At 34.3% G+C, this 65,861-nt stretch overlaps 5 protein-coding genes across 5 annotated transcripts in view; 3 read left to right on the top strand and 2 right to left on the bottom strand.

The window, feature by feature from the left end:
- Positions 1-3,574, bottom strand: part of elgi (E3 ubiquitin-protein ligase NRDP1 elgi) — an 11,424-nt gene extending 7,850 nt beyond the window's left edge. The window contains exons 1-3 of the mRNA XM_077445807.1: positions 3,392-3,574; positions 2,044-2,186; positions 239-527 (exon numbers count right to left, since the gene is read on the bottom strand). Of these exons, the coding sequence (XP_077301933.1) occupies positions 239-527; positions 2,044-2,186; positions 3,392-3,481 (522 nt within the window). The 5' untranslated portion in view covers positions 3,482-3,574. The remainder of the gene's footprint in view (positions 1-238; positions 528-2,043; positions 2,187-3,391) is intronic.
- A 1,583-nt stretch (positions 3,575-5,157) lies between these two features.
- On the top strand, positions 5,158-10,229 carry Su(P) (prostaglandin E synthase Su(P)). Its single transcript, XM_077446088.1, has 5 exons — positions 5,158-5,515; positions 5,743-5,949; positions 6,023-6,222; positions 9,175-9,387; positions 9,497-10,229. The coding sequence occupies exons 1-5, from the start codon at positions 5,243-5,245 to the stop codon at positions 9,750-9,752; spliced, it is 1,149 nt and encodes a 382-aa protein (XP_077302214.1). The 5' UTR covers positions 5,158-5,242; the 3' UTR covers positions 9,753-10,229.
- Positions 10,230-11,625: 1,396 nt separating this feature from the next.
- LOC143922745 (putative ATP-dependent RNA helicase TDRD12) lies at positions 11,626-34,812 on the top strand. Its single transcript, XM_077446085.1, has 4 exons — positions 11,626-11,808; positions 28,529-28,791; positions 28,858-29,339; positions 29,424-34,812. The coding sequence occupies exons 1-4, from the start codon at positions 11,794-11,796 to the stop codon at positions 32,033-32,035; spliced, it is 3,372 nt and encodes a 1,123-aa protein (XP_077302211.1). The 5' UTR covers positions 11,626-11,793; the 3' UTR covers positions 32,036-34,812.
- A 3,590-nt stretch (positions 34,813-38,402) lies between these two features.
- Positions 38,403-52,629, top strand: Galk (N-acetylgalactosamine kinase). Its single transcript, XM_077446087.1, has 8 exons — positions 38,403-38,580; positions 44,000-44,167; positions 44,281-44,479; positions 45,756-45,864; positions 46,211-46,368; positions 48,568-48,742; positions 48,823-49,021; positions 50,301-52,629. Exons 1-8 carry the CDS (start codon positions 38,450-38,452, stop codon positions 50,470-50,472), a joined length of 1,311 nt encoding a protein of 436 aa, XP_077302213.1. The 5' UTR covers positions 38,403-38,449; the 3' UTR covers positions 50,473-52,629.
- A 7,266-nt stretch (positions 52,630-59,895) lies between these two features.
- Positions 59,896-65,861, bottom strand: part of LOC143922341 (LIM/homeobox protein Lhx9-like) — an 11,131-nt gene continuing 5,165 nt past the window's right edge. The window contains exons 4-5 of the mRNA XM_077445565.1: positions 60,186-60,424; positions 59,896-60,072 (exon numbers count right to left, since the gene is read on the bottom strand). Of these exons, the coding sequence (XP_077301691.1) occupies positions 59,896-60,072; positions 60,186-60,424 (416 nt within the window). The remainder of the gene's footprint in view (positions 60,073-60,185; positions 60,425-65,861) is intronic.

Below are 65,861 nucleotides of genomic sequence, written 5' to 3'. Positions count from 1 at the left end.
TGTACGACGGGGGGAGAGAAAGAATTTTACCGCACGCCACTGGTATATATATATACTAACCGTTTTTCATATGTATGCATGGAAAACGAACATTTTCGACTTTTTCACGGTCACCCATTTGAAACAAATAAAAGCATTCAACAAAATACGGCAATAATATAAGAAAATTGGTCGCCAAGATACATATATGTATTATATAGAATGGTGAAACAATGAATTGCTCACGTTTAAAATTTACCTTTAAAAGTGTGAGCTCTCGTTTATATTCGTTCATGATAAATTTCAACTCGCTTATTTGCTGCTGGTACGCATTAAAATTAGTCTGCTGAGATTGTATGATCGAGCGGAGCTCTCGTATGCAGTTGTGCTCTTTCAACTCATCCTTGGGAATGATCATGCCGCAGCCCTGCTCACAGGGTATCGGTCTTTTTGGATTGTATTCGCAATCTTTCAAGTGCGTACTTAATGAATCTAAATTGACTACTAGTGGACATCCAAACAATGCATTATCACAGCTGATGGTTAATCTGAAAACATTTCAACACAATTTAAACAATGGCCAACAGTATATATACAGTATGGGGAAGAGACAATTGGATGGTTAACTCATTACAGGCCGTAAACACATTCAAATGCTGTGTTTTTTTAATAAAATTACATTCAAAGGCCGCCAACACAGCGTGTGTTTTTATATCCTTCAAAATTCATACAAAAAATAAATCGTTTAAAAGATTTAGTTACAAACTTCTATTCGTAGATATCATACCAGTATATCTTTATCAAAAAATCGATAAATAAATTAAAAAATATATATATTTCTACGGTTCAAAGTTTGACTTTATTTTCCCTATGAATTTATTGATTATATTATAAAATAATAATATCAGATATCCAAATTGGCTGATTTTTTCTCGCGTACTATATATTTTACTCAAATTGAATCATTCATTCAAATGATCTATAAGATGGATATCGTTTATTACGAGAAAATATATTGAAACCTATATTTATTTATTTGTACAGGTAAGAATCTATTTCAGTAAGTCATATAATATAAAAAATAAGAATAAAAGAAAACGGTATCAATAGAAAAAGTAATGGAAACAATAATATGCGGTTTATCACATGACATACTTATTTATATAACAAAAAAAATTAGTGAAATCATAATAATAAAGAAAAATAATATTTTTAATGCATCTAACAAACTGAACAAAAGTAACACTAAATATTTCGATGTCCGTCTGATCAGCTATATATAAATTTGATACAAAATTTAATACAGCAATCACCGCAATTTGAGAAATACTGATCTGATAAATCATACAGTTGAAGACAACTGTAAAGTAGCTGTATTCAAATTTTTAATTTAATTGATGGAACGGTTTAAGAGTTATGTTTAATTTACAAAAACTATAATTTTTACCGTTACTTTGCGGAAAATACGCAGACTCTCATAGAGTTTTCGGAAGATTCCGACGATATATAATGAGTTAATACCTTGAAAGTGAACACTTTTCTTCATAAGTTAACATTAAACAGCTAAACGAAACTATACTACATGGCGAAACATTTCTTCAGTCTTCTGAATTTTTTTAAAAAGAAAATTCAGCACATTGTCGAACATTATCCGTCATTTACTCAAGATATTTTCAAAATTCGTTGAATTATCCTTCAATTCTGTCAATGAGAATACAATTTCTCTTTAAAATAGCTTCGCAGATAAATCAGACGATCATTGAAGCCAGATAACATCTCCGAAACAAGACGTGACGTCTTGCAAGAGCATTTTTTCGACTGTTCGCACGCAATTTTATTTCGTAAACTCGTATGCATCCATCAAATTGTGCCTCGTTCTGTTTGAACCAAAGCAATGTTATAAAAATGCTGACTGAGATCTCGTACGAGTGATATGATACTTAAAATCAGTCTGCAGTATGATACTATAGCACAGAGGATTGCTTTCATTCAGTGAATATTTACATTTCATTTCAAAATACAATTGTTTCCGTCCCATCTTGTACACTAAATAGTCAATCGAACCTTGCTAATAAATTTCTTAATATCCTCGGAACAGGATGGAGTTGTCCGGAGGTTACGGCTTGCCGGTCCACCGGACACGTCGGTTGAGTGCTGATCCATTCCGTGATGCAGCATCTACAGAAAGCATGCTCACAAACAGGTGCCTGCAAAATAGCGTAATGTACATTTTATTAAATATACCGATTGTAAAACCTCAATTCTTCGTAATTTGTGGTTTGACCTTTGAACCGTTTGAATAATGAACACCGTGACTAATTCGTTTACGCATATTCACGTATCAAAATAGCATATATGGTTTCCGTAGTTTATCATCGCTATATCGAATGTGTAAGAACATGCAATTATTATTGCATATTTAAAAAAAAATGAGCCGTTAGTTAAATTTTTGAAAATATGTAGGTCTATCAAGGCTGGCAAAGCTGGAATTGTCTGTTGTTTGAATTTGCAGGTTTAATCTAATGATTTTTGAGACGGTTCCATACAAAATTGGCATCAAAAATAATCTAACTTACCCACCAAAATTATAATACAATTTCAATGTCTATATTTTCAGCTCTAGAAAGCTAATGAGAACCATTGGAAATGGTAAATCTTATTCGAGACAACTTCATTATATAGCAATTAGTACAAATGTTGAACATGGTGAAATCTGCTAGGCTCGGAATTGAGTACGGAGTATGAACTGGTGGCAATTATATGACCACTTGCTTGACTACGCTCTCGTTATTGATTTTGTTTATACTCTTTTCAAGTGTTTGTAGATTTTAAGCAGTCAAAAGTTAATGCCTCTTATACAAAGCGGTGTCTACTTTAATTGAAACTGTTTGACTTCTGACTAATTATTTCGTGTATATAGTTTATTCCTATGAAATCTACATATACTGGTTCCGTTGAATGGTGTAGCTGAATTCCTTTCTTAAAAGAGTGATTCAATAAAATTAATGTAACTACTCAATGATTAGTGGTTTTTATGCGAAAATTTTATCATGTATGCTTAATTGGCATGAACGGTCCCACATTCATAACAAATTACGATGAACAAGAGCACTGCCGAAAGCACAAAAGGCATTCAGTAATGTTTAAAACGGTGCATTTCTATTAATAATAGTAAAAGTATTTTTGTTGATATTATTATTAAAATTTTCTGATATTGTTTTCGTTTGAAAGGTTAAAAAATTTTTGAAAGTTTTTAAAATAATTTAATATGTTAACGAGGGGTGGCGAAAATTTTGCGCGGGGTGGTGTTTTAAAAATATTTGTTGAGTTTTCATGGTGCCCCCCCTGTGTGTCCTGATCAGAAACTAGAAAGCTGCAGGTGACTGCGGAAGGAGGTGGGGTGTATGCGTACCTGGACGGGTTCCTCGAGCACACATGAACAAATGGGGCAGATGAGCTCGTCGTCGACTTCGCTCTTGAACCGGTTCACCTCGAAGCCCATGATGCAAGAGCGGCATTGACAGCAGTGAAGCCGAGCAATCGCCAAATGGAACCGAAGCCGTCGAAACGACTCGGCCAACTCGCCTAACCGTGTTAATACAGCGGCTACTTATTCACGACCCACCGTACCAACCCGATCTCTTCGGAATGACCGCTGTAATAAAAATAAAATTATGCAGTTTACATCAAGATGGAATGATATTTCGAATGGAATGAATATATTTTGATCACTATTTATTTAACTAAGCGATCAGTATTTTTATACCAAAATGATCAGTAATTATATATAAAATCTGGTTAATAAAACATACTAAAATGTCATTAGAAAATTTAACACTTGTAAACAGGGCCGCCGAGAGAAATCCCGGGCCCTGGGAAAAATAATTCCGGCTTCTATGACGAACTAAAAAAAGATTTTTTAGATTTATTTTTAATATGCGAAAAATCTATCAGAACTATTAGAAAAATCATCATATACATATAATATCGCAATTCTATATGTCTGTGTAAAATAAGGCACGCCGTAGTATAATATTCTTTTTGATTCGACATATGTACGTCACAGTTAAATCACTGCCATCAAAACATATGAATACAATACGAACATAATAACAGATCAACAAAAATCTTCTATATACATATATATACTATTTGCTACCAATGTTTCCTCTAGGCAAATTAGTCTCTAAACATTTAGCGCCATCTATTGAAAATTTATTTAATTAATTAATTAATTTTTCTATTGGTGTTTTATATTTTTTATATGTAGGTAGGTAGGTAGTTTTTATCATTTTTTTTCATACTAAAATATTAAATATAAATATATTTCAAAGGTATTTGAAATAAATTGCGACGGCGTGCGGATCAAATACAGCACCAACAAATTTATTTTATTTAATAACTTCATATTTGAATGGATCCCATTCTTTGAAGTAATGCATAGAAGTTCCAGAGAATAGAGATCAGGGGTGGAGTTTATCTGGTAAAAATTCAACATTACCCTACAGTGTAGACTGAAGGGAAAACTGGTCACACCCTAATACTGGTAACGAGAAAACTAGTCACACCCTAAAATCAGTCACGAGAAAATTGGTTGACCGATTTTAGGGTGTGACCAGTTTTCTCGTGACTAATTTTAGGGTGTGACCAGTTTTAGTGTGACGGGTGATCACGTGTGACCAGTTTTAGTGTGACGGGTGATCACGTGTGACCGATCTAGAGCGACCGGTTGTCCTGTGACTGGTTCACATATGACTAGTAGTCCGTTTACCCATTTTTCTATATTCTAATAGTGAAAGAATTCAGAATTAAGAAGTTTGAAGAATAAATGAGAAATTTTTTCGTCTGCATTCAAAAATATTTTTGTAAATTAGAGTTTTTACTAAAAATAGCTAGAATTTATTTTTAGTACAATTGTTTTCTTTTAACTGAGTCAAATTATATGGTTTGTTGATAAGTGATCTCGCACACGTTACTAAAATCGCGATCATGGAACAACTGACACCCGAAAATTCCAAAATTCCATCCACGCGAACTAATGAAGACTCAAGTGGTAGATTTTCCGTATTAATGATTTTCGTGGCAGCGATTATCTTGTGCACGATCACAATGTGCGAAATACATAATCCGTTTACCAAATTATATTTATTTAAAAATATTATCTAAAGTGGCAGCCCCGAACGAAGCATGCTGGCAACACTGTATATATTATATATATCCTGGCTGCGTTGCTATCTGTCACTCGTATAAGACCAAAGTCCTGATGGTGGGCTTTCGCCGGTTGGTCAGCATCGCCGGCCGCTGGGGGGGCGCAGTTCGATGGCATGTAACTGGAACCGCGGGCGCTGCGCCCCCCAAGAGGGCTCTCATGCGGCTCACCTTGCTGAGCGCCAGTGGAGGTGCTCTCCTCGGCCTTGGCTATTCGGCCTACACCCACTACGACATTAACAACACTCAATTAGCATTGAGAACCGCTCGAGGAGCCCCACCAAGCCAACCTGACTACGACAAGCTGAACATTGTTCCGACCAAGACGGTATGCGTAGTATTTCTGCAAGCTATATCTTCTAAATATTTTAGCAGTACATTTGTAAAGTATAGGCATGTACACTTTAAACCTCGAACCGGTCGAAAAGAAATCGCTCTCCAAACCACGTGGAGTTAACCCTACCCCCCAAGTTTTAACCGTGTATACTATGTCATTTGAACAAAAATGTTATTATTGTTAATCACACTTTACATGAAAATAATTCACTTTTTCAGATTGTTGGCTCGTTAAATGTCCCAATGGAGTTGGTGTTGTTTCAATACCAAACTTGCCCGTTCTGTTGCAAAGTTCGCGCATTCCTGGACTACAACGGCTTCTCGTACAAGGTCGTAGAGGTGGACGCCGTCCTGCGGCAATCCATCAAATGGTCCAAATACAAAAAGGTCCCTATTCTGTTGGTGAAAACTGAAAAGGGCTACAAGGTGAATGGAAATTGTGAAACGTTTAACGAATTTACTAGCATTTTTGTAACACGCAATTTTTTCATTATTACAGCAATTGAACGACAGCACTGTGATTATTTCAATTCTGTCGACGTATTTATTAGGTAAAAATCAAGATCTCGGCGAAGTTATCGATTGCTACCCGAGCGTATCTTATGTCGACGATGATGGAAAAAATAAAGACGAGATCCTCAACAAGTATTTCTTAATGTATCAAAATTTGCCTGCAGACAGAGTCCTGGCAAAACTGAGGTAAGGATGAAACACCTCTTGGTTTTTTAATATGTTAATTAATTCGAAATGCTTTTTATATATTAGGTATTCCAGGAATTAATGTCGTATTTGTAATATGCAATTTTGACTCTGTCTCTTTCGTTTCGTTGGCAACTGAAGACGTATCTTGTGTTTTTTTTCTTCTGGATTCGTTGCGTTCCTTTTGAACAAAAAAAAAATCTTTTGTACCCCATCCACAAAAAATGATAGAGACATGTCGATCAGAAGCTCATTTAAGGAGCAGTATGTTATTGTTGTTTCACGCGAAAAAAAGTGCCGTAGAGGCTTCAAAATTCATTTGCGACATATACTGGATGTAAGGAAGTGCCAACGTTGGTTTAAAAAATTTCATTCGGGCAATCTCAGCTTGGATGACGAGCCTCGAAGTGGACGGTGGTGCATTCAAGAGGATTATTGCTGTCGGTTCCCTCATCACTGAGGATCGTGACTATGATGTCTGGTCAACCAGCTTCCTCCATTCAGTTCTAAATTCGGCCAGGCGAAGACTTGCTACCGTGGAAGCGCCCGTCGCTGCAGATACTTGGTCAGTCCAGCGTGCGGGGGATCTGCCTCTGGCTCTTCTGCCTTCGACGCTACCAACCACAACCAACCGCTCCAGGCTCTCCTCACCTCTTCGTGCAATGTGGCCGAAGAACTGCAATATACGTTTCAGGCATATTGTTAACAGTCTATCTTTGATTTTTAATTCTTCAAGAATAGACACATTTGTGCGTTTGTCGGTCCAAAGCACGCGCAGTAGCCGTCTCCAGGACCACATCTCGAAGGCATCGATTCTCTTATATGTTTTGATGTTATGTATCGATGATTTCCATCTAGAATTTATAATTACATGATCGATTTGACGATCCCCATAAGATATCGCAAGTGTATAATCGCCTAGGATGATGTTGAAACCAAGTATTTTATTTTCAATACAGTAACTTATAAGTTTCTCTCCTCTCTCATTTTGAATACCCAATCCATATTTACCCACTATGTTATCAATGTTGCTATTATTACCGACTTTGGCATTAAAATCACCAAGAATGATGGTCATTTCTTTGTTTGATATCTTGTATCAATGTATCGAGTAGTGAAGCATATAACGCATTTATTTTACTGTCTTCGGCATCTGCAGTAGGAGCATATATTTGAAGTATGTTGGGTTTATATGGATGCGTGTTGAGTTTTAAGTGTATAAATCTGTCGCTTATGGGGTTGTAGCCGATTAGTGCACTGGTTAATTTAGATGCTAAGATCACCGCGACACCGCTATGTGACGAATCTTGGTTACCAGAAAAATATATCGTATTTCCATTTGAAGTTTTATAATGGCCGTTGTTCTTCCAGTGCGTTTCCGAGATTTTGAGTATATCTAGCCCATGACTGTACATCTCTTTCTCAACAACTAGTGTTTTCCCAGGATTCAGTAGTCCTCTAACGTTCCAAGTACATATTTTGGATTTGTTCCGTAAAGTTTCTACAGTCGCATATTTTCCACATGATGCCTGGTGAGTCACATGCATGTGGCCAGTAGCCAATTTCGCACCGTGAGACCTGGAACCTCGAAGGCGCCGGGTGTCAGACTTCTTCACACTTTTATTTTTGTACATCATAGTTATCTTGGGAGAATACTGCAGTGGATTCCCAATTCCTTCTACAGCGCAGTAAATGTTTTGACATCTTATACTGGCAGAGCTGCTGCCCACTACCAGGGATTTATTATAGAGTTTCCTTCTCTGTCAAAGGTGATACGGTACCTTTGAAAACCGGGTTGTGCTTTTGGTAAGCGGCGGCACTTACTCGCCGCTGACCTGAGACCGTCATAGTGTTGTGTGACATTTTATAGAGTGAAACTTACCACGGATTCACTCATCACCACTCTTATCTCAGCGCTCCTTGTCCAGGACCACCATGTCGCCATGGCAGTTGACTACAAGAGTCGTTCCCCTATCTGCAACTTGGGAACTCAGAGCTCTGCTCTGAGCTTAGTAATTACTCCGTGTGGATGGACGTGTGTTTCCATTTATGATATATTTACATATGTGTATTGACAGTTTATTCACAATCATAATATTTATGAAATTAGTACCAAACATTAACGTTAACGTTGAGTACAAGTATCCAATATCAAATATTAAATATTAAATAATTCAACACTCAATGTTAAAAAATCAATTATGAAATAATTCAAGATTAAATTTTAAACCATTCAACACTCAATATTAAATATGAAATAATTCAAGATTAAATTTTAAACCATTCAACACTCAATATTAAATATGAAATACATAATTGAACGTTAAATATTATCAATACTATCATTAATAAATCAATCGACGTTAATAGTAAATTATTATCAAACGAAATGTGATCGAAATTATGTAAATATGAAAATATTATAAATTAAAATTCCATTTAAAAATTTATGAAATCAAGCATAGGTAATGATTCTGAATATGTACTAACTTGCGAGGTGCCAGAAGAGGTAAATACTCATCCCAGCACCTCCTCTTTAGCTCCAATTTGACACTAAATTCTACATACTTATCGGGAACAACACACAAACACACGTCCGCACCGAGCTCGCTCAACCCGCGATTTTTTCAAGAGGATTAACCATGTAAGCATGAATGAAGAATCCAAATCTTCGTATGATGACATATTCATATCACAATCTCTTGTGAACGCCTCCAACTTTTTTGTTTTGTTTTACTATTCAATTCCATATTCTTCGTCAAACTTTAATGTGGATTCCCCGTTTTCGAATCTCTCGACTTTTTTGTTTTATAGCGAGTATTTGTTACGTGTATACATTCTGCATTTTCGTAGGGTATTCCTTCGGTGGATCTCACTTGCTATTATATGTCGCAACAGATGCGTATTCTCAAACTAATAAACATGTAATAAATTTAAACGTTTGTTTTTCAGCGATGAACGCAGGTGGAGAAAGTGGACCGACGACACATTCGTGCATATGCTGTCTCCAAACGTGTACCGCACAGTGGACGAAGCATTGCAAGCATTCAATTGGTTTGCCAACGTCGGTGAATGGCGGCAACATTTCCCCGCATGGGAAGTCTCTTTAATGGTCAACGTGGGCGCCTACGCAATGTGGCTTATAGGAAATAGGTTGAAAAAAAAGTAAGTTCTGGGTTTTATACTGAATTATTACTAAAAAAACAGGTTTTATCGGATGTTATTGTTAGCATACTCTTGAGTGTTATATACATTAATAACCGTTTATTTTCAGACACAATCTCAAGGATGATGTGCGTCTTTCGCTGTATGACGAATGCAACCAGTGGACAAGAGAGTTGAAACGCAACGGCTCGCCGTACATGGGCGGAGAGTCTCCGGATTTGTCCGACCTGGCCGTCTACGGCGTCCTGAGCAGCATCGAAGGGTGCGACGCGTTCAAGGACACGATGGACCACACCAAGATCGGCATCTGGTACTATCGGATGAAGAATCATGTCGACTCGCGCAAGGGCACGGTCGCCGCTTAAATTTGTGATAATTGTCAATGTAAGATTACTAGTGATCATAAAGATGTTGCCTGCGTTTAGTCAGTTTGCTTGCGCGACGATTTCTCTATTATACAATAAAAATAGCGCTTGTACAATTCTATATGCGTCGAAATCACTACTAATATCGTTTATTTTGTTTATACAATGTATGTATTGATTAGTTGTAGTGGAAATTGTTGTAAAATGTTACCAATTTGCTGTTTTGAGGCGGCCTCCGATACATTGACTATCTTTGCCCGATATTGTAATTTTATTGATTGTCAAGTTTTTGCATTCTTTTAAGCATTTCTATGTACAGATATTTGTTTACAATTTAGAGAATATCTGTGTATATATAATATATTATTAAATAACCTTTTGTTATTGAAGTTGTCTTTTTTTTGACCTTTGGGTCCATCGGCTATGCCGCCTTTCCCAAGAATTCTTAAATAAATAAATTATTGTTCAGATAATCCTTTGCGTTGTGTATTCTTTATCTTATTGAAATTATTCAGATTGATTCTATTTTTTACAGGGCTGTGGAGTCATGAAAAAAAATGTCAAATTTTCAGGTACATAGATACAGTCGTGATTTCACCAATCGATGCGACGGATGGGCCAATTTTTGAACATCCACGACTGTGGCTCCATAGCTCTGGTTTTTTTATGGAAAAAAAACATATTGTAAGGTGATTGATGTTCATACACAATGGCAGCATGTTTTGGAAACGGTTACACATCCAATGGGATTCGGGATATCTGGTCATTGCGATATGATGCAAATGTTTTTTTGAAGATAGGTCAAACTATTATCCTTTCTCTCAATTAAAAATGTTCTCATTTTCTTTATTCAACCACCTCACTTCATCGTGACTCTCCAGAGCGCTTTACATCTAATAGAATTTTTTTTTTATATTTTATTTTAAAATAATGACGTCACAATCGTAATTATTGAAATCGACCAAATGTTGATTCGGAATCGACTGGTCGGGGGTCGATCACGTTTTTGTATTTTTATTTATTTTAATTAGGTTCTTGTGATGAAAAATCTCTTATATACATATGTAAGAACAACGGTTCGGTGATTACTGGTCACAAATTACTCGTCACAAAGTCACTAAAATCTCTATAACGGAACATCTGGCAGCCGAAAAGTCCATCGTACTAACGATAACTATCATAGTAACGAGAACTTGAGTGCCAAATATTGTGTATTCGCGATTTTCATGGCAAAAATTGTCTTTGTGACCACCCCAATGTGACGAATAGTCCAATTACCAGAACAACGGGCTGACAAGTTTTTTGATAAAAGGGCATGGCAAAGCGTCAGCATATTTCATGCTGACGCTGTGGTATTTTAATACTGACTGTTTATATTTTATGCCAATGTTTTAGTTATTATACTGATTATTTATATTTTATACTGTAATACGACGTCCTCCTCATCGCCCCTTCAGTTGGCAACATTGCCAATTTTCTCCCCCCCCCCCGCTCGTACAGCTGGCTACGCTTCGACGACGAGATTATAGAAACAGGAGAACTCCTACGACACGTCCAGGTCAGTCCACGGTTTACCTTTAGTACGTGTTCCTGGAAGGACACCTGTTCCAACGTGGAAGCTATTTTCGGCGCAAAAATGACTACAACTACGTCACGGCGGCATCTTGATTGAGAACGCCTGGCGTAGGAACACTAGGGTTTTTATGCCTGCTATCTATTGGACTTCCAAATAATTCTAATTGGAAATGAGGGTGAAATTTTCAGCATGGTGGACTTTCAACAGAAAAGACGTCAGCAATTAAAGGGTTCAATACAAGCCATTGTAAATTGTTTCCCCTACCTACTCTCGGAATCGTTAGTGAACTTTTTCAATATGGTACTGGCCGACAAACGGACTGTCAAGACCGCCGGAGAGTGTGGGTCGATACACGCTTAACTAAATGGCAACTGCGCATGTGCAAGTGGATAAGCTTGGAGAGCTCGTGAGAGATTGGCGGACAGAGGTCGTGGCAAATTACTCCTCCATCAGATCGCAGCCAAAATGTCAATAATGGATGTGAGTACACACTTCAGCTAATTCAAACAAATCCTAGATCTCTACCCTAGATAACTGGTTCGGTGATTACTCTATATTATATTATCATATTTAAACTTCACGTGAATTTTTACTCAATCATTTATCACTAAAGAGCGGACCCAGAGCGCGCTGTTCATTGTTCACATGTAAATGCATTGTTAAAGGTTTGCCGAACCTTTTTTACAAAGCATTTACAATAATGGAACAATATACGGCGCGCTTCCGGTCCTACCTCTATTTATCACCCCCCCAGCCTTCACACCTCTCTTGCCAACATGCACTCTAGTCATTTCTACATATACAGTTTATACCAGGGCTGTGGACAGTCTAATTTTAGCAATGCTCAATCGATTTTTCCGCCATTTTGTTCCCATATGCGTAGGACCATTTCCAGGTATATACATACACAAATACAGTCGTAATTTCATCAACCAATGCAAAGAATGGGCTAATTTTTTTTAATATTCTAGCCTAATACAGGGTGAACTGATTTTTTCATTCAATATGTTGTATTCTTTTTTTTTTTATAAATAGATTTTATTATTATACATATTTGATTTTTGCTTTATCTATGTATGTACGTAGTAACAATAGATGGCGTTGTGTGACCATGCTAAAATTCGAACTTGAGATTTTGACTGATTCGAACTCAGAATCGATCAATGGCGCCGTCCACACACACGATGTCTACTACCGATATTTCCATATCCAGTTGCCATATTGCAACCTGCGGTTGCTATTTGGGAACTGGATATGGAAATATCGGTTACACGACAATTGGTGCAAGTCCAAAATGTTCAAATGCTTTCTGAGCGTGTGAACTGCAGATTACATTGCATTAGTTTATATGGCAGGGCTTCTCAACCGTCTCCAAAATGTTCTTTATTTCAAATGAATAATTTACTTTTTATCGTACACATCGCGGGCGTTATTAAATTAGTATAAATGACAGGGGTTCTCAACCGTATCCAATATTTACGTATTTAAATTGAAAAAAAAAACTTTCTGAGCGTATGAACTGCAGATTACATTGCATTAGTTTATATGGCAGGGCTTCTCAATCGTCTCCAAAATTTTCTTTATTTCAAATGAATAATTTACTTTTTATCGTACACATCGCGGGCGTTATTAAATTAGTATAAATGACAGGGGTTCTCAACCGTATCCAATATTTACGTATTTAAATTGAAAAAAAAAACTTTCCGAGCGTATGAACTCCAAATTACATTGCATTAGTTTATATGGCAGGGCTTCTCAACCGTCTCCAAAATGTTCTTTATTTCAAATGAATAATTTACTTTTTATCGTACACATCGCGGGCGTTATTAAATTAGTATAAATGACAGGGGTTCTCAACCGTATCCAATATTTACGTATTTAAATTGAAAAAAAAAACTTTCTGAGCGTATGAACTGCAGATTACATTGCATTAGTTTATATGGCAGGGCTTCTCAACCGTCTCCAAAATTTTCTTTATTTCAAATGAATAATTTACTTTTTATCGTACACATCGCGGGCGTTATTAAATTAGTATAAATGACAGGGGTTCTCAACCGTATCCAATATTTACGTATTTAAATTGAAAAAAAAAACTTTCTGAGCGTATGAACTGCAGATTACATTGCATTAGTTTATATGGCAGGGCTTCTCAATCGTCTCCAAAATTTTCTTTATTTCAAATGAATAATTTACTTTTTATCGTACACATCGCGGGCGTTATTAAATTAGTATAAATGACAGGGGTTCTCAACCGTATCCAATATTTACGTATTTAAATTGAAAAAAAAAACTTTCCGAGCGTATGAACTCCAAATTACATTGCATTAGTTTATATGGCAGGGCTTCTCAACCGTCTCCAAAATGTTCTTTATTTCAAATGAATAATTTACTTTTTATCGTACACATCGCGGGCGTTATTAAATTAGTATAAATGACAGGGGTTCTCAACCGTATCCAATATTTACGTATTTAAATTGAAAAAAAAAACTTTCTGAGCGTATGAACTGCAGATTACATTGCATTAGTTTATATGGCAGGGCTTCTCAACCGTCTCCAAAATTTTCTTTATTTCAAATGAATAATTTACTTTTTATCGTACACATCGCGGGCGTTATTAAATTAGTATAAATGACAGGGGTTCTCAACCGTATCCAATATTTACGTATTTAAATTGAAAAAAAAAACTTTCCGAGCGTATGAACTCCAAATTACATTGCATTAGTTTATATGGCAGGGCTTCTCAACCGTCTCCAAAATGTTCTTTATTTCAAATGAATAATTTACTTTTTATCGTACACATCGCGGGCGTTATTAAATTAGTATAAATGACAGGGGTTCTCAACCGTATCCAATATTTACGTATTTAAATTGAAAAAAAAAACTTTCTGAGCGTATGAACTGCAGATTACATTGCATTAGTTTATATGGCAGGGCTTCTCAACCGTCTCCAAAATTTTCTTTATTTCAAATGAATAATTTACTTTTTATCGTACACATCGCGGGCGTTATTAAATTAGTATAAATGACAGGGGTTCTCAACCGTATCCAATATTTACGTATTTAAATTGAAAAAAAAAACTTTCCGAGCGTATGAACTCCAAATTACATTGCATTAGTTTATATGGCAGGGCTTCTCAACCGTCTCCAAAATGTTCTTTATTTCAAATGAATAATTTACTTTTTATCGTACACATCGCGGGCGTTATTAAATTAGTATAAATGACAGGGGTTCTCAACCGTATCCAATATTTACGTATTTAAATTGAAAAAAAAAACTTTCTGAGCGTATGAACTGCAGATTACATTGCATTAGTTTATATGGCAGGGCTTCTCAACCGTCTCCAAAATTTTCTTTATTTCAAATGAATAATTTACTTTTTATCGTACACATCGCGGGCGTTATTAAATTAGTATAAATGACAGGGGTTCTCAACCGTATCCAATATTTACGTATTTAAATTGAAAAAAAAAACTTTCCGAGCGTATGAACTCCAGATTACATTGCATTAGTTTATATGGCAGGGCTTCTCAACCGTCTCCAAAATTTACTTTATTTCAAATGAATAATTTACTTTTTATCGTACACATCGCGGGCGTTATTAAATTAGTATAAATGACAGGGGCTCTCAACCGTATCCAATATTTACGTATTTAAATTGAAAAAAAAAACTTTCCGAGCGTATGAACTCCAGATTACATTGCATTAGTTTATATGGCAGGGCTTCTCAACCGTCTCCAAAATTTACTTTATTTCAAATGAATAATTTACTTTTTATCGTACACATCGCGGGCGTTATTAAATTAGTATAAATGTCAGGGGTTCTCAACCGTATCCAATATTTTCTTATTTAAATTGAAAAAAAAAACTTTCTGAGCGTATGAACTGCGGATTACATTGCATTAGTTTATATGGCAGGGCTTCTCAACCGTAATATAAAATCTTATAATGAAAATAAATAAATAAAAGCCATAATTACAAATCTTTTCTTCATATGAAATAAGTTGTATTCAGTTGAAAACAAAACAAAAATCATTTAAACATAATATGAGCATACAAAATAGATAAAGAAAAAAGATCATTATTTGACATGTATTTTTAAAATCATTTTTAAATTTATTACTTAATTTTGTAATAATATTTATTTTAATAAATAAACAATATTCAATTAAAATAATACATCATTAATTGTAAGATTAAAAGTGATCTGCTCTCAAATAATGGAATCATCATAGTTCGAACTGTTGAAATGCACATGTCATTAAATTTAAAACATTAAAACACAAAATTTATCAATTTTCAGATTAAAACAATAATTGTTAAATTAAAAATTTAAAATACCTAACATCAGTGACATATTTAGTTATAATATAATTGCTTATCAACAGCTACCGCTGCATAAAAAATATTGATGTCATTTAAAAAATTTGAGTATATTATGACTTAATTTATACATTCTTAAATAATAAGAAATAAATAAGCAAAACGTTGTGCATTTGATGGAATATCGATAATAAGAGGAAGCTTTTATAAAAAAAAGATACAAAAATGTACTAAAAGGAAATAAAAATATTGTATATAATATTAAAAAATCCATAATTAGTAAGATTAAAAAATGGTATGACAGTATTTAAATAATGTAGATATATACATACATATGTACATTAAAAGGAATTTAATATTTTTCATATTAAATAAGTTTAGTTTAGTTTTAAAATACAAGGATTTAAAATTAATAACTAAATATAATATACGTAAGTATGTGACTAGATATATAAACTAGAACCCTATTCGCCCTTGACTTGACTGCTGCGAGAAAAATATCCTGTGTACGCACCTGAAAATGAATGTTATATATTATTTTATATACAAAATTTTAACGAAATAATATTTTAGAATAAAAACTAACGTGTTTAAAAATTATACGATATTCCTCTTAGGTATGTCTCCAAACTTTGTCGATTAGCCCAATTGGCTGTGACGTTTTTTATCCTCTGCCAATTGTACGTATTTCGGCCGCTGTTGTATTCCCATAACTCCGGAGTTTAGTTCTTCTACTAACTTCTCGGTCTCGGCTTGGAGACCTTGAAGGGCTTTCAAAAATTTCCAGAGGTTTGGAAATTGGGCTCCAATTGTATAGCCAACTTTCATATGGCAGCCTTCCACTTCGTTATCTGTTTTTCCATAATTATGTATTATTCGGTCTCGAACATTCCATATGTCAGTATTGTTAACTTGATAACCTTATTAGAACTTTATAATACCAGAGAAATTATAAATTTATTACATAGATATATGTATATTTTTCTATAATAAATGTGATCGAGCTTATCAACTGTGAATAGCTAAAAATTATTATTCTAATGCTACAAACCGAAGTTGAAGAGGACATTGAAGAGATTTTGAACCCACCATTTGCCTATTGTCCTAGGGTTTTACGCAAAGAAAAAAATGCATTCAATAGCCTCTAACATGAGGGTAGTAAAATTTTATAACCCATTTGTCTTTTTACATATTTTCGTCCATTTGTGTAGACAATTCATCTGTCAATCATAGAACTAATTTCAAAATATATTATTGTTTTGCCATCTCTATTCAACGCGCGTGATTTTTTTTACATTTACATTTTAATTGCATTTTACATCAATCGTGTGTCTTTTACATGTCAAAATGAAATTTTGTATGCAATAATAATAGTTAGTTGTAAATGATGCAATATTAATGTGAAACATAAAGGAGGTATGTAAAAATAATTTTAGCTGGGGATTAAGGAACCCGTTGCCCAAAAAAAAAAGGTTGACTATTGTAAATTTCTAATGTCTGCCTTTTTTACATACCTCCTTTTTTCTCCAATACAATGTCCGATTCATACATTTGTTTTTTGTTAAACACTAAGTAAAATCTCTCCATCATAAATCCTAATAGTCGTAATTCGAGACTTGATTGTAAAATAATACATTAAATTTATCTTAATTAATATTTGATATTCTTGCCATATAATTGTATAATGAAATATTAAGTTTAAAAAAAACTTTCATTTTACATATAGCTTGCGAATGTACACTAGAAGACTTATTTGCAGAAGAAATAAAATAATTGCATTTTTAAACAAAATTTTGGAAAAAAATTATGTGAATTTGATTTAGAGACGCCGTAAAGGTCACATTCAATGTTAAAACTCGAAGTACACGTGACCGCTGGCTGGGAACTGTTTTATCAAAATAAAACGTGGCGATCAACGTTTATTTATTTATATATTATCTTAGCTATCAAGCTAATTTTAAAATTACTTAACTCTAAAATTTATAATTATCTTATATGTACTGTCCCTCACAGAGGTCTTCGGTGTTAAACTAATTCAATGACATACGCTTAAAAACTAAATTATTCATTTGAAATAAAGAAAATTTTGGAGACGGTTGAGAACCCCTGTCATTTATACTAATTTAATAACGCCCGCGATGTGTACGATAAAAAGTAAATTATTCATTTGAAATAAAGAAAATTTTGGAGACGGTTGAGAAGCCCTGCCATATAAACTAATGCAATGTAATCTGCGGTTCATACGCTCGGAAAGTTTTTTTTTTCAATTTAAATACGTAAATATTGGATACGGTTGAGAACCCCTGTCATTTATACTAATTTAATAACGCCCGCGATGTGTACGATAAAAAGTAAATTATTCATTTGAAATAAAGAAAATTTTGGAGACGGTTGAGAAGCCCTGCCATATAAACTAATGCAATGTAATCTGCAGTTCATACGCTCGGAAAGTTTTTTTTTTCAATTTAAATACGTAAATATTGGATACGGTTGAGAACCCCTGTCATTTATACTAATTTAATAACGCCCGCGATGTGTACGATAAAAAGTAAATTATTCATTTGAAATAAAGTAAATTTTGGAGACGGTTGAGAAGCCCTGCCATATAAACTAATGCAATGTAATCTGCAGTTCATACGCTCGGAAAGTTTTTTTTTTTCAATTTAAATACGTAAATATTGGATACGGTTGAGAACCCCTGTCATTTATACTAATTTAATAACGCCCGCGATGTGTACGATAAAAAGTAAATTATTCATTTGAAATAAAGTAAATTTTGAGAACGGTTGAGAAGCCCTGCCATATAAACTAATGCAATGTAATCTGCAGTTCATACGCTCGGAAAGTTTTTTTTTTCAATTTAAATACGTAAATATTGGATACGGTTGAGAACCCCTGTCATTTATACTAATTTAATAACGCCCGCGATGTGTACGATAAAAAGTAAATTATTCATTTGAAATAAAGTAAATTTTGGAGACGGTTGAGAAGCCCTGCCATATAAACTAATGCAATGTAATCTGCGGTTCATACGCTCGGAAAGTTTTTTTTTTCAATTTAAATACGTAAATATTGGATACGGTTGAGAACCCCTGTCATTTATACTAATTTAATAACGCCCGCGATGTGTACGATAAAAAGTAAATTATTCATTTGAAATAAAGTAAATTTTGGAGACGGTTGAGAAGCCCTGCCATATAAACTAATGCAATGTAATCTGCGGTTCATACGCTCGGAAAGTTTTTTTTTTCAATTTAAATACGTAAATATTGGATACGGTTGAGAACCCCTGTCATTTATACTAATTTAATAACGCCCGCGATGTGTACGATAAAAAGTAAATTATTCATTTGAAATAAAGTAAATTTTGGAGACGGTTGAGAAGCCCTGCCATATAAACTAATGCAATGTAATCTGCAGTTCATACGCTCGGAAAGTTTTTTTTTTTCAATTTAAATACGTAAATATTGGATACGGTTGAGAACCCCTGTCATTTATACTAATTTAATAACGCCCGCGATGTGTACGATAAAAAGTAAATTATTCATTTGAAATAAAGTAAATTTTGAGAACGGTTGAGAAGCCCTGCCATATAAACTAATGCAATGTAATCTGCAGTTCATACGCTCGGAAAGTTTTTTTTTTCAATTTAAATACGTAAATATTGGATACGGTTGAGAACCCCTGTCATTTATACTAATTTAATAACGCCCGCGATGTGTACGATAAAAAGTAAATTATTCATTTGAAATAAAGTAAATTTTGAGAACGGTTGAGAAGCCCTGCCATATAAACTAATGCAATGTAATCTGCAGTTCATACGCTCGGAAAGTTTTTTTTTTCAATTTAAATACGTAAATATTGGATACGGTTGAGAACCCCTGTCATTTATACTAATTTAATAACGCCCGCGATGTGTACGATAAAAAGTAAATTATTCATTTGAAATAAAGTAAATTTTGGAGACGGTTGAGAAGCCCTGCCATATAAACTAATGCAATGTAATCTGCAGTTCATACGCTCGGAAAGTTTTTTTTTTCAATTTAAATACGTAAATATTGGATACGGTTGAGAACCCCTGTCATTTATACTAATTTAATAACGCCCGCGATGTGTACGATAAAAAGTAAATTATTCATTTGAAATAAAGTAAATTTTGGAGACGGTTGAGAAGCCCTGCCATATAAACTAATGCAATGTAATCTGCGGTTCATACGCTCGGAAAGTTTTTTTTTTCAATTTAAATACGTAAATATTGGATACGGTTGAGAACCCCTGTCATTTATACTAATTTAATAACGCCCGCGATGTGTACGATAAAAAGTAAATTATTCATTTGAAATAAAGTAAATTTTGGAGACGGTTGAGAAGCCCTGCCATATAAACTAATGCAATGTAATCTGCAGTTCATACGCTCGGAAAGTTTTTTTTTTCAATTTAAATACGTAAATATTGGATACGGTTGAGAACCCCTGTCATTTATACTAATTTAATAACGCCCGCGATGTGTACGATAAAAAGTAAATTATTCATTTGAAATAAAGTAAATTTTGAGAACGGTTGAGAAGCCTTGCCATATAAACTAATGCAATGTAATCTGCAGTTCATACGCTCGGAAAGTTTTTTTTTTCAATTTAAATACGTAAATATTGGATACGGTTGAGAACCCCTGTCATTTATACTAATTTAATAACGCCCGCGATGTGTACGATAAAAAGTAAATTATTCATTTGAAATAAAGTAAATTTTGAGAACGGTTGAGAAGCCCTGCCATATAAACTAATGCAATGTAATCTGCAGTTCATACGCTCGGAAAGTTTTTTTTTTCAATTTAAATACGTAAATATTGGATACGGTTGAGAACCCCTGTCATTTATACTAATTTAATAACGCCCGCGATGTGTACGATAAAAAGTAAATTATTCATTTGAAATAAAGTAAATTTTGGAGACGGTTGAGAAGCCCTGCCATATAAACTAATGCAATGTAATCTGCAGTTCATACGCTCGGAAAGTTTTTTTTTTCAATTTAAATACGTAAATATTGGATACGGTTGAGAACCCCTGTCATTTATACTAATTTAATAACGCCCGCGATGTGTACGATAAAAAGTAAATTATTCATTTGAAATAAAGTAAATTTTGGAGACGGTTGAGAAGCCCTGCCATATAAACTAATGCAATGTAATCTGCAGTTCATACGCTCGGAAAGTTTTTTTTTTTCAATTTAAATACGTAAATATTGGATACGGTTGAGAACCCCTGTCATTTATACTAATTTAATAACGCCCGCGATGTGTACGATAAAAAGTAAATTATTCATTTGAAATAAAGTAAATTTTGAGAACGGTTGAGAAGCCCTGCCATATAAACTAATGCAATGTAATCTGCAGTTCATACGCTCGGAAAGTTTTTTTTTTCAATTTAAATACGTAAATATTGGATACGGTTGAGAACCCCTGTCATTTATACTAATTTAATAACGCCCGCGATGTGTACGATAAAAAGTAAATTATTCATTTGAAATAAAGTAAATTTTGAGAACGGTTGAGAAGCCCTGCCATATAAACTAATGCAATGTAATCTGCAGTTCATACGCTCGGAAAGTTTTTTTTTTCAATTTAAATACGTAAATATTGGATACGGTTGAGAACCCCTGTCATTTATACTAATTTAATAACGCCCGCGATGTGTACGATAAAAAGTAAATTATTCATTTGAAATAAAGTAAATTTTGGAGACGGTTGAGAAGCCCTGCCATATAAACTAATGCAATGTAATCTGCGGTTCATACGCTCGGAAAGTTTTTTTTTTTCAATTTAAATACGTAAATATTGGATACGGTTGAGAACCCCTGTCATTTATACTAATTTAATAACGCCCGCGATGTGTACGATAAAAAGTAAATTATTCATTTGAAATAAAGAAAATTTTGGAGACGGTTGAGAAGCCCTGCCATATAAACTAATGCAATGTAATCTGCGGTTCATACGCTCGGAAAGTTTTTTTTTTCAATTTAAATACGTAAATATTGGATACGGTTGAGAACCCCTGTCATTTATACTAATTCAATGACATCTTAAAATGATATTCAATGAGTCACAATGACATTAGCTTAAAATGTAATTGTTCAATTTAAATATGTTGGTACGGTTGAGAACACCTTTAATTTATAATAATTTAATAACATCCGCGATCTATACGATAAAAAGTACCATATACATCGATAAATATAATACAATAAAAAGTTACTTTTGCCATTAAAATAGGATAATTTAGGATTTTTGAACATTTTGAACATTTTTGAACATTTTGTCGCGGGTACATTTTGTCGCGGGTACATTTTGTCGCGGGTACATTTTGTCAGTGCACTAATTTTCGGGTACATTTTGTCGTTGAACATTTTGGCCTTGCACCAATTGTCGCGTCCCCGGAAATATCGGTAGTAGATATCGTGTGTGTGGACGGCGCCAATGATCACGTTTTCGGTAAACGGACTACTAGTCATATGTGAACCAGTCACAGGACAACCGGTCGCTCTAGATCGGTCACACGTGATCACTGGTCGCGAGAAAACTGGTCACACCCTAAAATCGGTTAACCAGTTTTCTCGTGACCGATTTTAGGGTGTGACCAGTTTTAGTGTGACGGGTGATCACGCGTGACCGATCTAGAGCGACCGGTTGTCCTGTGACTGGTTCGCATATGACTAGTAGTCCGCTTACCAGATAACTACCGCCGAGGATTTCGAGTTTTGTAAAGGTATGTTCAGACCAGAGAAATTTAATAATAATAGAAGGGCCCTTACGAATAAATAATTGCTGTCAATATTACGCGGTACGTCTCTATAAATACGCTACAACGAAAAATTCTTTTCAATCGAGGTCAGCCCAAGGGATCGAACTCGGCGCCTCTCATCATATATATATAAAGACGGTAATCTGTGTGTGTGTCCTAACTCTCGCCGAACATAATGAACGAATCGATAAATTCATTTTTCGACGAGACGACTTTGTCGCGATTCGAACCGATCACCCCTCACTCAAATACCCTCTTATAGGTGTATTCAAGGTTGGGAGTTAACCAATTACACCACGGTCCAGTTTGGAACTCTCCTTTTTTTTAAAACATTAATTGAAAATTTTCGCTATCGCCATATAAAAATACGTAATAAAATTATTTCATTTAGCGAGGTTTTGAACCATTTTTTTTATATATTTATTTTTAATTAAATTGAAATTGAAATTATTTATATTTTGACGATATTCGAGAAAAAAATTGATTTCCGATTCCAAACGCGATGTGCTCACGAGCCCGCGCTGCACGCCATATCCTCGCCCAGGATACGTGTTGTAAATACACATCATATGAATATGCACTTAATTTGTTATGTGTAATAATAATATTCAACGTTACGAGGTCAATGACCGTATGTGTATAATCGGAAAATATTACATTTTGTTAACGTTAACTTTATGAATTTAAAATTATTACAAATAAAGAATTGAAAACTATCTATGAGAGTCTACGAAAATAACGGTTCCGGTTCCGGATTTTTTTTAGGTTTATACGAGTATATAATAATTTTATACCCATGCGATGATGTTTCATCGGGCTATTCACTAGTATAGTATATTCGGGAGGTCGATAATATTTTTCATTTTTAAAAATAGAACGATTTCTTATTTTGTATCCCATACTCTATAAAGCAGCGGTTTCCAAACTGGGAGGCGCAGATATTATTTATCATAATCGTATTCGATGGCTTAGCCGAGGAAAAATACTTTATGATACTTTATAGTATAAAGTATCATTAAGTATTTTTCCTAGGCTAAACCATCGAATATGATTATGATAAATAATATCTGTGAACTCAGATTCAATATCTTGAAGAAAAGCCACTCGATCGTATTAAATTTACAAGTTTAATAATATAAGATGTTTAAGCAATTAACATTTTTTTCAAAAATATCAGCTCCTGTTGTTTGATCTTTAAGTGATTCCAATGACAAAAGCTCTTCAATAATTTCAAATTTAGAGTTACATCCGCGTATGAAAATTATACTGTGCGGTATTTTTTCGATCATTACTTTCGTCGAGAGCTAATGGCTACGTCCACACTACCGATATCTACACCCGATATTTACGAATTTTTCCATAACCAGTTCCTAAATAGCAACCACAGGTTGCAATATGGGAACTGGATATGGAAAATTCGAAAATATCGGGTGTAGATATCGGTAGTGTGGACGTAGCCAACGAGTACCATGTGATCGATTCTAATATTGATGATAATCGTTCATTAAAGTTCTAGTTTGGCCCAAATTCGAATCGTATTTTATGTCATTTTTTAGATCAGAAAAAAGTAAATTTACACATTTTTACAAAAAGACATTTTAACAAAAAAACAAAATGTTAAAAATATAAATATAAAAAGTTAAAAGTTTTATAAATATTAAAAATTCCATTATTAAATTATTATTTCGATTTTTTTTAATTACATGAAGCTATACACGAGTTTTTTTGGTTTTATTATTTGAGTTCAACTATTTAACAAGTTTTACGATTAAAAAAGATTATTTATATTTTTAAATTAAGGCGAGATACGAATTTAAAAAAAAACATGTATAATAGGGCATTTTTCTGATATGTATTTTAAATGTCTCTAGCTAAAATAATATTACAGTATATATTTTTCTATGAATTGAAATGCATAGGCAATGGACATATGACAACAATAAATAGTAATATAATAATTACTAGACAATCGTCTTGCGTCTATGATGGGATGGTACCTGCCGGTAGGGACAATACGACTTTTTTTAGTATGTCCTCCGAAATTTCTTCAAACCATACATTTTCAACAGTTTTTTAACTCATAATTTGTCCCAGGGTGTTGTTTTTATTCCCTTTGCTTTATAATAGCCCATAAATATTCGATAGTTTGTAAGTCGGGACTATTGTCTGGTCATTTTAGTGATGAATATCTACTTTCTCTTTGTATTTTTTTATTTGTAAAAAAAATAGCCGTCCAAACTTAATAAAATGCTATTAAATTTGTTTGATGATATCAATCACTTATTTTAAATACAATAAATGTCATTTTTGCCCGATGATAAAATTTGTAAAATCGGCCTGAAATTTGAAGTCGGTTGACTCTGAAAGATTTTGCTCAATAGAAGGCGGCGAAAATTTCCAAAATTTTTTCATTGTCTAGTTTTCACTGTGCTATTGAAAAAACGTAGCATCCCCATGCCGTAATACGAAAATCATCCCCAAATCATTTGGCTTTCTCCTCATCCAATTTATTCTATCAGAGTCGCCAATATTAAACTTGCTTTTGTCAGTGAAGATTACATTCTCCCAATCATCTTCAGTCCAAATTTTGTGGAATTTTTCGCAATAAAACCATTTTTTTCCATAAAACTGCCGTTAAAAAGGGTTTTTTTGCTATTCGTCGTGCGTAAAGTCCTGCTTGTCGAAGTCGTGTCCTTATAATTTCGGCGATGATGTCTTTTCCAGTCTGAATTCTCCTCTAATATCCTGGGCAGTTTTTAAACGATCCCTTCAACACGAACGTTTTATCATCCCATCTTCTTGAGGGGTTGTATTTTTTGCGGTACGACTATCTGGCTTGCAAATACCGGGTTCCGTTTCTAGATTATTTTTGAGGAAATGTGCTAAACTTATCCGTTGACTTCTCAACTGCAACGTAATTTTTCGATAATCCTTTTGAAGATAGCGAAATTATTTGCCAACTTTTGGTCACGTCAATTTTCGCACAATTCGCCATGTTTCGCACAAATCGCAGTTACTTACTCGAAATTAGAGGTTGTGATCGAGAAATCTCGTCTCGAGATTTCTCGAGAAATTTTGATTCTCGTTTCTCGAGAATATTTTATTGTAAAATTTCGAGATTCTCCTTTCTCGAGAATATTTTATTATGAAAATTCGAGATTCTCGTATCTCGAGAAATCGTTTATTAGAATCTCGAAAATATCGAGAATATTCTTAATTTATCTCTACATGTTTTTGCTCAATAAACTGACTGATTTGTATACTTGTTAACTCGTAAATAATTTTGTGAAGTATTGTAATATGTATAGATGGTCAGTATTTTTATTATTTGTCCGGTAAGTTATTATTCGGTCATCATATAAGTACATATACACATGTTACAACGAAATCGCACCATTTTTAAGTTACATATGTATACATATGTAGGTACTAGTCACTAGTGCGAAAGTATTCGGTTATGATATCACTAAAACGCTAGTGAAAATATATTTTCACTGACAATATAACCCCACTTAACACACATAAAACAAAGATTTTTGATTTATTATTTATTCATTCGAGTATTTGTTTCTTCGATATTAATCAATTTATAGTCAGTATTTTAATATGCATAGATGGTCAGTATTTTTATTATTTGTCCGGTCACAAAAACACGGGCAAAGTCGGGTAGCAACACTGGGAATTTTATAAAATTATTTTTTACATATTGTTATTTTTACTATTTTAAATTACTTTTGTATATTTTTATTTTCTTTTCATGCCTTCTTTTATAATTTTTTTTTTGTATAATTTTACTTTTTTTTCTTTTCAATGTTCTATTATATCTCTCTATATCTTTCTTTCGTCATGTCTTTAATAAAGTTGTAAACCCCTGATATAATATACATATGTATGTAGTGTTTGTGTCCTTTTAGTTTTTGTATGTTTTCAAGTTTATATGCTAAAAAAATCAATTCACTATATTAAAAAAAAAATTATACTTTCTCGAGAATTCTCGAGAATCTCGAGAAACAAAAAAAGAAAATCTCGATTTCTCGAGATTCAAATATTTCGAGAAAATAAGATTCTCAAATCTCGAGATTCAAATATTCCGAGAAAAGGAGATTCTCGAATCTCGAGAATCAAAAAAAGTCGAGAAATCACAACCTCTACTCGAAATCCGCACAAGAACTTAATAGAATACCTCAAAATGTTCGAAATACTACCCTTTTGAATAAAAAAAGAGTATTTTAGAAATTAGGGGACCTTTTAACGAGAAATTCCAAGAATTCAAAGTATTTACAGGTGATGCGATTTCTCTGCACGGCACTGTATATATTGGGTAAATGCGACAGTTGCGCTTCGACCAGGAAATACGTATTTTAAATTGACAAAATCGAGGTTTCCTATTCTCCAATTTTCTCCGAAACTGGACCAATTTTTAAAAATCATCATCGGTATGAGAAATATATTTTCTATGCAACCGTGCGCGTATTTTTTTTTAAATCGACCGTTAAATAAGCACGCTGGACTCTTTTCGTGGGTGTAAAAAAGAGGCGATTTTATAGATGTTTGGCGGCTCCTAGCTCCTACAAAAATAACTTATCAAAAACATAAAAGCACAGATGCATGCCAATGGTGGATATCCATAGCATATTAAAAAGGTTGTGGCTACTTGCAGGTACTATATCTGCGACAGGCGTAAAGCCTTCTGCGCATGCGCGTGAACTTATAATCCGATTATAATTTCTTACATTTTATGTATGCTAGACTTGTTTAATCAATCGTTCATTATACATGAGGCAAATAAATTTCGCACGTTATTATAATAGATTTATATCATTTAGCTAGTTCGCGGCTTGTACTAGTATGTAGGTATTATACGTTGTATATGATAATAATTTTCTAAAAATTAATAATATTAACTAATTTGGATTATATTTTGTACTCTACTTCACTTTACGAGTTCGAACTAAATTTTTAGAGGTTTAAAATAAAATTTTAACAGTAAACACGCCGACAGTGACAGTTTAGGCGCATGCGCAGAAGGCTTTGCGCCTGTCGCAGATATAGTACCTGAAAATAGCCACAACCTATAAAAAAATAATTTCTCTAGTGCCATAATTGAGGAAGGGAGAAGTGTAATACGTTCGTATGGACAAGGCGCTGGTGTCCAGCCCTCTTAATGCTCTTATAAAATTCTACACGGAATTGGCTAAAATTATTCTTATCGATTAGCAAACATTTTAAAGTTTCAACATTCAATATTGCGTTTTATCACTGAACCACATATTGTTCATCGAAGAAAAAAGTACTTTGGCAGATGCTTCTGGCAAACAAAGACAATTTTTGACTAATTTGCCAATATTTTTTTTTATGAGACATAATTTTCGCTGAAGGCTTTGTATATTTCAATTCATCTATTAGATCTCACGACTCACCAGGACAGATACACAAAAAACTAGTACTGTACTGGTAAAAACAGTACGTATGGTCACCTTAACATACATACATTATACATATACATATATTATACAAATTATTTTATATTACCTACATTAAAGTGACCATTCGTACTGGTTTTACCAGTACAATACTGGTTTTTTGAGTAGCTGTTTTGGCAGAATGGGTTGGGCCAGTTTATAAATATTAAAATTGATTTTTTTATTTTCATAAATATGCATCAATGATTTTCTAACGTCCATTTACGTTTTTAATAATTCAAATATTTAGAAACATTATTTTGAAAAAATGTCCTGGTTTTGACACATTACACACACTTAAAAATATGTAAAATGGTCACCTTAACCTACATACATACATATGTACAATTTCTTCATAATTCATTATTTTGCTAAAAAAAATTCTATATATTTGTTATCAAATTATTTTCCAATTACGAGTATATTATAGTTACCAATAATCTCAGTACTCGTATAAGAAGAATTAAAATTCTCAGCGCTCAAGTAATAATGCATATGTAATAATGCAATGCAATATATGCATGTATGTGTATTAGTATATTATTATTCGTATGATTAAATATAATTAGCGATTAAGCTATATCTTACATAAATAAATAAATTTGTTTGTAATGTTTAAGATATCCGGAAACATGGCTCTTGTGTTCGACTCGAATGTTTGGAGACACATCGTAAATAACATCAAAAGATTGAGTCAAAATGTTACAAGCATAGGCATACCAGATTATTTGATTGAATTCAGTCAGGGAAGTGTATATGCGCCGCCATCCTATTCTAAAACCTTCCAAAGGATGGCTAAAGCTCCGGAAATCATCGAAGTTCCAGAAAAAACCATACGAGAGGCCAAAGAACTATCTCATATTCCTAACCTCGAAGGCGATGTGTAAGTTCATTTTGCTTTAAAAATCTTTTTTTGTTTTTGTTTTTATGCTGATTATTGCCTTTGCAGATACAGACTTTACGATAACGTCTTTTTCACGTTCGGCAAATTATACCTTCGACGGGCCGACAAAAGCTTTGAACTATTCGGTGAAAAAATCTCTAAATATATGATAAATATCTATTTCTCCTTCGAAATGTCCAAACATATCCAATTGACAAAGAATTTAGTTTTGAGTCTGGACGAAACCACCATTTCTATAATAAAACGTGATCTCAAAGAGTACATTGAAAAACAAAAAATGATAAACGATGAATTTCCAAGGTTAAATAATCATTGTAACAGTGAAGAAGAGGTGAAGAAAATGTGTGATGAAATTTTGGAAGCTAAAGACTCCTCTTTATCAGATTTCCTCCTTAAAATTGGCCAAAAATCTATGTTCAATGGCATTCCAATCGACGAGCGACTAATGGAATATAAAAAACAGCATTGCAACATAGAAAAAAAATACTTTGAAAGGATGCAACGTCTTAAACATCCTCCACAATATAGTATATTTTAAATAATCATCATATGTATATGTATTATTATATTTAAAAAAAGCCATGTTTAATTAAATTTCTTTCACATTTCAGATGTTTCACAGAAATTTGACCCTATCGAAATTTCATTTTCCGAATATTCTAGAGATATCCTATATCCAAATATATATCCTATAACCGAACATGGGTATATTTTACCACAATCAATGAGGCGGAGAATACAATCAGGCTTGGAACAACCACCGAATATTTCAAAACCGATCGAAAATAATCTTTCCGATATAAGGCGAGTAAGTTGCCTTGCACGAAATAGACGTAGCAATGATGACAGATCGAATGAATCCATACATCGACATCTCGCTGAAGACAAAACGGCTGCATTACCCATATCATCCTCGGAAGAATGTAGTTCATTATCAACTTCAAAATCCCTCGATACTTTCGAAAAAAAAAAGATTGATGTCATCGAATCCCAGAGACAAAACTCTGCAACAGGCGGAACATCCAAAAGTACTCGAGTCATGTCAAACCCCGCCTCGTTAAGGTCAGGATCCAAATATGACGACATTTTTGAACAGTATTCCACGCCTACGTTGATGCTGCATTCAAAGGAAAAACTACCGAGTCGTTGGCTCAATTTGAACGACGCCACTTTCACTCAGGTGCTGCATGAAAACTTGACGCTGTTGAATATAAAATATCCAAAATCTTCGCAAACGGCGACCTGGCCGATAATCACGCGAGGCCATGACACGCTAATAATCGGACCAAAAGACAGCGGCAAAACTATGGGCGTTCTTGTGCCGCTGTGCAACATGATCTCTAATATAAAAATTTTGGGGAGTTTGCCAAAGCGACAAGGACCTCTTGCGTGGATTGTATGTTCCAATTTCAGAACTGCAGTGGTAATTGAAAAAAAGTGTAATAGATTGCTCGAAGATGTTGTCATTGACAATGAAAACATCTCAGTGCTGAGGATAGACACTTCTTTAGACGATTGCACCAACGCTTCTAAATTGTTGAATGGTTGTTCTATTTTGATATCTACGCCGTATGTTGTGAAGCTGGCCGATTTGGAGAGTTCGTCCTTGGATTTAAAACGTCTGTTGTATCTCGTGTTCGACGGTGTCGATACACTAAAGGGAAATTATTACGCTGATGTGCTTAAAATCCATAAGATGTGTACCGAAGAGGCCGAGAGTCGCTCCGGTGAGGGGTCAAATATCCAGGTGATGGCCACGTCTTGCACTTGGAACAATTTAACAGACCAACTGTCCAAACTGCTTCGCAATCCTGTCATCTGCATCGATGCTTTTAATGAGTGCATGCAGTATGCCAATGTGGAAATTGCAACAGCGTTTACCAAGTGCATTAATAGACCCACAGAATTAGTCAAGTATCTAAACAACCTTGAAGAGAAGTTTAGAAGGATCATAATCATTTGCAATAGCGATAACGAAGTTGATAAAATTTATATCCGCTTGCGAAAATGTCGATTTAGGGCCATCAAATTTTTGAGTAATATGGGTTTAGGGTATATTAACAACATTAAGTATCGGTGGGCGAATCATTTGAAATACTCCAGCAAGTTAGCGTTAGTATGTTGTGAAACAAATTTGAAATACTTGAATGTGACCAATGCTAATTGTCTGATTCATTTCTCATTGCCACTGTCTTACTCTGTGTTTGAGAATAGATTTTCAACGTTCATTGATAATCTTCCTCCGTTTTGGGATAAAAACGACGATGTCGTTTGCAAAGTCCTCTTATTCATCGATGAACAGGATCGATTTAAGCTACCTGAAATAGTCAACTTCTTAAAACGATATGTTGTCGACAAAAACGATGCCGTGTATAAAAAGGCTGAAGCAATGTTGATTTCAAGTGAAATGGATAAAGCAATGGTAGCTATGCCACTATGCAACGGTTTGATGAAATCTGGCAAGTGTCACCACGATTTTGACTGCACAAAACGTCATATGTTCATACCAGAGTTCGACAAATCCACAAATTATCTTCCACAATCCGGTTACATTAACTTCAAAATCAATCACACACACAGTGCTTGCTCATATTCAGCTCAAATCTTATCCTACCAGAACGCTAACGGTGAAGAAGTCCACGTCGAGCAGAACTATCCAAAATTGGCTCTAGATATTTCCACACACTATTCCAAAGAAGAGAACCGGATTCTACAAACCGATTTGAAACCGGGCAACGTTTGCATCGTCCAGTTGAAAACTGATCAATTCTTCCGTTGCAAGATTCTGAAGATTGTGTTTGTAAAGAATACAAAATATCAGGTACTTATTGATTTGATCGATCGGGGTATTCACGAGTTGTGCGATAGTAGCAACCTGCTTGAAATCACTGAAGATTTTAAGAATATTGACGGTATGGCGTTTGAGATTTGCGTTGCTGGAGTGATGCCTAAAGACAGAGATTTATATTGGAGTGCGTCTTCTAAGGAGACATTTGATGGTTTCCTATCGAGTCGTTCCGATGATACGTTCTTCAGTGGACAAATCATATTGAATATCGGAAACACGCTTTGGCTTGATGGTGTTCTATGTTGTCTACCACTTTCTTCGCGCAACAAAAAGCATTTCCTAATCAACGTTAAAGCGTTTATTTTAGACTGCGGTATCGGTACAGACAATCCACAACACATACCATCGCTTTATGAACTGTGTAAAAAGGCATAGTGGTACATCCCCAACTATGACATGCCCATCTAAGTCAAGACAAACGAAGAAGAGAAGTTATCAGATGACATTGATGCTTCTACTCTTGAAGGACTCATGAAAAAAAGTGAATGAAATGAGCTGTTCTTATTATGCCGTTAAATAGAATTGTTAAGACGATAAGTCCTTTTTTTGGAATTTCATTAAGGATTTTGTGGTTTATTAGATCGTCTTTATCTTATGTGGTTTATTTTATCGTCTGGAGTCTTTTTTGGTTGAAGTGCTTTTATTTTCATTTTTATTTCGCTTAGAGCTTTATTTATTTTATTGGAAGACACATTTGGAAATCTCCATTGAGCATTTTATCTATCTCCTGTTTGGTAATATTGTCTATGGAGACGTGAGGTTGAAATGCATTTACAAGAAATTCTGCAAATATTTCAGCTTTCTCGCTGCGTGTCCAGGTTCCGTCAATATGTTTTACAGGTGGTTCATATTACTGAAGTCTCTTGAAAGATTTTGTGGCTTTCCATAACGAGTAGTCCTCATTTTTGGAAGCCGATAATGATTCTAAGTGCTGTCGAAAGGTTTCATTTTTAGAGAACGATATCATGGTTTTCAGTTCCCTAGCAGATTTATTGCAGGCAGTTTTGTCTGCTCGTGAACCATATCCAGCGAAGTCTACGCTTTTCGGAAATTTTATTTCTGATTTCTAGTGGATAGTTTATTCCGTCTGGTCTAGAAGCGGAGCTCAGTGTGCATTTCCAAGCAGCCAATTGGTTAGTGATATTTTTGGTTGCTTCTTCGATGTCATATCTAGTTTTCAGTGAAATTTTTAAATTTATTTTGGATTCTAAGTAGTCCTTGAAAGAGTTCCAGTCAGTTTTGCTATTGTATAGAGTTTCTTGTTTCTGTTTGTGGATTAGGAATGGTCCGATGAGCTATTCAGGTTGGCTTCTATGTCAGTAAATACGTTCGATATACCCTTAGTGATGAAAAAGTCTAGCAGGTCAGGCTTTTTGTTGGGGTCTGTAGGACATCAGGTGGGTTGGCCAGTAGACAATGTATTTCTTCAATTCTCTTCCTCTTACTACAGTGAGTCTGGATGCCCAGTATGTATGTGTTTTTATCATTCCAATCACTTCCAGATATGAATCGTTTACCTAATCGTATTAAAAAAGTAAAAAGAAAATTTTTCGTCATCAATTTGTGTTTTGGAGGACATGATTTAGCGCGATGATTTATTGTAATTGTTTGTAAGTATTCATATACTGAATATGTGTATGTATCTTAGCTTTTGTGCATTGCAAATATGCGAACTATTTATCATTTTATATTTATTAAATGTATTATAACTTTGTGCCGCGCAAATATGCGAAATGTTATTCATTTTATGTTTATTATTGTGTTAGTTTATTGTGTTAAGAGGAACTGTGGTAAAACGATACGTTTCAAATGTACCAAATTGCTATTTTAAGGATGCCTCCTACATGTTGATTTTATTGGTTCACAAGTTTGTATACACAAACGATTATATTTTATTGGTATTTTAGTACTCTACCATGTACTGCTAATTTATATTCCTGATAGATTTTAAGCATTTATATGTAATCATATGGATATTGCGTATTTATAATAAAGAATATCTGCGTAATTATAATATTTGCGTTTCATTTGTTTATCGATTATTCTTTTAGGAAACATCTAAAGTTGCCAAATTTGTGCTTTAAACCTGCGTCTCTTATGACAATTTTTGTTCCTTCAGTATTATTGTTTAATAAGTTTTTAAGGAACAGATGCCTATATTTTACATTTGTGTATCGAATACTTGAGGGAAACTGATGTAAAATTACACCATTCAAAGTTGCAAAACTGCGTCTCAAGGACCAATTTTTGTTCCTTTAACCTTTCCCATATGGTGCTAAATATTATCCGTGCACCGGTGGTGTCGACTCTGTCGACATTTAGAAATTTGTGATTTTAAAGCCGGATAAATATGAATGTTTAACCATTTTTCCTTCAATTTATGACTACAGTAATAGTAATAAAAATGGCTGGAAAAATTGCTGTCACTAGTTCACAATTCATTCAAACTTGATTTTCTTGTTCTATTTCTGCCAGACGTGAGCATTATTCCAATGAATGCAAATATTTCTTCTGCCAATATCGGCTCGATCATATTCGTGGATGTACAATCTAACTGACGATAAGTTTGTTCATATATTTATTTCACCAAATTTGAATTTATAAACAAAGAGAATATTTCTCTAATAGTATTTGCAGTAGTGCTACCATTTATAAGTCCTGAATTTTCGGTGACAGTATTACACTCTCTACGTCTTGAGGATGATGGTGGTAATGAATTCCATTGAAATCCATGATTCGATGTATACACTTCTTTGTCTTCATTTTCACTGGCATCTAATTCCGAATCTGTATCTTCCAAATCTTAAATAAAATCTCGCATATCAGTTAAATTATCATTTATTTCAAAATCGAGATCGCTATCATATTCCTCTTTGTTCATCAAATTTCTTTCAGCCATTTTTTTTATAAAATTAGAACAGTCTTTGAAAATATAAATATAATATACAATATAGCATAGCAACATGAAAAAAATTTCATGATTGGCGAATTTCTACCGTTCGAAATATTTTCAGATAAAAACTGAGATCTGGATTCCTTTTTCATTTCTGGATCTGTAATCCTGTTTCAGTTCCGGTTCTTTGATTCCTGCTTCAGTTCTGGAGCCGGAACTGAAACAGGAACAAATATATTGTATTGAAACAAATAAATTTAATAAAATAACAAATTTTATTTTATTTTAATATTCATATCTATACCACATTGTCTTTACAGGTTACCCCAATATGACACTGGCCATAAAATACATAAATAACCTTTAAACATACATACAAGAAAAAAAAACATTGAACTAATAAAAATTGTAAATTAAAAATATAAATTCAAAATTTAAATATATAAAAAATAGTTCTTTAAATTAAAACTAAAAGTAAAAAATAATAAAAAAGCGGTTATATTATTTGGTGAAATATTGAAAATATCAACGTGATTGCTGACCAAAATCAAGCAGCGTAAGACTCCAGCAATTGGTGAAAAAGTAAGAACATTAGTCCTAGCTTTTATTGTATGGAACAATGGGTGCAACCGATAATCAATGAGGCGAGATGGAACCCATAACTTCATTTCTTCCAATATATGTAGTTGGGTTGTAAATATCGCCTCTTAACAATTTAAAGAAATGACACCCAAGAAGCATATCCCTCCGACAATGACAAATGAAAGTTTGATATTAGATTAGCCATGTTTAAGCGGTTTATATTACATATACCGAGTGAAGCCGGGTAAAACCACTATTTACATGTGTGTATTGAAGAGTTGTGAAAGAAAATGATGCCATTAAAAGTTGCCAAATTGGTTCTTTTGACTGCGTTCTGTATGGTGATAATTATGGTTCTTTTAATATTGTTCTTTAAGCATTTCTGGGTGTTTACTAAATTTTAAGTATGTGTGTATGTACACTAATACTTAAAATTTTTGTAAACATCTGGCTGAACGTTTATTATTAAATAATTATTTTTATTGATTTTAGTAGTTTTTCTTGAAAAATTACTAAAAGCTGAACAATGAAATTGCACGAATTGTTATAAAAAATCATGTGTATATTAAGAATTATTTATTTATATTTATTTATTATGGATCAAACAATTGTTTCAATTCGATCAAACACTTTTAATTGGGTATAATTTGATAGGATATCAACATAAATATTTGAATTACTATCATTTAAGCGTATTTACACTAATTAAATACAACTAAGTACTGATTACGAGGTAATGTTTTGGGTAATACCGGGTTGGCACGATGCGAGTAGCTTGGACCAAGTAGTCTAAATTTTACTCACACCGTGGTAACGGTACTATAGGGGATGAACGAATGAGACGACTGGCATGTTAATGCACGTGTTTATTATATGACAGCTGAAGACAGAGTGAGTAGTGGCTCTCCGAACCCAGCCGGGTTGGTCCCCACTCGCAGGAAGGCAACCAAACTCGACCATGTCGTATAAGCGAGCCGCCACATCACTCCCCCCCCAGCATCAGCGATACCAAAATTACAAAGAAACAAATTTTACAAAAGAAAAAAATTATTGTTACACAAAGAGAAAAAATTATTACGTGGGGAGAAAAAAAATTGTTGACGTGGGTCATCCGCTGTGCACATAGGTGTACCGCCCTGAATGGTCGGTAGATTCGAGGGCGGTGACGTCGCGAGCAGGACGGTGGGTGGTCCGATGTTCGCGCCGATGCGATGCGATGCTGCGGCGGCGCCGCTCTTCCGAGGCTGATGTCGGTTGGTGGGGCGGCGGGGGCGGCAGGGGCATCGATGTGGTTGATGATACTCCGAGCTGGACCGTGAGTCGTTGTGGCTCGTGGAGGTGTTGTAGCGCTACCGCCCGTCTCGGCGTGACGACGCTCGTGGGGACGGACGGGGCCTTGATGATGATGATGGTACTGAGGTGGTGTATGTCTTGTGGTGCTGGATGACCGTTCTATGTGTAGTGGATCGCGCATGACTCCACATCCAGCTGTCAAGATCGTCGTCTCATTCGCTCCCCCATTTTTTTAAAGCACCTGTCATCGACGTTGTGGCTGGACTCCAGTCGATAGGTAGGTAGGTAGGTAGCCGTGTCTGCTCGTTTATTGTCACCCGCGGGCCGCGACGCGTGTTGATGGCGATGGGGGCGCGGCGGGTAGCTTCTCCCGCCTGGCTCGGCGAGGCAGGGATGAGCGGCATGTTGAAATTGATCGAGGCTGCGTGACTCGATGTCGGGGGTCACCAGTATAGGGGATGAACGAATGAGACGACTGGCATGTTAATGCACGTGTTTATTATATGACAGCTGAAGACAGAGTGAGTAGTGGCTCTCCGAACCCAGCCGGGTTGGTCCCCACTCGCAGGAAGGCAACCAAACTCGACCATGTCGTATAAGCGAGCCGCCACAGTACAATAGAATAGTATGTACAATAGAAAAAATGGTCAGAACCGAAGACAATACGGTTTGTGGAGCAGTATGTAAATCATGTGTACTTTTTATATGCATCTCTATCGTCCTGCTAAACCTCATGAAGAAAATAATTACAGTCCAGGTTTGTCCAAGTAGATGTCCACGACAGCTCATATACCTTGCAGTATCAGATCCATCGTTTTAAAATTGTCCAAGTTCGTGACAAGTAAAGTAATCAATCGAATACTCGAATATTCGTCCGATTTTCAGCTATATGAATAGGTAATTTAATTATTAATCACATTGCCATAGCCCAAAAGACAATTTTTGCCATTAAAATCGCGAATAAGGAATATTTGGCACTCAAGTTCTTGTTAGTATGATGGACTTTTCGGCTGCCAGATGTTCCGTTATAGAGATTTTAGTGATCTTTGGGCGAGCGCTTTGTGACCAATAATAATCAGAACGTCTTTTCCAAAATTCGCAGTTTTCGATACACACATTAGGTATAAATTACTCATGCAAAATCATTACACGTGTGCAAATTTGTTCATACTGGATTTCAATACGAATTTTTTATCCGGCCCACCATACATTTTGAAATTCCAAACCGGCCCCTTTCCTGGTTGGAGAATCCTGGTCTAGAGAATCGAGTTTTTTTTATATTTTTCTCAGAAACCTTTTGGTTTATTGAACTGAAATTAAAAAAAATAGTATTAAAATTTTCCTAGACATACATACATACCTTTCACATTTATAAATAGGTATTAAATCGCATATATCAGTCGAGTGGAAATAGAAGGGACGAGGGGGAGATTTTCAGCCTGCAAATAAATCGCAACCCCTTAAACCACCACAAAATGTTCTGAAAAAAAAAAAGAATACGCGAAAAAAGAATTTAACAAAATATAATTGATGTATATACCAGAATCATAAATGTGTAAAGACTATATTGTGTTATGTATGTACATTGTTGGTGAGCCAAATAAAAATAAAAACTAAAATAAAATAAAATAAAAATGAATATTCGAATATTTCATCGATTTTTATTTGATATTCGAATTTGTGAATAATTGAAAGCCCGGGTGAGAAGTCACTTTACTCCTCCTAGCTACTTGCTTCGTGTCATCCCGGTAGTAGAAGCACTGCAACTGCATTATTGATTTTCGGTCGTACATTTTCTTTCTTTTTCAATAGAGCTGCCGATCGCTCTTCATTCATATCCTTTCCTTCGAGAAAGACAGCAGAAGCTTCGTGGTTTATTGGGACTCTCAGACTGAGAATCTCAGTGTAATTCAGTAGATTGTCTGGTGTCCGTCATGGCTGGAATCCACCATGTTAGGTGCTGCGGGCAGAATCGCTGGCGAGACGTCAGATGGGATGCGGCTGTCAATCAGGCGGCAGACATGGCAGGCTACGATGATACGGTGCCGGTGTTCGGACGACCTCCCGCAACCGACCGGACCGACTATTTAAGAACAATGTTCGAAGATTACTTCAGACATCCACCAGAATTCTACGTCCGCGTACCTGGCAGGTATGATACTATGCCTGTCACATTTAAACTTCATCAGAATTTTTACTCAATCATTTATCACCCCCCCCCCCAGCCTTCACCCCTCTCTTGCCAAAATGCACTCTAGTCATTTCTACATATACAGTTTATACCAGGGCTGTGGACAATCTAATTTTAGCAATGCTCAATTGATTTTTCCCCCATTTTGTTCCCATATGCGTAGGACCATTTCCAGGTATATACATACACAAATACAGTCGTAATTTCATCAACCAATGCAAAGAATGGGCTAATTTTGTTTAATATTCTAGCCTAATACAGGGTAAACCGATACACATATGGTGAACTGATTTTTTCTTTCAATATGTCGTATTCATTTTTTTTTATGAATAGATTTTATTATTATACATATTTGATTTTTGCTTTATCTATGTATGTAGGTAGTAACAATAGATGACGTTGTGTGACCATGCTAAAATTCGAACTTGAGATTTTGACTGATTCGAACTCAGAATCGATCAATGGCGCCGTCCACACACGATGTCTACTACCAATATTTCCATATCCAGTTGCCATATTGCAACCTGCGGTTGCTATTTAGGAACTGGATATGGAAATATCGGTAATAGATATCGTGTGTGTGGACGGCGCCAATGATCATGTTTTCGGTAAACGGACTACTAGTCATATGTGAACCAGTCACAGGACAACCGGTCGCTCTAGATCGGTCACACGTGATCACCCGTCACACTAAAACTGGTCACACCCTAAAATCGGTCACGAGAAAACTGGTTAACCGATTTTAGGGTATGACTAGTTTTAGGGTGTGACCAGTTTTAGTGTGACGGGTGATCACGTGTGACCGATCTAGAGCGACTGGTTGTCCTGTGACCGGTACACATTTGACATTACATTACATTACATTACATTACATTACATTAGTAGTCTGTTTTCCGAAAACATGATCATTGGCGCCGTCCACACACACGATATCTATTACCGATATTTCCATATCCAGTTCTTAAATAGCAACCGCAGGTTGCAATATGGCAACTGGATATGGAAATATTGGTAGTAGACATCGTGTGTGGACGGCGCCATTGATCGATTCTGAGTTCGAATCAGTCAAAATCTCAAGTTCGAATTTTAGCATGGTCACACAACGTCATCTATTGTTACTACCTAGATACATAGATAAAGCAAAAATCAAATATGTATAATAATAAAATCTATTTATAAAAAAAAAAAAGAATACAACATATTGAATGAAAAAATCAGTTCACCATATGTGTATCAGTTCACCCTGTATTAGGCTAGAATATTAAAAAAAATTAGCCCATTCTTTGCATTGGTTGATGAAATTACGACTGTATTTGTGTATGTATATACCTGAAAATGGTCCTACGCATATGGGAACAAAATGGGGGAAAAATCGATTGAGCATTGCTAAAATTAGACTGTCCACAGCCCTGGTATAAACTGTATATGTAGAAATGACTAGAGCGCATGTTGGCAAGAGAGGGGTGAAGGCTGGGGCTTCGAATCAGTCAAAATCTCAAGGTCGAATCTTAGCATGGTCACACAACGTCATCTATTGTTACTACCCACATACATAGGGTGACACGACAACTCGTTCACAGATTTTCCGTAAATCGAGGATGCGCTCCAGGCATTACGTATACGGCCATCTCTTTGTCACCCCGTCTGTTCACCATGATCTCGTTTACTCTGCCATTACGTATGCAGCCATCTCTTTCACAGTCCGTCTGTTCACCGATAACAGACAGTCTGTGAAAGAGATGGCTGCATACGTAATGGCATAGTAAACGAGATTTTGGTGAACAGACGGGGTGAGAAAGAGATGGCCGTATACGTAATGCCTGGAGCGCATCCTCGGTTTACGAAAAATCTGTGAACGAGTTATCAGGTAACCCATACATAGATAAAGCAAAGATCAAATATGTATAATAATAAAAAAAAATCAACTATTCATAAAAAAAAAATTACAACATATTGAAAGAAAAAATGGGTAAAATTGAAAGTTGATCAGTTCACCATATGTGTATGCGCAACTCTTTCTTCTGGAATAGTCAAAGGGGACGTTGCCCTCGAGTTCTGCATGTTTGTACAGGAGCGATGATGATGCCATCGTAAGACTTGTGTATTGTTGTGAAATATATGAGATTACTGGTTTTGATTCGGAATAGCAAAAGTTGTGCTATATTCCTACACATCCATCAACCAGATGTTGCAATTTACTCTTGTTCGATTTTTCTTCCATTTTTTTTTTATTATTACTATTTGCAATTTTCAACTTCAACATGTCAGGCTCATTCAAACGCAATGTCAATACATTTTATCAGCATTTCAAGTCGTTTATTCTTCTTTCTCGTTTGCTCAATGCTAATCGTCGTATACATTTCTATCATCTGTAATATGGTGGAAAATCTTCCACTCCTGGTCTTGTGTCAAGTTTAAAGCTGCGTTTACGGACAATCCCGTCACTTCTTAAATTTGATCTGACCATCTTATATGGGAGACTGTCCTCTTTCCTCTAGTGTTCCACTGACTTATCAGCTTCTCAAGACTGTCTTCATTCTTCCTGGCAATATTTTATTTTACTTTTTACATAGATATATACCAGGAAGGCCTAACAATCAATCGCAAACATTGCAGCATTTTTTATTATTACATAAATCGCTGAATTTCGAAAAGCTGAAGAACATGAAATTAACAATTAATTAATTAATCCCTAGAAACATCTATGGATTTAGACTTGTACATACATTTTTACATATTGTACATACATCAAATTCAGATATTTGTGATATAGCAGGTAGGATGGTTTTTGCCAATTTGATGGAGGAACCGTTCCAACAATGAAATCAGATAAATCGGCAAACTCTGATAGGAAACGATCGACTTGGAGTCACAAATATCCAAGTCTAACCAGCAGCATTAATAGAACCCGGTAACTTATCGGTGCTAAACGTAAACGCAACCACCGAGCCACACTGCTGGCTATATATAGTTCATATATATATATAGTCAAAATAGGAAAGAATCCTTTTTCTACATATTATAGTCTCTGAAACTGTCAGCTCTTCGAGGATGGGAATGTTCATGCATCCAACTCCAGCACCACACATTGAAGACATCTATGTATGTATCGCCCCTTTCTCGCTTTTTTAGCGTTTAGTTTCGACTTCATACAATGCATTGGGAATCACCAGACGGATTTTCGTCGTACTTAAGATTGAAACACTGCATACATATCAGGTATTTGATGAGTCTGACTGAGTGATTACTCCAACTTCGTGGCCCTGGGTTTTATCTCGCAATGGCATATATCTATATTTAGCATACAGATTGTACATTTGCAATTATTAGTCACATTGAATACAGTTAAACTGTTCACATATGCTTCTTGTGCACACATTTTAAAACTTGCCCCATACGAATTGTAAATAGGCTTTTGAGCTCTTTTACCTATTATGTAGTAGATTCACATTAGAATAATATAATACTATGATTACTAACGGAATTAAATTAAAATTGTAAAATAGAAAATGATCAGTAGATCAATAGCTATTAAAATAGTAGTGTGAACATAATTGAGTAATAATAAAAAGCATTTAAAAATCAATATCAAAACCTGCCCCATATAATTTTTCGAAATATTCTAACGTGAGGCGAAGACGCTACTTCTAATCATCATTGATATATGTATGTATGTACTTATGATAGATTAGAACCGTTGAGCATCATTCGTTAAAAAAATCAGATTGTTCTTTGTTAAGGAGGTCGGTAATCAGGGATTGGAAAATATCAACTGATTATCTTTGCTTCAACTCGGTTGATTTAATCTATATTGAAGACGGATAAAACTTACTACAAATTTTCATCGTATACTTTTATAATAAATGTTTAGATTTTCGCATCGGTAACTGAATTGTTGGACGATTAAATAATAAATTCAAAAACAACAATTTCTTTTGCCACGTGTTTTAGAACTATCCAATATTTTATTGTATAACACGTTTCTATGCATGTATGTATGTATGTGTATATGTAGAGCAATCGTGTAAATTTACACGATTGCAAACTTATTGTATTCCTATCGGTCATTATAACGTCCTTATCAACAGTTTATCTACATATGCTGTTAACACGAACGTGTTGTTATTTCGTTTCAATTTTAATCTAAAGTAAATATTCACTAGCAGTCCACGTAGTAAAACATGATGCTACAAAGTGATTTTTTTTTTGTCCCTGAGCGACGTCTATGGTCTTGTACTTGTACGTATTTAAATTTGAAAAATCATATTCAATAGAAGGTTGAAGGATGGTTTTTGCCAATTTAATGAGGATCAGTTTCAACAATTAAATCAGATAAATTGGCATACTTTGATAGGAAGCGATCGCCTTGGAGTTACAAATATCCAAGTCTGCCCAGCAGCGTTGCAGAAATACTCGCAATAAATTATTTTCAACCCAGGGCTTGAACCTCTCGGTGGTTAGCATTAACACAACCACCGAGCTATACCAGCAGCATGGACTAGTGGTTGGCATATCTTGCTATGGTCAGTGTGGTTATGTGGAGTTCGAGACCTTGGCTTGTAACCGGGTCGGTCGTTTCTTATCAGACTTTGCCAATTGTTCTGATTTTTATTGAAACGATTCCTGCAAAATTGGCTCTCCCCCCCCCCCCCTCCCCATTTCACACGTTATTGTGTTGTATTTCAGGATTCACCGGGTTCTTCTCCATATATTTATATATTTATTATTTAGCATAATGTGTATGTATGTTGGTTTTATCTTTATTTATATATGTATGCTATTTTATATATATATATATATATATATATATATATATATATATATATATATATATATATATATATATATATATATATATATATATGTGTAGGTGTGTATGTATGTATATGTATATATGTGTATTTTTATATTTATGAATGTATGTATGTGTATTTGTGTATACGTGTAAGAATTTGTGTATATATGGATGGTGTACATATATGTTTATATAATTGTCTTTGGCCAGGAAGGTGCATTGGGTTTACCTGTTAGGCCTTCTTGGTGTAAATTAAATAAAAAAATAAAAAATAAAAATAAAATATGTCTCTGTGGATGCTTATTGTATACGACGTTTATTGATCGCGATGTTTGCAATGTCTGACTATGGTTTCGAATTATGCATTAAATATATAATTTCGTGTATAGTACACTCGTCTCATTGGAGCGATCTGTAATGATGAGTGTACATTGATTAATTCTAGCTAGTTATAGCTAGCTAGGTATGATTACTTGAAATAATGAAAATGTTCTTTGGTTTTTTGTGAAATACACACACACACACACATTAGTTTTATAAAAATCATGATGTGCAAGTGTTGATTTTTTTAATAATTTATTTCAGAGTCAACCTAATCGGCGAGCATGTTGATTACTGTGGATATCCTGTTTTGCCCATGGCGTTGGAACAGGATGTGATAATAGCAGTTAGAGGCACCGTAGAGCCCACACTGCACATCATCAATAGAAATCCATCGTATCGTGACTATGTGGGCCCCATCAATGAACTCCAGTAAGATATATTGTGATTAAAACAAATCATATGTACATACATATATACGTATATATGCGTAGATTGCTAGTCAAGCGATTATTTGTTAGTTAATTTTTTTTATATTCTTATAGTACAAGTCATGGAACTAAGCCGGAATGGTACGAGTATATTATGTGCGGGATCATCGGTGCTGCTGAAATGGCCTATCCGGATTCGACTCCTCGAGGTATTACGCTGGCCGTCTGCGGAACGATCCCGCCGGCTGCCGGCCTCTCCAGCTCCAGCGCTTTAGTCTGTGCAGCGGCTTTAGCATACTTGCACGATAATGAGGTATATCGATAGTGTGTGATGTGTGTTATTATCATATATGTATGTATGTATATATAGCGCATTGTTTTTTTTAATTTCATTTTCTTGCTGTATTGCGATCTTATCTACTGTTTTTAAATGAATAATATGTGTGTGTTAGTATTGTTATTTGTTAAGTCTTATGTTATCACTTGTATGAAAATATTGAGAGCATCGTAAATATGATTAATATGCGTTTGATTAATGTATACTTACATAATGAAAAGTGTTTATTTTTGTATATTACGATAAAGTGGTGGATAGCGTATTGTTTTGGTGAAAAATTGTTATTGAAGCGATTGTGTTGGTATATGCAATTTGTTTTTTTTGATACATTTTAGAGTATAGACTTGTTGCGTAATTTGCATGAGTTTACATCTACAGTCTACAGCTGTTCGCCATTCAATGCTGGATGAAGGCCTCTCCAACACGCTTCCTTTCGTCTCTGTTTTGCGCAACTCTCATCCATCTCACTCGACCCATTTCGCCTGCGGTCTTCCTTTTACCCTTTTGCATTCACTCCGGTACCATTATAGCACTTCTTTTTTGTCCACCGAGTATTCTTGTCTAGAGGCATGAATTGTAGGTATTTTTCAGGTGCAATAAAAAAAAAACCAAAAGCCATTATTTAATCAAATATTTATTAATGTTTGAAGAATACATAAAAAAAAATCAAAGGAAAAAATTCAAAATTCAAAAAGTTACAGGCTGATGAAGTGAGGGGTCTCAAAAAAATGGCGCGCCCTGGTTGTCACGATTGCAACCCTCCTAGTAATCTGATATTAAAAAAAAAACAAATTAATTATTAATCCAAACAAATGCTGCAATCGTCCAAACTATGGAAAAGTCAAAAAAATATTTTTTCGCAAAATAGCGGCTGCCTGAAATAAAAAGACATTTTTTACCAGTTTTTTTGACTTCCGAATTTTTTGAAAATAGTAAAAATTGAAATTTTGTTATAGTTTTAGTTAGTCCGATAGAGTAATGTATAGAGAAAGCTCACGCCAAATTTCAAGTATATTGGTTCAGTAGAACTTGAGATATCATGAGAACCGTCTCGAAAAAAGTAGTTTCGGCCGTCTAAGCCATATAATGGTACTTTATACTTACACTTTTTCAATCTGCGATTCCTGCTCCATACATTGGGCCTTTCTCTACTTGAAAATTTTTTTTATATTCAAATTGTGATTTTTTGCGTTTAATGATATATATGTATGTCTTTTACTTATGATTTTTAATATTATTTTAATGATTGGAGGTGAAATTATCCAAGATGCAAATGGCTATGTTGTGCGCTCGTAGCGAGCGTCTAATCGGCACAGCAGGCGGTGGTATGGACCAAGCCATAGCATTTTTAGCCGAAGAAGGTATGTCATTGCAAGAGTTAGGCATCTTTAGAGCCGCCACGATATAAAAAATCAGAGGCCAAGGCAATAATCATTTGAAATATACTTATTTAGCTGATAAGGTATCGGGGCTAACTCACTTAGCTCACCGGTGTATGCCATTATTATTTTTCTTCACCGTGTCTTATCTTAAAATGAACCGAGTTTCTTAAGCTGACTTTTATCAACGAACGATATGAAATAATAACTGTTTTATCAATAACAAGTTATTGCCGATTGGGTTCTAAAGATGCTTGGCTGTTGTTGAAATTAAATTTTATTACAGAATTTGAACTTTAACAATGGTATGATTTTTTCTTTTATGAAGGCTGCGCTTCTTACATAAGTTGGAATCCGTTGAGCTCTACTCCTGTTAGCCTACCTCAAGAGGCTGTGTTTGTCGTCGCTCATTCCTTAGTCGAAGCCAACAAAGCGGCGAATAATGTCTTTAACGATCGCGTTCAATCCTGCACAATTGCAGCCCAGGTTAATATATATTTTTTATAGTGCTCATTTGAGTATTAAGTGTGAGGTATTTATTCAGAGGGGAGTAGAAACGATTACACTATCAGTAACTTGAAAACAAACATTTCAACTCGAGGACAAATACTTCAAACAAACATTTCCAAGGTAAATTTATTCACTAATTAAATATATAGCCAAGTCTTATATACATTTTTGAAGATAATGTCTTACAGACGAGTTCAGCCTGTTGTCAGACATTCACCGTCACTTTTCTTAGTATGTTATATCTGAAATTTGTTACATTTCCGCTCTGGATGCTATTCTTCAACTGTTGTTAATAGTCAGCCAGTTAGCTGCCACTCGCGGAATATTTGATCTTTACCTGTACGCCAGCAATTTTTAAATTACAGTAGAACCTCGATTATCCGGACTAATTGGGGATGAAGGTAGTCCGGATTATGAAAAATCCGCATAATCGAAAAAATCACAATTGACAGCGAAATATGTGTACATTCAGTATGAATAATTTTTATTTGTCTAAATTTACATATATATAATAACATGAAGATCAATATCAAATTATGCTTTATTGAGAAATTCGATTGTGAATTTTTGCTTAAAGTTAGCTCTTCTTTTTGAAGCTGCCAAATCGCGAATACATTTCATACAATAATGGACTAGATATTAACTGTCCTGACAATCGTCATTTAATGAACCACATAAAAATACACTCTTTGACTTCTTCATTTCCTGATTTTTTCATAACCTTACGGTCTGAGCTTCCCTCTTCTGACATTAAAGAATCAGTAAACTTGATCATTTTTTCACTTGATTTTTTTATATCCGAGATCGTTGACTTTTCAACACCATATTTATTTGACAAAAAACGCTTTTTAAAGCATTGATTTTATCTAATTTGTCTTTTAATGATAATACAACACGTTTTCTTTTTGTTTTATTTTCCATATCGGTAATATTAAGAATGAATATTTAAATCGCGATCAAGTTTTTAGGAAAAAACAAACGTCCTCACCTTTTTTTACCGTCATATCTAATCGAAGATCAGACTATCCTCATTGAAGTCTATAGCAGACAGGAATACCCTGGTAAAAAAAACTTTTTTAAACACTAGCCTTTTAGTTTTGTATATAATATTAAGATATATAAAATTATAAAATAAAAAAAAACTGTAGTAAAAAATAAATGTATTTAATAAAACTGTAGTAATAAAATAATGTACTAAAATATAAATAAAATAAAAAGGCAATTTAAACAATATTTCAACAACAAATGTACAAATATGTGGGATTTCATGATTAATATTTCAATCAAAGAGTTTTCAATGATTGGGGTTTTAATCAAAATTATGATCCCGGCTTAAACTAATGTAATTAAATATATTACTAAGAGGTTGAAGTATTGAATTTTGAAGACAACTGACTCATTTCTCCTTCTTATCTTCGAATTTTTATGTTATGCATTTCAAAGCAGCAAAATCGTAAAATTTGTGTTTGTTTTTAACAATCTGGATAATTGAGGTTATACACTGTAGTTGCAAAAAATGATTTGACTCACATAATTCGAGGCTCCCAGAGGTTTAGTGTGAACTTGGATGCATATAAGTGACACGTCATGATGCACGAGAGCTGATAGGCTTGTCAGATTTACCGGCACAATTGATTAAGTGGCAGCCCTAATGACATTGTTGCATTTTTATTTAAAGAATCCCGGAAAACTCTAATCATACATTTTTTTTCAACCATTTTTAAACGTCAAATAAAGTACGGTTCTGAAAAGAAATCAAATGTCACGGGTGAGTCGCGAAAGTGTTAGTATACACTTTCTCCGACAAATAACCCCATAGGAACGTATGTTGATAAATCAAGCATGCATGGAACATTTCTCGGATGACTTGCATGGAGTTTTGTCTAATGTAAATCATCCAATTGTGCTTCCTTTTGCTATTTGGAATCGTATCTCAAGGGTTTGGTGTATTCCTGTCTGCTATAGACATCAATGGGGATAGTCTGATCTTCGATTAGATATGACGGGCGAGTGAAGTCTGCAGATGATATCTTTTTCTACGTTTTGGGAGAATCTCTCCGCCGTAGCTCGCAGTATCCTGGATTTAGTTAATTTCTGTTACAATCAAAGTGCTCATGTCTAAGTCCGATTGCTATTTTTATACATATTTATGTAATAATTAATATGATGTTTCAGATCATAGCGCAATCGCATGGCTTGGAAGACGATCCCATAACCGGTAGGTTGACCATTGCCAAAGTTCAAAACCTACTCGGTGTGGATTTGGACAAGATGAGAGAGCTGGTCGCCGCTCTGCCCATAACCGTCGGAAATCTCAAGATCAGAGATAGAGCCACTCACGTCATCGAAGGTTTTAGCATTGCCGTAGATCGTCACGGTAAAATCTAGTTTCCATCATTGATGGTTTGTGTTTTTGGTTTGATTTTTTAGAAGCCATCCGCGTGGAGCAGTTTCGCTCGGTTTGTGCCAATCTAAAAGACTGCGGCGATTGGGAAAGCGTACTCGGCAATCTTATGAGGTCCAGCCACAGGAGCTTGAGCGAGCTGTACGAGTCCTCTCATGACGTGCTGAACGAAATGGTCCGTCTGTCCGATGAGTTTGGAGTTCACGCACGAGTCACCGGTGCTGGGTATATATTTGTTTGTTTCTCTCGGAGACCATAGCATGACTTATTCGACATGATGAAAATTTGTATAGTCCCAAATGCAGTTGCATATATGTACATAAGTCCACGTGAAATATTTTTCTTTAGAAACCTAACCTTATACAGCAGAGTTGGATAGGCGGGCTTTTTGTTGTTTTCGACTGATAAAGGACGAATACCAGTCGAAAACAAAAAAATGTCTATGTGCCGTTTAAAATGAAAATTATTTCAGAACAAGACCCCCAAATCACAAAATTCATCCACATGAATACTTATGGTATATTATAGTCGAACTAATCTACATATAGCATGGAACTGAAACAGGAAGTTGATACTGGAATTGAAACAGGAATCCAGAACCTGAACTAAAAAAAAGGCATCCAGATTCGGAACCGAAACAGGAATCTGGAACCGGAACTGAAAAAGGAATCGAGATCAATATCATCGTTATAGAAAAGTTGATTTTTTCGATACGGAATCTATGAACCAAAACTTACATACACACATATGTATACACAAAGTCTCTTTCCATTATATGTATATATATTTGATTGAAAACCCCTGTCGACTACATCTATAGAAAAAAATAGGCCAGTAAGATAATACTGGAAAAATAAACTATGCCCAAAAATAGCCCGCCTGGCCATCTCTGTATAATATAAAGTATACTCTCACTTATCATATACATATGTATGTAGCAAGTAAATGTGAGCTACTATTTTGTTTTCATGTAATTTTCTATTGAATTGATCATTATTAACCCTTTGCCCGCAGCACCTTTTTCGCGAATTTGGCAATCGAGTTTTCGACCTTAAATACAGATTTTAATATTTACTCAAATAACCAGATATGTTAATTAACACATAAAGTATGATTTTAAACAATAAAATACATAATATAACTCGTAGTTTTGGCTTAATTGTCAAATAATCATTCTTAATACAATTGAGACATATCATCGCCATTGTTCAACAGACGTGACGTCACATAAACGAGGTTTCAGTATGGTTCCACAAAAAACTAATTTTGACCGGTATATATTCATTTTAAGCAAATTGAATAGATGGCATTCAACTCTCAGTAATATACTCAACCAATTTTGAACCTTAAAACAGTTGAAATAGCCGCATATAAGGCTCAAAATCCCGTACAAAGTTCAGAAATTCTATGGAAGACAGCCGCCCTACAGACTTGTCGCACAAAGCTTCCATAGAAGACGGCAGCGGGCAAACGGTTAACAATATATATATATATTTGGTTTCAGATGGGGTGGTTGTATAGTCGCGTTGTTGCCGCGCAGCAAGGTTGAATCCTACGTCCAAATGCTGATTACCACATTCTATTCGAGGTCTTCGTTGGCTCGCGGATGCGATACCAATCAGCTGGTCTTCGTGACGGCTCCTCACCGTGGCGCTTTAATCTACGGCGCAACTTAGATTTTTCGCCGCACCGTTTAAAATGCATTTACCATATTCGATATTTGTTCTTTTGCATCTATGTAGACGACTTCAAGACTGACGAGGTATTCATTTACCCGACGAACGTTCGCAATGTGTTAAATGCTCCTAGTATAATGCATATTTTGCTGAGTACAAATATTATATTTATATATTTTAGTTAATTATTTAGCGACACTTTTTAATATATTCAGGGTATTCTATTTTGTGTGAATATTTGACGCGTACTTACATACGTAGAAATATGCAGAATGCGGCAGAAAAACCTTTCAATTCTTCAAGTATGTAGATTAAATACTATTCAAAATCTGATTTTTATTTTCAATTGTTTTTCAAAATGGCGTCGTTTAAATAATGGCAATGTTTTCTAACGAATTCAAAGAGTTTTGGGACATTTCCGGTCCTTCGTTGTTGTTGTTGTTTTCAGTTTATCGATGATTTTTGGTGCAGCTTTCAGATGATTCGGATTAGACCGTTTCTGTTAATTATACGTCTGGATTTTTAATTTCATCGAATTTCCGTTCCGGAACGTTCCATAGCATATCTGTATACATACATACATTCATATATTTGAAGTTATCGTGACCGTTTTGCTTCTTTAGTCGAAAATCAGCAACGGAGCATCAAGTATTATCAGACCGTTAACTACATCGAGTCGATTATAAATACTACTTTACTTCAACCATCAAAATCTTGTAGATTTTTTCTGCTGCACTCGGTATATTTGTCTTAATGAGATGATGCATTCTGTTATACTATGCAGTTATTTTTTTACCTTTTGTATATAAAATTTCAAATACACTACTTAAGTACGTGCATTTAATTTGCATTTATTTACTTACTATATATTAGGAGTATATATTTTTTTTATCACTTAAAGGTATATTGATTGTCTTTGTTGCGAGTTTTGACAAAAATACATATATTATTTTGTTATGTAATTGTTGTTTCTTTATTATTTTATTAATAAAAATATATTATTCAAAATATCTAATCATTGTAATCTATATTATATGTAATAATCAATTAATTGTATGTTTGTTGGTTGACTATGCGAATCCACATATTTGGATTTTGGGTTAAGAGCTATTCCTCTCGAGGAATTTGAAAAGGCCGGGCAACTTTGGGTAGTTATTCAATATTTATAATAATTAATCATGTATAAAGTTGCAATATGAGATTTGACTTTGACCTACGTATATACCTATACATACATCGGGGTACTAAATACAAACTTTCGATTGTATTACATGAAACTGTTCAAATATCATATTGACAATTTTAAAAGTGTAATATTAGGTTAATAAAATAATCCATTGAATGTTAATTCAGATTACTCTAAATGTTGTAATTCAGATTACTCTAAATGTTGTAATTCAGATTTCTCTAAATGTTGTAATTCAGATTTCTCTAAATGTTGTAATTCAGATTATTCTAAATGTTGTAATTCAGATTTCTCTAAATGTTGTAATTCAAATTACTCTTAATGTTGTGGTTAAATGTAGTAGAAATAAAGGCTTTCAATAACACAATACACTGAATTCCAGACAGTTTTCAAATTCATTTATTCAAAAATAAAAATCATACAACAAAACCTTACGAATTACAAAAATGAACGAACATAGTTTTGCTTCCCGAAAGGATATATCACAATACAGCGTAGCATACAAATTATAACATAAATATGTGAATGTATTATACATGCATATATAATATATATACAGGAAAACAATATAAATATTATTTTATGTTATAGTAATTTTTGTACAATTATAAAAATTTGACACGACATATTTTTTCCACACACTATATGCACCGTTTAATGTAATTTAAACTGTGAATTACTATTCTTTTTTTCGCACACGTATGCATGTATAATATGTAGATGCGAAATTGTTATACATTTACTAGTATTATTTAACATTTGGTTCATTATAGGTATGTTTTATATCATATAACATTTTAAAAATTATCATTCGGAACAATTTAACCATCACATATACATATATATGTATATATATCCTCAGTGTTATGCCATTTTCAATCCCTATTCCAGGAAATAGTCTCTAGAATGTATCTTTATATTGTAATTATATATATGTAGCTCTTGAAATGCAGATAATAAAATACATATATAAAAATTAATAAGGTATTTTATTAATAAGTCGGTGGGGAGGGGCAGGTGCCATGAGAATTGATGGACAAATGCGCTTTTTTTAAAATAAATTCTTAGTTTTATAATGGTATGTATCAATATTGTAATCGGTGGCCAAACAGTAGTACGTTTTTATATAATTGTATTAATGAATTCGAAAAAAATTCAATAAACTTTATTAGAATCTAAATGTACATATATTACTTACTATAATGGAAAATATCACTGCAATATTAATAAAATGCATCACAGGTGATTTATTTTAAAAATTATATAATATTTATAATTATGTAAAAATAGACAAAAGTTCTCAGAATTCGCCGATTGCATCTGACTTGTTGATATGGTTTGAAACAAAATTGGCTACCAATATTTTGTCGGTATATATAATTATTTCAAAAATTTAAATTAGACAGTAGTAACTTTAATGCGTTACTATTGGCAAAAACGTAAGAAAAAAATCCAATAAAATGTAATAAAAAACATTAATAAGTGAAAGTAAGAAGAGGTTAGTAAAAATTAATAATAAAAATAGAAAATTTGACAATTACCCATATTGAATTTAATTATATAAAAAATTTAAATTAGACAGTAGTGACTTCAATATGTCACTATTGTTAGAAACGTAAGAAAAAAACCCCTTAAAATATAATAAAAAACATTAAAAATCAATAATACGAATAGAAAATTTGTCAATTACCCATTTTGAATTTAATTATATAAAAAAATGAAATTAGACAGTAGTGACTTTAATACGTCACTATTGCTAAAAACGTAAGAAAAAATCCCATGAAATATAATAAAAAACATTAAAAATTAAAATACAAATAGAAAATTTGTCAATTATATGGGTATATTGAATGGTAAAAATAAAAATTAGACCGTAGCGACAATAATGCGTTACTATGGCCAAAAACATAAGAATAAAATATTAGAATAAACTATAATAAAAAAACATTAAAAATAAAAAATAATAGAAAATTTGATAATTACTCAAATTTTATGGGAAACAATAAAATTAGACCGTAGCGACTTCAATGCGTTACTGTGGCCAAAACCATAAGAATAAAATATGAGAATAAACTATAATAAAAAACATTAAAAATGAAGAAAAAAAATATATAAATTTTGACAAATTCCCATACAATGGATGGAGAACAAATCAACATTGATTTGCTATCTCATTGAGAAGGCATAACCGTATATTTGGCAACAAATAAAATCATCAGATTTTTCAATATATGTACATATGTACATATGCATGGTCAGTAAATTTTACAGAATCCAAAATCAACACTGTACTACATACATATACCGCTTTTTGTTTTAGTATTTTAGTAAATACAGACAGCGGATACTTAGACAATGGATGTAACTTAACGAGAATCTAATTTACTGACGAAATGAATACAAGCCTATAAAAGGCTTTTAATAAACCTCGACAATTATTATCACACTAAATATGTACAATATAAAAAATTAAAAAAGGAATGACAGTGATTTTATAGTTAATAAAATAGTATTGGTATCATTGATTACAATCATGCAATAAAATTATTGAATAACACACATATGTAACTGGGGGTTTGTCCCAAATTAGAATGTACATATGTACATGAGTACATATGTTCACATCGAGATTCTTAATTATATATATGTATATAGGTATATTCCATTCAAACCTGCTATATGTACACCGTTTCTATTCCACGACAGCGTGTTTTATAATATTTCACGACTTGCACTAGTAAAAGTCAACGTCAATATACATATGTAATACCCGAGATCTTTACAATTACATATAATATAAAACACGCCTTCATGAAATAACACTATATCAATATTTTCCAAACTCGTTTACTCGACATTACATTGTAGTTTACTATTAAATATGACAATGTTTTTAGTGACGACAAATACATATCTTATATAATATATAGTAATAGACAGTGGCGGCTCGTCTTAAAGGGCTCATAACCAAAAAAAAAAACAACAATTTTTCTATATTGTTAGTTTAGTTCGTAATTCAGTTCGGGGTAGTCGCTTATCTGCCGTAGTCCCGTGGTCGCCAGCTTCAGTTTACCTGCTACTCTGGCATTGTATGCAGAGTGTAGACAGTCGGTCGAAGCTGATAAAAAATATCCGTATTACCGAATACAGAAGGTCGCTTTTAGCTGGCTGCGTTAATCCTTTGAATGCTGACCAACGCCATTATTTGTCGGAGTTTGCGACAAGTGATTCACCAATACCCGTTGTATGCTGTATTTGTATTTTTGTCTTTTACAATAGGAAAGAGACTATTTTTATTTACCGGAGCGGACACTAATCAATCTATTTTTACCCACTGAATTTGAATATGAAATAATAGTTTTTGTTGGCTTACTCTCATTTAAGAGATGAGTGTTTAAAAAATGTGCAAATTTTGCAGATTTTTGGCTTTCGCGGTCATTAATTAAAAATTGAGTATTGCTGCGCCGAAAGTGAGTACTGGAATCAATAGTCAGACGTTTCTTCTATTGATTGTGATTTCCATTCCCTTGAAATACTTATAATCAATTAAGAAGCGAATTTTAAAATTCAATTAAAATTTAAAAAATGATCTCAAATTGAGTTAAAATATGCCGTTATTTAACTACTTGAATACCGCAAATTTTTACATAAATGTGCGGTTGGGACTACATATAGTATCGTGAGTGCTTATCGGACGCCCGTGTCCGCTTGGGATCGAAGCGGAGACCCCATGGATAATGCCAGACTAAGACAAAGAATAGATGACGCATCACTCCATCTCACTCGCTAACTAGAGGGACGAGCGCAAGCTGAGAGTACAGTATATTATAATTTAAAATCACCAATGATTTCAAATCATAATATCATATATTCTAAGCTCACGCTCCTCACTCGTGAGCGAGTGAGATGCAGTGGTGCACTCTCCATTCTTTAGCTCGTTCTAGCATTATCCATGCGGTCTTTAAATAACAGTACATGTTAACACAATTTAAAATCATTTTTAAAATTTAAATTGACATTCAAAATTCGCCAGATGATTAATTATAGGTATTTCAAAGTAATGGAAAATCATAATCATTAAAAAAAACGTCCGACTATTGATTTTAATACTCACTTTTGGAACATAAATACTATATTTTGAATTGAAGACTGCCAGAACCGAAAATCTGTAATTATTTAAACATATAAATAAAAAAAAGTTTTTTAAAAACATACCTCTTCTATAATTTGTATATATAAAATTATTATTTTGAATAAAAACGCCAATATTTTTTTTTTACTACCGCCATCTATGTATAAAATGAATGACTACCAACTGTCACCGAGATTAAAAATGTTCGGACTTGAAAAGCTTCTTAAACGATATTTTATCTCTATCGTAATGGCGGAGGATCCATTTACTTATATTGATGACAAAAAAAAGCAATATGGCGAAGTATGAAAACGATCGGATAAGAGGCAAACTTTTTCCTGAATTGTAATCGTAAGTGAAACTTAAAGGAGGTATGTAAAAATTGCACGTTTCTTAAACGCTCATATCACTTAAATGAATTAATCCATCAAAAAATATTGTCATATTCGGATTCAGTGGGTCAAACATAGCAAAGATCGATTAGTTTCCGCTCCGGTTTTTTTTTCGTTGCTCAGTGTATTTATCGAGTAAGTTTTCACCCGATTTTTCGCACGTTGCGAATAGTTGTGTGACACGGAAATTTTGCTGATACTGTTTAGGTTTGGAAAACATTGATGTTTGATACGTATGATATTTCACTTATAATATTTGAGTCAACGTCAACGTCAATATACATATGTAATACCCGAGATCTTTACAATTACATATAATATAAAACACGCCTTCATGAAATAACACTATAACAATATTTTCCAAACTCGTTTACTCGGCATTACATTGTAGTTTACTATTAAATATGACAATGTTTTTAGTGACGACAAATACATATCTTATATAATATATAGTAATAGACAGTGGCGGCTCGTCTTAAAGGGCTCATAACCAAAAAAAAAAAACAACTATTTTTGTATATTGTTAATTTAGTTCGTAATTCAGTTCGGGGTAGTCGCATATCTGCCGTAGTGCCGTGGTCGCCAGCTTCAGTTTACCTGCTACTCTGGCACTGTATGCAGAGTGTAGACAGTCAGTCGAAGCTGAGAAAAAAGATCCGTATTACCGAACACAGAAGGTCGCTTTTAGCTGGCTGCGTTAACCCTTTGAATGCTGACCAACGCCATTATTTGCCAGGATTTGGAATCGTAGTTTGCGACAAGTCATTCACTAATACCCGTTGTATGCTGTATTTGTATCTTTGTCTTTTACTCGTCACTGACAATAGGAAAGAGACTATCAAGCTTTAAGAACTAAAATTGATAGAAAGTTGATAAAAGCGATGGAAATGCGTTCGACTGAGCCTAAAAACAGTTGAAAATCTGGTATTTGCGGTATAAAAGTGTGTCTTACTAACAGTGCCGGCCTTACACCCTATGGCGTCCACGGGCAATTTTTTCTAAGCGCCCCTAGAAAATTGTGACCAATTATTTTGTGACATTTTAGACCGGAGATAAGTTTCAATGTCAAATAATCAATTTAAGTTTCGCCTTTGGAATTCTGATCTAAAATTTTTTAGGCTCTTTGGCGCCCTAATTTTAAATTTTAAAGCGCCTTCGGTGCACGGAGTGGCGCCCCAACATACTCGGCGCCCTTGGGCTCCGCCCGACGAAGCCCCCCCCCTAAAACCGGCACTGCTTACTAATATCACTGAGCAACAAAGACATCACATTTTTTTAATTATCGGAGCGGACAACAATCAATCTTTTTTTGACCCACTGAATTTGAATATGAAAATAGTTTTTGTTGGCTTACTCTCATTTAAGAGATGAGTGTTTAAAAATGTGCAAATTTTGCAGATTTTTGGCTTTTGCAGTCATTAATTAAAAATTGAGTATTGCTGCGCCGAAAGTGAGTACTTGAATCAATAGTCAGACGTTTCTTCTATTGATTGTGATTTCCATTCCCTTAAAATACTTATAATTAATCAAGTAACGAATTTTAAAATACAATTAAAATTTAGAAAACGATTTCAAATTGAGTTAAAATATGCCGTTATTTAACCACTTGAATACCGCAATTTTTTACATAAATGTGCGGTTGGGACTACATATAATATCGTGAGTGCTTATCGGACGCCCGTGTCCGCTTGGGATCGAAACGGAGACCCCATGGATAATGCCAGACTAAGACGAAGAATAAATGACGCATCACTCCATCTCACTCGCTAACTCGAGGGACGAGCGCAAGCTCAGAACATTTTATATTCCAATTTAAAATCACCAATGATTTCAAATCACAATATAAAATGTTCTAAGTCCACGTTCATCACTCGTGAGCGAGTGAGATGCAGTGGTGCACTCTCCATTCTTTAGCTCGTTCTAGCATTATCCATGCGTTCTTTAAATAACAGTACATTCTAACACAATTTAAAATCATTTTTAAAATTTAAATTGACATTCAAAATTCGCCAGATGATTAATTATAGGTATTTCAAAGTAATGGAAAATCATAATCATTAAAAAAAACGTCCGACTATTGATTTTAATACTCACTTTTGGAACATAAATACTATATTTTGAATTGAAGACTGCCAGAACCGAAAATCTGTAATTATTTAAACATATACAGTAACATTCAGAGAAATCGCATCACTTTCAATTGTACGGTGTTTTCGATTTTTTTAAATTACATGAAGCTATACACAAGTTTTTTTGGTTTTATTATTTGATTTCAACTATTTAACATATTTTACGATTAAAAAAGATTATTTAAATTTTTAAATTAAGGCGAGATACGAATTTTAAAAAAACATGCAAAATAGGGCAATTTTCTTATATGTATTTCAAATGTCTCTAGCTAAAATAATATTACAGTATATATTTTTCTATCAATTAAAATACATAGGCAATGAACATATGACAACAATAAATAGTAATATAATAATTACTAGACAATCGTCTTGCTTCTATGATGGGATGGCACCTGCCGGCGGGGACAATACGACTTTTTTTAGTATGTCGTCCGAAATTTCTTCAAATCATACATTTTCAACAGTTTTTTTAACTCATAATTTGCCCCAGGGTGTTGTTTTTATTCCCTTTGCTTTATAATAGCCCATAAATATTCGATAGGTTGTAAGTCGGGGCTATTGTTATATGTTCATTGCCTATGTATTTTAATTCATAGAAAAATATATACTGTAATATTATTTTAGCTAGAGACATTTGAAATACATATAAGAAATATGCCCTATTTTGCATGTTATTTTAAAATTCGGATCTCGCCTTAATTTAAAAATATAAATAATCTTTTTAAATCGTAAAACATGTTAAAGAGTTGAAATCAAATAAAAAAAACCAAAAAAACTTGTGTATAGCTTCATGTAATTTAAAAAAAATCGAAAACATCGTACAATCGAAAGTGATGCGATTTCTCTGCATGTTACTGTACATAAAAAAAAGTTTTTTAAAAACATACCTCTTCTATAATTTGTATATATAAAATTATTATTTTGAATAAAAACGCCAATATTTTTTTTTTACTACCGCCATCTATGTATAAAATGAATGACTACCAACTGTCACCGAGATTAAAAATGTTCGGACTTGAAAAGCTTCTTAAACGATATTTTATCTCTATCGTAATGGCAGAGGATCCATTTACTTATATTGATGACCAAAATGAGCAATATGGCGAAGTATGAAAACGATCGGTTAAGAGGCAAACTTTTTCCTGAATTGTAATCGTAAGTGAAACGTAAAGGAGGTATGTAAAAATTGCACGTTTCTTAAACGCTCATATCACTTAAATGAATTAAGCCACCAAAAAATATTGTCATATTCGGATTCAGTGGGTCAAACATAGCAAAGATCGATTAGTTTCCACTGCGGTTTTTTTTCGTTGCTCAGTGTATTTATCGAATAAGTTTTGACCCGATTTTTCACACCTTGCGAATAGTTGTGTGACACCGAAATTTTGTCGATACTGTTTTGGTTTGGAAAACATTGATGTTTAATACGTATGATATATCAATGGCACTGTAGTAATGGCTGGAGTTTGTCTTTATGTAGTTGTGCGGTTTGCGTTTTGATGAATGTTGACAGGTGTGAAAATAATTGCAACGTTTTACTCTGGATCGTCTGCATTAGACGTGTCTACGCACGTAATCGTGTCAATAGAGATCGGCGAAAGGCAAGGTGGTGTGGTGTGGATGCAGTTGATGGTGCATGGCTGAAGCTGCAGCCCCAACGGTCGAATTGGTCACTCCTGATCCTGCAGAGCCGTTCTGATTGGAGTCCTGACGCAGCATGTTGCGTCTCCATTTTGCTCTCGCGTTCTGGAACCAAACCTGAAAAGTGTCAAATTATTTAATGACATAATCAACAATCCGAATATGGCCAGAAATGGTTTGTTATATTGGGTTGAGCTTTTGAAATATGTGATTAAAGTTTAAAAGCATACTTGTAAAACCCTTTTGGACAGTCCAGTCTTCTGGGCTAGCTGCTTGAGGTCTTTCGCGTCGGGGTTTTGGTTTATGGCGAAATAAGACTTCATCGTCCTCAGCTGGTGGTGTTTGAAGCTGGTCCTCATCCTCTTTGTCCTCTGGGAGTGTCTGCCCGAAGAGCTGCCCGGGGATGCCACTGAGGAGTCGTATGAGAGTGACTCCATCGAAGAGTTCAGATCGGCTGGATGGAGGATTTCTGAAATTTAAATGAAGTTTTAGGTCGTAAACACACATTAGGGCGAAATCACACAGCGGTGTTTATGGGACGTGGATTTTTTTTTAGATAGTTTTAAACGGTAATTGGACTATTTGTCACATTGCGGTGGTGGTCACAAAGACAATTTTTGCCATGAAAATCGCGAATACACAATATTTGGCACTCAAGTTCTTGTTAGTATGATAGTGTTACGTACGGGTCGGTGGAGGATCCAATTGATTAAGGATGATTAAGGAGATACACGCACTGGCAGTGCTCAGTCCAGAATGACCTGATATCGCCTAAGTACCGCCATATAAGGGGTAGATCTCTCAGGACGTCTAATCTGTTTACCTATTGTATAGTCACGTATTCGGATATGTATTCCCACGACATTCTGTCACACGGTACGGGTCAGTCGTTATGAGAAGTGCATTCATTGTTTAGCTTACTTGCACTTAGCCTGTCGCTAATCCTTGAAACCACTTATCCCGGTCGCACGGTATGCACTTAGTTAATCCGTTAATAGATAATCCTTGAACGGTCACACAGTCTCTGGGATTCTATTCGCTTAATCCGCGGCGTACGTAACAAAAGTTATCGTTGGTATGATGGACTTTTCGGCTGTCAGATGTTCCGTTATAGAGATTTTAGTGACTTTGTGACGAGTACTTTGTGACCAGTAATCACTGAACCGTTTTAAACATATAGAAAAAAATGTTGCGTTCATGAGATGCGTACAAGGTATAGTCCTTTCAAAACGTCCAAAAAAAGACCCCCTGGGTGTGTTCGGTAAAATTGTATCCTTGCTTGACAGTGATCCAATACGATTTTAAGAAATATAAGAGAACTTGTCGACGTTCCACACATCTACCACATCCCGCGTTGTGTGATTTCACCCTTTTTTAGATTGTTTTGCACATGTAAAAAAACGCTCGCACGCCTGATCTATGCTACGGCGACCCATAGCTATGACGGCCAAAACTCACACCCTGGAGTCTTTTCGGTGGTATATTTTCCTTGTATTGATATGGTTGAGGAACTATTGGCTAATGGATATTGAGCCGATGGACGCTTGGTTGAATGAAATTTTAAATTGTTTATATTATATTTAATATTTGTATTTATAATCGGTTCGATTGTGTGTGTGTGTGTGTGTATACAGTGCAGTTTTGGGGGGGCTGTGTCAGGCGGCGCCCGGGGGCGCCAAATTATTTGGGGCACCACTCGATGTGCCAAAGGCACTTTAAAATTTAAAATTAGAGCGCCAAAAACCCTACAAAATTTTAGATTATAGCGTCAAAGGCACCTCTACTTTCTAAACTCAACATTTGTAATCGGCAAATTCCATTCATTGGGTGAAGGCGCATTCCTTTTTGTATTATAATTAACGTTTTCCAGTGGCAGCCACAATTTAAATCTTGTGCTATACGACGCTGCAAAATCTTAAATAACATCGCATACATTTTTCGATATTCTCCAAAGATTTTTTACACTATTTTCTGCTTTAATATATTTATGGAAGATTCTAACTGAAAACGTGTAATTATTATTTTTAAAAAAATATCTTAGATTTGAACAGTTAAACGACTATTCAAAGATGTGGGGGTTTTTGTATTTTGTAAACAATCTACCGGAAAGAGCCGATCCTCAAATTAAGCTCACCGAGAATTCAAAATCTAATATTATTAGCAATGAAAAGTTATCAATTGAAAAGCCCTTCTTTCAAATAAAGTTCAACGTAAAATTAATCATTGTAATAAATTTTATAAAACAGCATAATTTACAAGAATTATATCCAAACATTTATGTTGCTATGCTTTTGCTGGCACTGCTTGAAACTGTAGTAAGGTCCTAAGCCCGGAAAAAACAATTGCCCAAGGGCCCCATTGGGTGTAAGGCCGGCACTGTGTGTACACCTTTAAGTGTAGTGATCATTAGTCACCGGAGTCTGAGGGGGCCGTGGATTGTTCAAAGGTTGTAAATGCATTGTTAAAGGTTTGCCGAACAATGGATAGCACTGTGACTGTCCTGTCCTACCTCTAGTGATCATTGATGTATAATACACATAGATGGGCCCTGACGTGTGATTTTGGTCGGATATCTTGTCTTCACTAACTGATGGGTGCGGGGGGTTTAACTAGCGGGGAAGTTGGGAAAAAAATGTTTTTTTTCCCTACGACGCAGCGGTACCTACCTACCTACTAGTAGTTCATGCGCCAAAAGGGATGAGGGCGGATCTAGTGTATTATACATCAATGGTAGTGATTCATAAAAACCGGCCCAGTACTAGAGTACTAGTCAGTTGCCTGCGTTGTTCGTATTCGCAATTACCTCAGGTGTGACCCAGGCCTTGATAAATGTAAGCAATCTTCAGACATAATAAATCAGGGCTTTGCTGGAGTGCTTTTCCCTTGCAGAACGTGACGAGCTGATACAATAAATTGGCGTGCGAGTTGTTTTGATGAAACTTGAGCAGGCTTATGTAAATAGCCCTTAGCCGTCAGTCGCGCACAAGTGGATCTGAGCGTGCTTATCGAAACGATCTTGGAACTCCTCAAGATCATCATCATCATGCCTATAAAACTTTATTTTCATCCAACCGGCAAAAGCTCACGTTGAAACAGTGCCCGCATTGGTTTCATTTTTATTTCGATGCCCCTGGCCCACTTTTGACACTGATTTAGGCACAAACAAAGAGTTCCCAACTCGATAGTTGATCCAATTAGCGTGAGACTTATGAGTAGAGGTAGGACGGGAAGCGTGCATTTTCCAGGAAACGGGGCATTTTGGGTCTATTTCCGAGGAAATAGAGCAAACTACAAATCTATAGTGCAAAAAAAAAGTTCATCATAGAAATGAACAGTGCACGGCGAACAATAAACATAAAAATACCAATAATTTTATTTTAATACCGCCATCTATGTATAAAACTAAAGACTACATAGACGACACCCAGATTTAAAATTTGCAAACTTGAAACGAGTCTTAAACGATATTTTATCTCTATCGTAATTGCGGAAGATCGATTTACTTATATTGATGACAAAAATGAGCGATATGGCAAAGTATGAAAACGATCGGATAAGAGGCAAATCTTTTCTTGAATTGTAATCGTAGGTGAAACGTTAAGGAGGTTTGTAAAAAAACGGCACGCTTCCGGTCCTACCTCTACTTATGAGAACCGAGCATGCTGTCGCATTCGTGCAATGTGTTGTAACACTGTAAGGACGTAATATAATTTATTATTTTAACCGATCTATCATGTGACTTGGGCAAATTGTACATGTTATTGCATTCACCTGAACTCATCAGCGATGGCCAATTACATTTCGTTTCAGTTTCGCATTGCATTTTGGTCAAGAAATACAACATTATAGCGGACGGTAGAATTTGACTTTTATTTTTGGTTTAGTTTTGCTTCGTGTTTCATATTTTGAAATATTTAAATTAATAACATTTTAATGTAAAATACGTAAGTTGTTGATATTATTAATATATATATATATATGAGTAATTTATCTTTATTTATGTGTATTGATGTGTTTATGTGTATATGCATGTATAATGTTTGTATGTTTATGGATGTATGTAATGTATGTGTATATGTATATGTATATGTGTATGTATGTATATGTATGTATGTATGTGTGGGTATATATATATATATATATATATGTATATGTATATATATATGTATATATATATATATATATATATGTATGTGTATATGTATATATGTATGTATATGTATATATGTATATATATGTGTGTATGTATATGTATATATGTATATGTATGTGTGTATGTATATATATATATGTAGGTGTGTATGTATGTATATGTATATATGTGTATTTTTATATTTATGAATGTATGTATCTGTATTTGTGTATACGTGTAAGAATTTGTGTATATATGGATGGTATACATATATGTTTATATAATTGTCTTTGGCCAGGAAGGTGCATTGGGCTTACCTGTTAGGCCTTCTTGGTGTAAATTAAATGAAAAAATAAATAAAAAATAAAATAAATAAATAAAATAAATAAATTTATTCATGTATTACGTATATATTTTATGTTAATGGAAATTTATAGTTTTTAGACGATAAAAGTAATTGTCAACGTCATGCCATGGACAGCAAAACTTACAGTAATATTATTAAAGACCTTGCATTAAATTATATTTTATATATGTATTTTTATATTTATGTACGTATGTATGTATGTGTATTTGTGTATACGTGTAAGTATTTGTGTATATATGGATGGTGTACATATATGTTTATATAATTATCTTTGGCCAGGAAGGCGCATTAGGTTTACCTTTTAGGTCTTCCTGGTAAAAATTAAATAAAAAAAAAAAAATTGTAATAATATTACATAATAAATAATTAAAAAAAAATAAAGAAATTATTTTACGTCCTTTTAATGTTACAACTCATTATACGAATGCGACAGCATGCTCGGTTCTCGTACGTCTCACGCTATATCGTAACTATAAAAGTTTAATGTAAATTTTTTATTATATATTCGAATTCGCAACACACCGGATGATAATATGTATATAGTTTCATTGACGTAGTGTTGACGTATGTCGACGTTTATTCATGCAGTGTTTGCTTGTTTTCATATACAAATATGTCCATCACAATAGGCCCTCTTGTGACATGGAGGGCACTGAGGGAACTCCACTCCTTTCATCCGAGCACGTATTTTTCTTTGTTGAGTAGCACAATTGGTACGATCAAGATAGAGCTACTATGTATGCAGATTGTTGTTTTCTAGAAAAATCTAACAAAACTCTTGTCGTATGCAGCCTACGTACATACATACAATTGCTCACTAGGTTTTTACTGAGCACGTCTTTGAATACTATTGTTCAGTGAGTTTCCTGAAATCCTTGGTTCAAAATGTTACATTTACCGAAACCTATTGCCAACAATAAGTTTTTGGATTATTGGTAGGGTAACCATATTTCCTAGGACTCAAAACGGGACTCTCCGCAAAAAAAATATTCCCTCTTCTATATAAAAAAAAGCATTACCCTAAAATAATCATTCATTCAACAAGGAATAATAATTGTTTTTCAAAATTTACCATTATAACATACTAGTGGTTTTACTCGGCTTCAATCGGTTTTTGTAATATAAACCACTTAAACACGACTAGTCTAATATTAAAAAGTTTAATAAATTTATTTGAATACTCATTTGTTTTTTTTCATTAAATTAACTGTCACGAACAAACAAACATATACACTATCTCTTTTGAAATTATATGTATATCAGAATCCGGCGCCTGCGCTCCCGGAGCCTTCGCCCCCTAGGGATTTGGTCCGCAGAGCTTCGCCCTCGGAGGTTTCACCCACGGCGGCGCCTGCGCCCTCGGCGCCTTAGCCCCCCGGGACTTCGAATCCTTTGAATCGAAAAAAA

Source organism: Arctopsyche grandis, chromosome 2 (genome assembly GCF_051622035.1).
Source record: "Arctopsyche grandis isolate Sample6627 chromosome 2, ASM5162203v2, whole genome shotgun sequence".
In the NCBI taxonomy this organism is placed as follows: domain Eukaryota; kingdom Metazoa; phylum Arthropoda; class Insecta; order Trichoptera; family Hydropsychidae; genus Arctopsyche; species Arctopsyche grandis.
This window is presented reverse-complemented; position numbering and strand designations above follow the sequence as displayed.

Coding starts and splice junctions, on each gene's coding strand:
- LOC143922745 (XM_077446085.1), top strand. Junction 28,792..28,857: donor CCTAACCTCGAAGGCGATGT/GTAAGTTCATTT, acceptor TTGCCTTTGCAG/ATACAGACTTTACGATAACG. Junction 29,340..29,423: donor TAAACATCCTCCACAATATA/GTATATTTTAAA, acceptor TTCACATTTCAG/ATGTTTCACAGAAATTTGAC.
- Galk (XM_077446087.1), top strand. CDS start 38,450: ATGGCAGGCTACGATGATACGGTGCCGGTGTTCGGACGACCTCCCGCA. Junction 44,168..44,280: donor GGCCCCATCAATGAACTCCA/GTAAGATATATT, acceptor ATATTCTTATAG/TACAAGTCATGGAACTAAGC. Junction 44,480..45,755: donor CATACTTGCACGATAATGAG/GTATATCGATAG, acceptor TAATGATTGGAG/GTGAAATTATCCAAGATGCA.